General features: G+C 37.4%; 1 pseudogene; it reads right to left on the bottom strand.

Annotated features, from left to right (window-relative positions):
- Window positions 1-36,519: 36,519 nt before the first annotated feature.
- On the bottom strand, window positions 36,520-38,597 carry CRTC1P1 (CRTC1 pseudogene 1; annotated as a pseudogene).

Raw genomic sequence — 72,089 nt, 5'->3', positions numbered from 1 at the left:
ATGTTAATACAGCTTTATGGTAACTCAGTTCAGGTCAGGTTTTTTCACAATGAGTTGTGGCAAAATCTTTATTTTCAAAGGTCGATTGATCACTTTTTGGGATTTGAGATAAGAAATTGTGTACCTGGCCGGGCGCGGTGGCTCACACTTGTAATCCCAGCACTTTGGGAGGCAGAGGCGGGCGGATCACGAGGTCAGGAAATCGAGACCATCCTGGCTAACACGGTGAAACCCTGTCTCTACTAAAAATAGAAAAAAAAAATTAGCCAGGTGTAGTGGCGGGCGCCTGTAGTCCCAGCTACTCGGGAGGCTGAGGCAGGAGAATGGCGTGAACCCGGGAGGCGGAGCTTGCAGTGATCCGAGATCGCGCCACTGCACTCCAGCCTGGGTGACAGAGCGAGACTCCGTCTCAAAAAAAAAAAAAAAAAAAAAAGAAATTGTATGCCTGTATCGATTTTATAATCAGAAAATAATGTACTGCAAAAAATTTATTTAGAAAAAGAAGTGGGGCCGGGTGTGGTGGCTCACACCTGTAATCCCAGTGCTTTGGGAGGCCTAGGCCGGCAGATCACCTGAGGTCAGGAGTACGACACCAGCCTGGCCAACGTGGTGAAACCCCATTTGTACTAAAAATACAAAAATTAGCTGGGCGTGGTGGCGGGCGCCTGTAATCCCAGCTACTTAGGAGGCTGAGGCAGGAGAATCGCTTGAACCTCAGAGGCGGAGGTTGCAGTGAGCCGAGGTCACGCCATTGCACTCCAGCCTGGGCAACAGGAGTGAAATTCTGTCTTCAAAAAAAATAAGAAAGAAAAGGAAAAGAAGTGGAATGCGTCATTCTAAGTCTCAACCATGAAAGTGCCTCCTATGCTAATGTTGGCATGTCAGTTGATAGGCAGGTGGTTATGTGAAAATGAATTCCTCTCAGGAGACTCCTTTTTTCTTTTTGTGTATCTGCATGATGCAAAAGTGATATGAAAGCTTTTAGTTTCTAGTGAAATGCTGTTTAGAGCAAGTTAAATCAGTTCATGACAACTGTCTTATATTGTATAAAATGGAAGGACAAAGAGTGTTAATTAAGTATGGACTATTAAAAAGAAGACCGTATGAGTGATTTTAGAAAACTGTCTTCTGCAGCTGACATGTCAACAACTTGTTTCTTGGGAAGACAGTAGTTTTGCAGACTATTCTGTAGTCTAATGGCATACTTAGCTAGGTGGGGGGTTAATAAGCAACATCTGACAGTGGCAAAGAATTCTGCCGCATATCCTACCGCTCATTTCAAGATTGCTAAGCATCTGTTTCTAAATGGGATCATTTTGATTATCTACTTTTCAAAACAGGCCCAGGTCTATAAACAGAAATCACTTTTTCACACTTAGGGATATAGGTTAGACAGAGTTTTGGAATGATTTTTATCTCTCTACCCTCATGTTCCATGATAAACCTGAAGTGGTTACTTTAGCTAAAATGCCCAAATCCCGTGGAACAAAGATTGAATAAAACGTTTCTCTTTGTTTTGTTGTGTCACTACTTTATGTTAAAACATTTCTTTACACAAACTTGGATGTTTTTGGATTTCTTTTGAATATGTGGAAAATATAGAAAAATATGAAGGAGTATCAAGATCACCCACAATCTTTCTGCTCTGAATTTTTATGTTTATCTGTGTGTCTTTTGGTGTTTGTGTCTGTGCACACGTGCCCAACAGTTATATAAGGTGTACATAAACTACTGTAGCACATTGCATATATAAACATAATTAATTTTAACATCCCCATGAAGTCAAAATTATATCTATTTTTTAAATGATGAACATGTGAACTATTGAATCTGCTGTACATAGTTATGTATAGTATTGCACAATGTTTCTTTACATTTAAAACTATGACCTCTTCAATTTTCTATTTTATTAGTTTTTGGAAAATTATTTTTATAACTGCATGATATGTCATGGTATTGACGTGCCTTAATTTAACAAGTCCACAGTCATTATATGATAAAATTATGCTCAAATTTTCACTTCTAAAAATGATCTTATATATAATAATTGTATACCAATATTTCTGTAAGTATTTATTTTCTTCTTAAAAATTCCTGGAAGTGGAATTATTGGTCAACTTATGATTAACATATTTAAGGAGGTGGAACCTAGTGTTGCAGAATATGGGTTCTAGAGATAGGCAGGCAGTACACATTTAAATCTCAGCAACTCCACCAACTAATCCATTGTATTATACCAAGTTACTTCCATTTTTCAAGTAAAATGGGGGAATATCACAGGATTCTGAATAGAATTAAAGGAGATAATACATGAAAAACATTTAGCAACAGAACATACACTGGGGAAAAGACAACCTCTTCAACACATGGTGCTGAGAAAACTGGATATGCAGAAGATATGAAGAAGAAAACCATATGCAGAAGAATAAAAACTACAGCCCTGTCTCTCCCATATACAAAAATAAAATAAAAATGGATTAAAATCTAAGACCTCAATCTATAGAATTACCAAAAGAAAATATTGGGGAAACTCTCCAGGACATTGTTCAGGGCAAATATTTCTTAAGTAATATCCTACAGGCATAGGCAGTCTAAGCAAAAATGGACAAATGGAATCACATCAAATTGAAAAGTTTCTGCATAGCAAAGGATACAACCAACAAAGTTAAGAGACAACACACAGAATGGGAGAAAATTCACGCAAACTATCCATCTGACAAGGGATTAGTAACCAGAATATAGAAGGAGCTCAAACAACTTTATAGGAAAAAAAAACAACAAATAATTTGATTAAAAATGAGTGAAAGAACTGAATAGACATTTCTCAAAAGAATACATACAAATAGCAAGCAGGTACAAGAAAAGGTGCTCAACATCACTGATCATCAGAGAAATGCAAATCAAAACTATAATGAGATACCATCTCACCCCAATTAAAATGGCTTATATGCTGGAGAGGATGTGGAGAAAAGTGAACCCTCATACAATGTTGGTGGGAATGCAAATTAGTACAGCCACTGTGGAGAACAGTTTGGAGATTCCTCAAAAAACTAAAAATAGAACAGCAATATGATACAGCAATCCCACTGCCAGATACATACTAAAAAGAAAGGAAATCAGTGTATCAAAGAGGTATCTGCAAGCTGATGTTAATTAAAACACTATTCAGAATGGCCCAGATTTAGAAGTAACCTAAGTATTCATCAACAGACAAATGGATGAAGAAAATGTAGTATACACAATGGAGTACTATTCAGCCATAAAAAATGATGAGATCCTGTAATTTGCAACAACATGAATGGAGCTGGAGGTTATTATGTTAAGTGAAAAAAGCCAGGTACAGAAAGACAGACTTTGCATGTTCTTACACTTCTGTGGGAGTTAAAAATTAAAACAATTGCTCATAGAGATAGAAAGTAGAATGATGGTTAGCAGAGGCTGGGAAGGGTAATGGTGAGAGGGAATGAGAATGGTTAATAGATACAAAACTATAGTTAAAGAGAATGAATAAGATCTAGTGTTTGACAGCACAACAGGGTGACTATAGTCAACTATAATTTATTGTACATTTTAAAACAACTAAAAGAGTATAATTGTGTTGTTTGTAATACAAAGAAAGGATAAAGGCTTGAGATGATGGATACCCCATGTATTCTGATGTGATTATTATGCATTGTATGCCTGCATCATAATATCTCATGTATCCCATAAACATATATACTTACTATGTATCCACAAAAATTAAAAATTAGAAATAAATTTATAAAACATTTACCAATAGATGAATGGATAACAAAATATGGTATCTATTCGTAGAAGAGAATATTATTCAACCATAAACAGGAATAATGTACTGATAGATACAACAACATGGTGAACCTTGAAAACATTTTGCTAACTGAAAGAAGCCAGTCACAAAAGACCACAAACTACATGATTCCATTCATATGAAAGTCCAGAATAGGGACAATCTATAGAGATAGATCATAGATCAGTGGTTGATTAAGGCTGGAGGGTGGGGATGGGGAATTCTGAGGGTTGTAGTTAAAGAGTATGGGATTTCTTCTAGAAGTGATTAAAATGTTCTAAAATTGGCTGTGGTGGTGGCTGCACATATCTCTGAATATTTTAAAAACAATTTAACCATTTAAAATGTTATACACTTAACATAAGTGAATTGTATGAAATATGAATCATATCTCTATAGAACTTTAAAAATTAGCATTGCACCTGGTCCGTGGGTAATTTTTCTCTTCTCACATTTTTAATTCTATGCATTTTTATGTAAAATCTCTTTGCTAATTGCAACATAAACTTTAAGACTTTAACATGATCAATTAGCTTAAATATTTTATAAGTGTATTAGCCATTTGTATATTCTTTGATTTTCTTCTTTATCTGTTTTTCCATCACTTTAATTGACTTTTAAAACCTCAATAAATGTTCTATTCAATTTTTCAGTTGAATTAAATTTTTAACTCATTTTACGTGACATAGATTTAAAATAATTTTCTGCACATTTGTATTTGACTACTATTTTATAGAGTTTTAAAAAATTTATAAGTTAAGTTAGTATAGTAACTTTTTTCTGTTGTTTAAAATAATTTTTCCCTTTGTTTTATTGCTTAGAGAGGTTTTTACCCACATTTAGATCAAGTAATACATACCTATTTTTTAATCTAGCTACTTCTTATTTAGAAAATATAACTCTACAATCTGATCTGGGTTGTCATTTTAATGTTGTGAGAAGGGGTTTTCATATTTACCAAGTATCATTTGACATCTTCCTCAGTAAAAATGTACTTGAAGATTGTATGGTAGGGGAAATAATTTATACCTTGGAATTTTATCCTTTTTTTTTTACATGTTGACCATCGACAATATTTTCTAAAGCTTTCTCTCTATAATGAGAATGTTGATACTTATTAATAGAAGTGAATACAAATATGAGGCCTCATTCATTGTTTTGAGTAGATCTATTTAATACCAATCTTGACTTAGAAATTAATTTTCATTAAGGTTCATTCTCTCTGACCACAGGTCCCCCTTTAATAAGTCAGCTACCATTTGAAGTGACACTCAAAAGATTAAGTAGGGTTTATATCTTTTTGAACTGCCAATGGATTCCATCTACTCTTTGATCAATATTTATATAAATGTTGCAAGCCTTACATTTTCATATTAGTATCATATGATTAAGAGCATCTTTATTAATCTAGAATTATCATACATATGCTGTTGGTATGAAGAGAAAAGAAACTATTGTTTTCAAATACTACTAGTATAATTGGAGTGGAGGCTTGACTCATTTCAGTGACCTTTAGAACGGGCTTAATGTTGATTGTTTAGATTCATTTGGCATTGTTTTTCAAATGTGTGTAAGGTAATACTATTAATCCTATTTTTTTCAGGTGAGGATTGGGATAAAGATTAAATACTTTGTCCAAAATCACATAGGTAAAAATTGGTATTCAAATTCTGTGGTTTTTACTTTTAGATCTCTTAGTGTATTTTTAAATATAAAACTTACTATCTCTCAAAAAGTCCATTGATTTATTTTATTCAATACAACAGAAAAATTACATATATATGTATTTTTTTATTTTTATTTTTGTTTTGAGACAGAGTCTTACTCTGTCACCCATTCTGGAGTGCAGTGGTGCGATCTCGGCTCACTGCAGCCTCTGTCTCCCAGGTTCAAGAGATTCTCCTGCCTCAGCCTCCTCAGTAGCTGGGATTACAAGAGCCCACCACGACACCTGGGTAATTTTTTTTGAATTTTTAGTAGAGACGGGATTTCACCATGTTGGCCAGGCTGGTCTCGAACTCCTGACCTCAAATGATCCGCCTGCCTCGGCCTCCCAAAGTGCTGGGATTACAGGCGTGAGCCACCACGCCTGGCCAATTACGTGTATTTTTACCTGTAGCTAACTTTCAAAATCAGGCTGAACAAAGACACTTGTGCATTTAAAGTATTCAGACACAACCTGCAAAACATTTGTTGTTTTCGTGTATTTTCAACCCATAATCGAATATTTTCTGAAAGGACTTTGGTAATAATTCTTTTTGAAGAAATCCTAATGAATTCTAATATTCCAATTTTCTAAAGTAAATTGGCAATGGGGTGTAGATATGTCAATTCTGGATGGAAACTTGGCTTTTTGATCATAAAAATCACTCGGACTTTACATAGCAAGTGTGTATCCTTGGAGATGGCCTAAAGGTTATGATGAAAGAAATCAACCAGGCATCTAAAAAGTAACTCTGTACTCCTTCCTATTGGTTTTCCTTTAAAGAACTTCGGGAGAAAAAAAATCTCCAAATCGTTGTATAGCACATAAAAAATGTCAGATTCTGATGTTATGCTGGAACCAAAAATCCAGATTAAAATCTTCCCAAAACAGCCATGTTAATTCCCTAAGTAACAGAGATCCAATTTCTGGAATATATGGGGCTATCCAAGCAGTCTTTTAGTTTTCTTCTCCATTCTGTCTTCATGATGATAACATCTTACTTTCTAGATCAATTTGAGTTGTTGGTAAAATTATTTTGACTTTTAATTCCAGGTGGTTTGGTATTAACTGGAGACCATTTCAAGAAAATGTAACTTTTCAATTTATAGTTTGATTTCAGTGATGTAGTTAATCACTTCTGAGTTTGTTGTTTTCCCAGTAAGTTAAAATATGTGAAAGAAATGGGCATTTACTTTGCTAACATCAACTACTTTTTTTAATATAGCTTTATTGAGATATAAGTTATATACCATAGAATTCACCCATTCTAAATGTACAATTCAGTGTTTTGTTTTGTTTTTGCACAGTTACAATAAATGAAATTGTTTATTCTTCTGCTAATTTTATGCCTTCCACTTAAAGGAACTGATTGCAACAGTGGTCATACCATTTTACATTTCCAGTATATAACGGGCCAAATTTATCCATGGCCTTGTCAACACTTCTTATTACTCTCATTTTGATTATAGTCGTTATAGAGGATGTGATTACCAGTAATTTATTTTTTTACAATAAAAAAATTTCCAAATTTTCAAAACTAAGCCATTGTTTAAAATGAAATAAATACTGTTAGAAAAGTGGTATCTCATTGTTGTTTTGAACCAATTGCTTTTGAATAATTTTTTAATTCAAATGGTTTAGATGGCTTTGGTGATGTTGAAACCAAGTCAATAGTCCTATAGATAGTTTTATTGGATAAACATAGAAATGGACAATTATGGTCTTAAAACTTGAAACATATTTGTTTTATCTGAGTTTCTTTCTTAGGAAATGACCTTCAGACTTCTCAAAAAGAGTATCAAAGAACTGAAACTCAACAGATCACTATATCCGAACAATGATGTTGAACACTTCACTCACGATGATTGCTTCCTTTCCCCTCCCTAGTTCCTGTTTTCTTACACATTGTTTGATTTCTTCTCTGCTATATAAGCCCCAAGTTTTAGTCTCTCACAGAGATGGATTTGAGACTGGCTGCAGCACTTGATTAACACTTTCTTCCTTGGCACTACTCATTGTTTCACTCATTGTCTCAGTCATTGGATTTCTGTGCAGCGAGCAGCAGGGCCTAGACTGAACCCCTTGGTGTTTTGATAACAGTGTGAAGAAGTATGAAGAATTAACTGGGGTTTAGAATGTATGGTTTTTATTATAGAATCTTATCAGGGACTAGTTTCTTCATCTAAGAGGCATCTTCCCTCTCTGATCTGGTGGTGAATTTGAGATAAAGTTAGCAATATGTTTAGTTTCCTAGGAAAAAGTCATACTATCAGTACAAAGGATGAGTTGGCTACTAAATCTTTACAGGACACTTCTTTTTTCTTTATTCCCTAACCTAGATGCTACATAAAATTATGTGCCTTCATCCTGAGATAGAGAAACTCTGTGGCTGACCTAAAGAGACTGATTGGTTCCATGGATAAATATTTTTATTTACCTTTCAAATCTGTAGCATACATATTCTTAATAGAGTTTTAAATGTATTTTAATTTTTACATATTTAATTATCAATGTCTTTAGTTTTAAATTGATTAATACCCATGAATATGCAGGAATTTGGAGCCCTAGACTTATACTATTGCTTTCTTTATAATTATGTGTAGTTTCAAGAGTATTTTTCAGGCAGTAGTTCATGTAAACGACGAGTAATTCATGGAAGAGATGTTGAAGTAATAGTTAGATATTGGAACAAGAGAGCAGGCTTTAATTATTGTTTAATATATTTTTATTGGTTTTAAAAAATATTCTAAATATCCCTAAGAAGGGCAAATTCCACCTATTAAAACAGTTGCTTTAAGATATAATAAATTAATGATATAATTTAAAAATTTGTTATATGATTTATATCATTTAGGTCTGAATCATTTTTAAGGACAAGAAGAAGTGGGTATGAAATGTTTCATGTTGTTTTATTAGTCTTACTGGAAATGTCATGACAACATATTTCAGGTAAAATTATGAAATCTGCCAATTTTGATGTAAGAAGAATTTGCTACTACAGAATCCTTTTTCTTTCTGTTCTGTAACTCCCACATACCCTGAAGAAGAAACTACCTCAATGACCTTGGCAACAGAAAGCTGTCCATGGCTATAGGTCAAGCTCGGCTTCAGCATCACCTTTCCGTGCAAACTGAGTGTAGTGAAAGAGCAGAACTTTTATAAAAGGGTCAGAACGAAGACTGAAAGCATCATCAACATGCATCAGCTACAGACCCCCCTGTGGTAATGGCTTTTAAACCAAGTTCCCACAGCTCCAGAGTTACTCTAAGACGTTTTTGAAGCTCAGTGTGAGAGGAGACAATGGGTGAAGGTCAAAGCTTCCTATTTCTGCTCAGATTGAAGCATTTCTTAAACCTGTGGAATATTTTGGGTTTCTGTGTAAGAAAAAGCTACATGGCTTATTATTATTTAAATATTCTTATGCAATATATTTCTGTTAAAAATAACTTTAAGCCCATTACAATAGCCAGAATCTTCCTTTTACATTTAATATTCCCATAGCAAAGACAATCAAAACCATGCAAATAAGAAGAGAGATATTCACTTGAACATTAAGCTATAATATATAAATGCTGGAGCTATATATAAAAAATATTGATTGTTTATAAGAGATGTGATTATTGCCAACTATATTTTAAAAATATATTTTTAAATCTCTAGTTTTAAAAAATAAGTATAATACCTTTTGCAATGTGGGAGGAATATTAGACTAAGAAGACAGAGCTTCATATTAGCAATAAAGAATAAGAAGGTTTGGATATTAATTCTGGATCTGCTGCTAATAATCCCCCACCATGATCAAATCATTAAATATCTATGATCTTCAGACTTTTCATATGAAAAAATGAAAGAAAACTAAGCTAACTAGTTCGAACAGTTTGCAAGGTGCCTTCTAAGCCTAAAATTCTAAAAATTATTATATTAGGAAAGCATTTGGATCTGTTTAGATTCAATTGCATCAAATATTTTGTTATTTATATTAGCAGCCCTTGGAATGAGAGAAATATTAACCTTCTGTAAGGCAGATATGGTGTGATCCTTTAGTTCTAGATTTTTAAACAAAACATTAATGTACATGTATGTTAATACATGAATGTATTAGATAAGTACCTGTGTTTTAATAGACTTATGGGCTCCTGTGTATTTGGCAGCACAAAAGAAATGCACCATAATATGAATTTCCCTACAAATAATTTATAATAAATTTGCATCGAAGAAACATAAATAAAACAGTAAAATTAAAAATAGTATTCTGTATTATGATATAGGTGAGAGAACACGATAGTGTATGAGGTTAATGCAATCAATAAGTTGAAAAAGGAGATATAAACATTTCCTGGTCTACTCAAGAGTGGATGCCTATTGAGCCTTAGGAGTGGATCTTGGAAAAAAAAAATGGGTGCTTTTTATGTTTGTTATCTTTATAATATATCTCAGTGAAACTCATTCAGGAATACATATGGGATATGTGTTGTTGGCCAATTCTAATGTTAACAAGTAGTGGTTCTTAAAAAAATTTTTTTCTGTAGAAATGACACTTCATTGAGAATCTCACCAAACATATGATATTTTTTTTTCCACTTCATCCAGAAGAAACAAAAGAGAAACCTCCCATCACATTCTTTGGCACTTAGAGAACTGAAGATGGTAGAGGCAGAGTTTGTGAGTCTCTGCCGGAGATAATCTGCCTTCTAACAAGAAGTTGAGAGAAGAGACTTCTCTTAGAGAAAGGAAAGCCTCGTGGAATTGGGAAAAAAACAAACCCTCAATGTTACCCTTTTCCTTAAATATTTATCTTTCTCCATTGTCTTCTTCTTTGGTTTCATTAATTTCCCCTTACTTTCTTATAAACATGGCTAGTCTTTCATAGCTTTCCAGAATGACTTAAGTCATTTCCTTAAGTAAAAATTATAATCCTTTTACATGCAGAATACCAATTTCTCCTTATTCATTGAGTTTTTTTTTTTTTTTTTTGACAAAGTTTTGCTTTGTCCCCCAGGCTGGAGTGCAATGGCACGATTTCAGCTCACTGCAACCTCCGCCTCCCAGGTTCAAGCAATTCTCCTACCTCAGCCTCCTGAGTAGCTGGGATTACAGGCGCCTGCCACCACGCCTGGCTAATTTTTGTATTTTAAGTAGAGATGGGGTTTCACCATGTTGGCCAGGCTGGTGTTGAACTCCTGACCTCAGGTGATCTCCCCGCCTAGGCCTCCCAAAGTACTGGGATTACAGGCCTGAGCCACCGCACCCAGCCTCATTGAGGTTTTTTAGCCTTATCTTTGTATAAAACTTCATTTAAAAATGCACAAGCTGAAATTAGGGAATGTCAAGAAAATTTCATGTATCATATGCATGCTGATGACCCACAGTTTTCATAATGGTGAAGGGTAAAATTCATAAAGGATCTCCAGTGGCAATGTAGGAGTTTCCTTTTGAGTAGGGTGATAAACTGACTTATGCTTCATTACACGACTGGCTTCATTATAGCAAAACTGTGCATACTGTTTCTGTCAGTTACATCCTCATTTACTTTCTCAGGCACTAATTAAGAAGTCCTTTCATTCAGGTAGGGATAAATAATAGGAATAATTACTGTCATTTATAGACATATTTAATAACCTTGGGCAATCCACCTGTCTACTTTTGGTGACAACCTTCTATTTCCAGCTTCGGAGTCAGAGGCTCAAGTTTCCCTGTGAGTAAAAACCAGCAGCATCAAGTTAGGAGAGCTGCTGCTTCCTGCTGAGCTCTGCCTTAGGAAAGCAATATTGTTGGCCCCATTCTCTGTGTTTTGGAGAGGGCTACTTATAAACTATTAGGCATACCATAGAGGAAATAACGTCTCTTACATGCATTGGTATATGAGTTGGCAAAAAATCACACCAGAAATGGAGTAAATAATGTATAATTTGTCAAGGTTTCCTCAGAAATATCACAGGCAACTAGATGGGACTCTGGGTTGCTGGTATCTCCATTTTTTGAGTTGATTTGACCATACTGTTTACACCTGGTCCTTCTTCTTCAGATTCAAGAAGAGTCTTCTTCAGATTCAAGTGGACCTATATTTTCTTCATCAGGCTAGCCTAGATTTTTTTCCCTGACTGCTGGATGATGAATTTGCTGCTGGCTATCATCCAGACTTTCATAATACTCTTTCTTGCTGCTACAGTTCAATAGGTTGATAGTGCATAAATTGGGAACATTCAGTGTGAATCAGGGCTGGGAACAGGGAGTATATAGTAAGAGTTCATGCCCCTGTGTAAGACTCTTTTCTATACTCCTGTGGCATTTTCCTTCATTATGACCATTTTTGTCCTTAAAGGCTACCACTAAACTGGAAATAATGTTCCATCAAGAAGTAAAGCTGAGTAGAAAAATGTTCTGATCGCCAAGGAATCTGACCCCACTGGGACTTGGAATCTATAGGAAAAATTAAATAAATGGTTCACTAAGACTTGTTTTAAATGACTTAGCAGATTTTTGTTAAAAATAGCAATTTCATACACAAAAATTTCCAACCATAAAGTGTATCTTTATGATTTTTCTCATGTTGACAAAAGGTGGGTGATAACGGTCTTTAAGAATGGAAACTTCTTACAAATATCTGAATGATAGCTTCGATGTAAGTACAGTGATAGCCTTGAAGTGAGAAACTCTTAAAACATGGTTGTGAATATTTGATTACACACAGATGGTAAGAAAGGACAACATTCATTAAAAGATATGCAAGGAATACTGTTGCAGTGTGAAAGAGTGGCTATTCCTTCCTTTTATGGACAAATCAGATAGATGAAGGAATCTTAGCTTACCCTCCACCTTTTATTCTAATTTGATAGAGTTCTGTCTTGATAAACATCCCTCCTGGGAAAAAAATATAGCTGCTGAGATCTGGCTTTAAATCCCAACTCTGCAATTTGCTAACTGTGGGAACTTCCTGAAAAATATATTCAATTTTTCTGAGTTTCATTTTGCTCATCTATACAATTGAGAAAAATGTGGTACTTTATTGGTTGTGGTAAGGAATGCTAGATAACCTTTATGCATGTAGTATGTGCTGGATATTTTCTAAGCATATGATATGTAATCCATTGAACTTTTACAAGAGTTCTGTGAGGTAGGAGCTAGTATAATTCTGATTTTTTCAAGTGAGGGTCAGAGAGGTTAAGTAATTGATCTCAAATTACAGAATGTATGACATATATGAGATTTGAACCCAGGTCTTCTGTTTTTAGAGTCCCCCTGTAGCACCCTTGTGTTACGATACTGAGTTTTCAGTATAGTATCCAGGATATAGTAAATGGCCCATAAATGTGAGACTTAGATGCTATCACTGGTACATCTAAAGATTATTTAGGGGGTTCATAAATAATACCCCTGTTCTCCCGCTGAGTTCAGAATCAATACAAAGTAAGTGTAAGGGTCAGGTACAGATCTAATTATTATTAATACACTGACTGGAAATGTGGTTTCAGAGCTGCAGCTAAGTGGTAACATTTTATTCCCGAATTAACTTAATTCTCCACCTGGAACTATGCACAACAAATATCTCCTCCAGGGACAGTCTCCTGTGTGTTCTGTCAATAGGCAGGCTCTGAAAAAGGAAACCCAGATGGCTCCTAGTCAACCAGCTCAGATCCTTTTTTCAAACTCTCCAATCAGATAAGACTATTATCTTTTTCTGAGGAGGACTAAGGGAGAGTGTGGGAGAAAGGCCACAAGTATCAGATGATGTTCCTCCATTGGAAAAGGAACGCCAGATTCCTCTTCCCTTGTCTTAGTTTACTTGGGCTGCTATAACAAATAACCATAGACTAAGTGATTTAAACCACAGACATTTATTTCTCACAGTTCTAGAGGCTGGCAAGTCCAAGATCAAGGTGCCAGCCTATTTTGTCCCTGATGAGAGCTCTCTTTCTGGCTTGCATAGAGCTGCCTTCTTTCTGTGTCCTCACATGGCCTTTCCTCAGTGCATAAATGAGATCTTCCTCTTCTTGTAAAGCCACTCAGTAACCCCATCGTAAGGACCTTGCCTTCATGACCTAATTTAACCCTAATTAACCCTCAAAGACCCCATCATCAAATACCACTAATGGAGGATTAAGTCTTCAACATATGGATTTGAAGATGACACAAACAATCAGTCTGTGACACACCCAAACCCATAATAGCTGTTGTTTTCACTACTCCCATTGTTGTTGTTATTGTTATTATTATTTTTCTAATAAATAGCAGACAGAGGAAGATTTAAGGGTGCCTCCTTGCTTCAAAGCCTGTGCAAAAAGCTGCAGGAAAGGAGATAACATTGGCCCTATCCTAAGCATATACCACCCTAGATTGGCCAAGATTCTGTCCCAGTTAAAGAAAAAACTGGGTTCCATAGCATGTCTGCCCTTGGTTGCTAGGAGTGAAGTGTAAGTACTCCCTTTACAAGACTACAGAAGTCAGGGGAAGTGTTACCCTACATGAAGGGAACACAGAAAGAGCAGGAGTGATCATTCTTTCTAGATGCCATCTGTAGAATTCTATCTGTTTCTTTCAGCTCAGAATATCTAACTGAATACATCGTTAGGGGGCATATAACAGAGGAATTGCTCTGTTGGTCATGTTAGCACAGGTGTCCTCTGAAGTGTCATAAGCATGAGATATCTTTTCCACAGAGTTGATTTTTATCTATTTCATTGAAAGCATTTGCATGAGAGTCTAGAGATGAATATATTCATAACTGCCACATTTTCTAAAAGAAATGGCATTTTCCATAGAAACTCCTACAGTGATCAGAGAGAGATAAGCCTGGGAAATTAGCCATGGTAGTGCTAGATGATGCCATTATAATGAGGGTATAAACCAAGAGGCCATCTGATCCCTGTATCTACAGTAGTGGAAATAATAAGCCACGTAGCATGAGAGCATTTCAGTGGTAGACTTGAACACTATATGCACTTTCAAAGCCCAATTCTGGTAGTTTTACAAACCTCTAATTTAATGCTGCACTAGCTATTGAAAGCCTTGCCCTATAGTTGTCAAAACAATTGGTTATCCTTTAAAACAATTATGGGCAGATACATTTAGTTAAAGGCATCTAATATGAAACTAATGGTACATTAAAACCCATGAAGAAAATCATCACAATACTATTAATATGTGGCTTCAAACTCATGAAAGCCAAGAAATTTAGGTTAGTGAGTCCTCAAGGAGAGAACTACTTGTGGATTGTGGATTTTGTTAAAAGCCAGGGGCTAAAATCTTAGTCAATCCACTCCACCTCCCTACTCCTATTCCTAAGACAAGTCTCAAAGCAGTAAACTTGCTAGGCAAGACATAAAATGGCCCCTGAAAGAATGCATTTACTTATCTGAAACAGTGAACTTTATTTATCAGGGTGTTAGGGGCTTGAATATTCCATTTAGCCTGAGAGCACTAAATGGTTTCCTGGTAAGTCACAGCGACTTAAGTGAAAGGAAGAAAACAAAAGCACAGGAAACTCCAGTTTTCTCTCTACTTTACTTTTTATGGATCACAGAACAATTTTCATCTTCCCTTGTTTACTCTGGCAGCACTTCAGGAGGTCCCTGTGTCCTTCTGTGCTAGAGGAAGAATGTGAAGCAGGGGCTCAACACAATTCTTTATTTCTGCTGCGATCACCCAGAGCACATGACCACTTCCAAGCCATATGATTCTTCATTGTTAAATATAGAGGTATTCATGTACATTGGGCCTACATCTTGAGGAAAAATAGGAATTATTTACCAAGTCATTTTTTTCATCCTTCTTTTCCCACCCTCAACCAGAAGGTGGTTTCTCCTTTTGGAATGCTCTTTCTTCTTATATATTAATATTCTGTCCATACTTCAAAGCCAAATCAGATCTGGAATTTTGCAAAGTTATTCAAATACTCATCTTAAATTAATGTATTTTTCTTTTGCCCCAAATGTACCTCTGTTATGAAACTAATATTATTCTGTCTTGATTTAGACTTTCCTTTCCCTCTAGTTTTTAATCTCCTTGTTTCAATATTTTAACTTATATACTGCTCATTGTTGCCAGATTTTTTTTAAATCCATTTTGGTAAATAGTTGAGATTTACAGTTCTCAAAACTTAATGTAAAACACAATTTTCCTAAACATTTTTAAAAAGCGTTCCTCTACACTTCATTACTTCACGAGATTTCTTACAAGCACTCTGAACAAATATCAAGTGTAGTGCAGTAGGTATTTCCACTTCAAAAGAAAGTTTTGATGTTCCTTTGTGCTTATAAGTACAAAAATATTAGGATGTTTTATATGTTAGTTTTTACCAGTGGATTAATTTTGTGGGCAACATTATGCATTCAGAGCTGAATTTATTTCCAAAAAATGGTATAACATTAAGATGTTAATTTACTTTAATGGAAATATTAAATTCATTTTTTAAATGTTATATACTATATTTTTCCGAGTGTCATGTAACTCTGCATATTACTATGGAAATAGACTCCAAGAATACAGGTAGTTTGTCCAAGGCTACATACTATTCTGTGATAGAGCTGGGAATAAATTCTGTAGGGCTGAGGCCCACTATGCCAGGAAACTACTTTGACCTGGCCACATTGAATTTCATGACATCTGTAATGCCAATAAAATCATGATTGTGAAGCAGCGTAAATGTTCTAAATATTTGTAAAATAAAGACCTTATCAACTTGACAAAGGCAGAATCTAGTTTTATAGAGATTAGTGGAATTCTCTGACAATGGCTGGTAGAGGAGGAATGAGAAAGAACAGTGTTTTTTTCCTACGTCAAATCCGTACCAAACTGGTGGAGTTCCTAAGCCAAAAGAACATTGGCCTTTTGAATAAAAATGTCTCAGAAATCCTTGAAAATTTGAATTTCTGACACATGAAAATATTTCTTCTCCAGAATAAAATTCATGCTACACAGATATAACCTAAAGATTGTTTTCAGTTGCTTCCTGTACCATTTTTACTAATTTCTTATGGATTTGCATATAATCAAATGTACAAATAATTTGGAAGTTTATAAATACTGTTCCTTTTTAAAAAGTATTCTTCTTATTAAAATATTTACCAAAAATTGAGTATTTTTACATATCTGATTCCAAGTGTTAAATTGCAAATGAAGCGTTGTGTCATTCTCTGAGCTCTCTGATGTAGCAGAGATGGCCATAAAGCACATAGCTTCCTCAACAGTCTGGTCTCCACACACTTTCTGAAATTGCTCAGTTGAGCAATTGAGATCTTCTCCCTCTTCCTGTCTCTCTCTTTCTTCTTTCTCCCTCTCCCTCCTCCTCTCTGTCATATTATGTCTCTCATTTGATCAGTATTCACCATGCCTGGACAACCAAGATATATTTCACAGGACTGTTTGAGATGGGACAACAGCCTTGGCTGCACAGTAGAGAGGATCAAAATACCCAATTAAAAGACTGAAAATGGTAAAATTCCAGTTCCTCTTCCTGAATATATTGTGCAAAAACAGAGCTGGGCTCTGTGGGGAGAAGACAATGGAGAATTGTTAAAATGTGAATTGAAAACAGGCTGAGGAATCTCAGATAAAGTATGTAATACATAGTTAACTGAGACCAGGAAAATCTTCTGGAAGCTAAGAAAGAGGGAGCTCTACCTGAAGGAAGCACTAAATATGGAAAGGAAAAACTGGTACCAGCCACAGCAAAAACACACCAAAATATAAAGACAAATGACACTATGAAGAAACTGCATCAACTAATGTGCAAAATAACCAGCTAACATCATGATGACAGGATGAAATTCACACAAAACAATGTCAACCTTAAATGTAAACAGGCTAAAGCTCCAATTAAAAGACACAGACTGGCCAGTTGGATTAAGAGTCAAGACCCATCAGTGTGCTGTATTCAGGAGACCCATCTCACATGCAAAGACACACATAGGTTCAAAATAAAGGGATGGAGGAATATTTACCAAGTAAATGGAAACAAACAAACCAAAAAAAAGGAGTTGCAATCCTAGTCTCTGATAAAACAGACTTCAAACCAACAAAGATAAAAAGAGACAAAGAAGGGCATTACATAATGGTAAAGGGATCGATGCAACAGGAACAGCAAACTATCCTAAATATATATTCACCCAATACAAGAGCACCAAGATTCATAAAGCAAGTTCTTAGAGACTGACAAAGAGACTTAGACTCCCACACAATAACTGTGGGAGACTTTAACACTCCACTGTCAGTATTACACAGATCAACGAGACAGAAAATAAACAAGGATATTCAGGACTTGAACTCAGCTCTGAATCAAGTGGACCTAATAGACATCTACAGAACTCTCTACCCCAAATCAACAGAATATACATTCTTCTCAGCACCACATAGCATGTGTTCTAAAATTCACCACATAATTGGAAGTAAAACACTCCTCAGCAGATGCAAAAGAACAGAAATCTTAAAAAAAGTCTTTCAGACCACAGTGCAATCAAATTAGAACACAGGATTAAGAAACTCACTCAAGGCCGGGTGCAGTGGCTCAGGCCTGTAATCCCAGCACTTTGGGAGGCTGAGGTGGGAGGATCATGAGGTCAGGAGATCAAGACCATCCTGGCTAACACGGTGAAACCCCATCTCTATTAAAAATAAAAAAATTTAGCTAGGTGTGGTGGTGGGCGCCTGTAGTCCCAGCTACTTGGGAGGCTGAGGCAGTAGAATGGCGTGAACCTGGGAGGCAGAGCTTGCAGTGAGCTGAGATCACGCCACTGCACTCCAGTCTGGGTGACAGAGCAAGACTCCATCTCCAAAAAAAAAAAAAAAAAAAAAAAAGAAAAGAAAAGAAAAAAGAAAAAAAAGAAACTCACTCAAAACCACACAACTACATGGAAATTGAACAACATGTTCCTGAATGACTCCTGGGTAAATAACAAAATTAAGGCCAAAATAAAGAAGTTGTTTGAAACCAATGAGAACAAAGAGACAACATACCAGCATCTCTAGGACACAGCTAAAGCAGTGTTAAGAGGGAAATTTATAGCACTAAATGCCCACATCAGAAAGCTGGAAAAAATCTCAAATTGATACCCTAACATCACAATTAAAAGAACTAGAGAAGCAAGAGCAAACAAATTCAAAAGCTGGCAGAAGACAAGAAATAAGTAAGATCAGAGCAGAACTGAAGGAGATAGAGACACGAAAAATGTTAAAAAAATCAATGAATCCAAGAGGTGGTTTCTTGAAAAGATTAGCAAAATAGATGGACCACTAGCAAGACTAATAAAGAAGATAAGAGGGAACAATCGAATAGACACAATAAAAAATGATAAAGGGAATATCACCCCTGATCCCACAGAAATACAAACTTCCATCAGAGAATACTATAAACTCATCTATGCAAATAAACTAGAAAATCTAGAAGAAATGGATAAATTCCTGGACACATACACCCTCCCAAGACTAAACCAGGAAGAAGTCAAATCCCTGAATAGACCAAAAACAAGTTCTGAAATTGAGGCAGTAATTAATAGCCTACCAACTAAAAAAAAGCCCAGGACCAGACGGATTCATAGCCTCATTATACCAGAGGTACAAAGAGGAGCTGGTACCATTCCTTCTGAAACTATTCCAAACAATAGCACAAGAGGGACTCCTCCCTAACTAATTTTATGAGGCCAGCATCGTCCTGATACCAAAACCTGGTAGAGACATAACAGAAAAAGAAAATTTCAGGCCAATATCCCTGATGAATGTTGATGCAAAAATCCTCAATAAAATACTGGGAAACTGAATCTAGCAGTACATCAAAAAGCTTATCCACCATGATCAATTCAGCTTCATCCCTGGGATGCAACACTGGTTCCACATACACAAATCAATAAATATAATCCATCACATAAATAGAACCAATGACAAAAACCACATGATTATCTCAATAGATGCAGAAAAGGCCTTTGAAAAATTCAACCTCCCTTCATGCTAAAAAACTCTCAATAAACTAGGTATTGACGGAACATATATCAAAATAATAAGAGCTGTTTATGACAAATCTATAGACAATATCATACTGAATGGCCAAAAGCTGGAAGCATTCCCTTTGAAAACCAGCACAAGACAAGGATGCCCTTTCTCATCACTCCTATTCAACATAGTATTGGAAGTTCTGGCCAGGGCAATAAGGCAAGACAAAGAAATAAAGCGTATTCAAATAGGAGGAGAGGAAATCAAATTGTCTCTGTTTGCAGAAAATATGACTATATTTAGAAAACCCCATCGTTTCTGGTCAAAAACTCCTTAAGCTGATAAGCAACTTCAGCAGTCTCAGAATAAAAAAATCAATGTACAAAAATTATAAGCATTTCTATTCACCAGAGAGCAGACAGCCAAATCATGAGTGAACTCCCACTCACAAATGCTACAAAGAGAATAAAATAATTAGGAGTACAACTTACAAGGGAGGACCTCTTCAAGGAGAACTACAAATCACTGCTCAAGGAACTAAAATAGGACAAACACAAATGGAAAAACATTCCATGCTCATGGATAAGAAGAATCAATATTGTGAAAATGGCCATACTACCCAAAGTAATTTATAGATTCAATGCTATTCCCATCAAGCTACCAGTGACTTTCTTTGCAGAATTAGAAAAAAACTACTTTGAATTCCATATGGAACAAAAAAAGAGCCCGCACAGCCAAAACAATCCTAAGCAAAAAGAACAAACCTGGAGGCATCACGCTACCTGACTTCAAACTATACTACAAGGCTACAGTAACCAAAACAGCGTGGTACTAGTACCAAAACAGATATATACACCAATGGAAGAGAACAGAGACCTCAGAAATAACACCACACATCTACAACTATCTGATCTTCAAAAAACTTGACAAAAACAAGCCATGGGGAAAGGATTCCATATTTAATAAATGGTGCTGGGATAACTGGCTAGCCATATGCAGAAAACAAAAACTGCTGGACCCCTTCCTTACACCTTATACAAAAATTAACTCAAGATGGATTAAAGACTTAAATGTAAAACCCAAAACTATAAAAACCCTAGAAGAAAACTTGGCAATACCATTTAGGACATAGGCATGGGCAAAGACTTCATGACTAAAACACTGAAAGCAATTGCAACAAAAGTCAAAACTGACAAATGGGATCTAATTAAACTAAAGAGCTTCTGCACAGCAAAATAAACTATCACCAGAGTGAACATGCAACCTACAGAATGGGAGAAAATTTCTGCAAGCTACCCATCTGACAAAGGTCTAATACCCAGAATCTACAAGGAATTTAAACAAATTTACAAGAAAAAAAAAAACCCATCAAAAAGTGGGCAAAGGATATGAACAGATGCTTCTCAAAAGAAGACATTTATGCAGCCAACCAACATATGAAAACAAGCCCATCATCACTAGTCATTAGAGAAATGTGAATCAAAACCACAATGAGATACCATCTCATACCAGTTAGAATAGTGGTTATTAAGAAGTCAGGAAACATCAGATGGTGGCAAGGCTGTGGAGAAATAGGAAAGCTTTTACACTGTGGTGGGAGTGTAAATTAGTTCAACCATTGTGGAAGACAGTGTGGCGATTCCTCAAGTGTCTAGAACCAGAAACACCATTTGACCCAGCAATCCCATTACTAGGTATATATGCAAAGGATTATAAATCATTCTACTATAAAGACATATGCAGACGTATGTTTATTGCAACACTATTTACAATAGCAAAGACTTGGAACCCACCAAAATGCCCATCAATAATAGACTGGATAAAGAAAATGTGGCACATATACACTATGGAATACTATGCAGCCATAAAAGAATGAGTTCATATCCTTTGCAGGGACATGGATGAAGCTGGAAGCCATCATCCTCAGGAAACTAACACAGGAAAAGAAAACCAAACACCTCATGTTCTCACTTCTAAGTGGGAATTGAACAATGAGAACACATGGACACAGGGAGGGGAACAGCACACACTGGGGCCTGTCCAGAGTGGGGGGCAAGGGGAGAGAGAGCATTAGGACAAATACCTAATGCATGCAGGACTTAGAACCTAGATGACGTAAGTTAGGTGTAGATAGGTGTACCAAACCACCATGGCACATGTATTCCTATGTAATAAACCTGCACGTTCTGTACACGTATCCCAGAACTTAAAGTAAAAAAAAAAAAAAAAAAATAGACGGAGCTCTAGAAGGGGTTGAACTGACCAGAGGATAAGATAGAGAAAGAGAGGAACACGTTATCCAAGAATCTGTCAGTTTATCGTTTGAAAGTAGACTCAACTCATAGAACTGGAAAAGGCAATGGTCCAGAAGTCCTCCCTATATATCACAAGGGGACCATTTTTAGAAACAGTCTTCATTATGACACTCAGCATTAGAATGAACCACTCTCTCCTGATTTAAGAAAACTAGTGTAAAATGAAGATGACATGGAGATTTTGGAGAATGTCTGCTTTGGACACATTACTGTCCTGGACTACACTTAAATAATTCATTGATTTTTAATACTAAAAATTAGTGCATTTTTTCCTAATGATTTATGTAGCAGAATGGGGCCCATTTTCCAATATATTCCATTTTCATAACATTCCTGATTTTCTTATGGGCTCTTTAACATGTCACCTCTCTCCACACAGTATTTCCAGCCAACTTATCTTCCTATTTTGCCTACGGGCTTTTCAACATGTCATCTCTCTCTACATGGTATTTGCAGCCAACTTCTCCTAGAACATTTCTGCTGACAACACACAAGTCAAAATGTACCTCTTCAATAGAGGCAAGTATCCTCTCCCTGTCTACCCTTAGCTTCTCTGAGTACTCCATGTTTCTACTTCCTTCTGGTTTTATAAGCTGTTACACACCAGTTTGTTTTTAATCATTTAGCACATTCCAAAAATTTTGTAACATCAACTTTGAATCAAAGGCAGAGGTGTTTATCTCACAGTTCTCCTTTACATTTTATGTTGTTATTATTTAGAGATGAGGTCTTATTCTGTTGCCCAGTGTGGGGTGCAGTGGTAAGATCACAGCACACTGCAGCCCTGAACTCGCTCAAGCAATCCTCCCACCTCAGCCTCCCAAGTATCTGGGACCACAGGTGCACAACACCATACTCAGGTAAATTTTTTATTTTTGTAGAGATCGGGTCTCACTGTGTTGCCCAAGCTGGTCTTGAATTCCTGATATCAAGCGATCCTCCTGCCTCAGCCTCCCAAGTTGCTGGGATTGCAGGTGTGAGCCACTGCACACAGCTCATATTATTTATCTTGGTACTAGGCACATAAGCATTATTTTAGAAATACTGTTGCTTGATAAAGAATATTTCCTGAAAAATGTAAAAGAGTTTACCAATGAGAAGCTAAATTATTTTTTAAAGAAAACAGTACAGATTAAAGATGAATATAGTCTAACCACCAAGAGCTTGCCTTCTAATTATTATAAATTATGGCCTTGAACATTTAGACCATTCTAGATTTCATTTCCCACCCAACTTGAAATCCAATCAAGCATTTGCTTGCTGCTTTCTACATCCACATCCAAGCACCCATTGTAACATATATGCTAATTTTGATTATTTTAAATGATTTCTTTAAGTTGTTTTTAATACATAATTGTTTTAGTACAAGTTATATTTAATACAAAACTCTAGATTAGTCTGGCATAGTCCATCATTTATAACAACAGTTATTTTGCCACCAGCTTCCAAAAATAATTCAACACATTATTCTTGATAGGTAAATCAGAGAGCATTACCCTATTGCAGCAATCTATGGAGAATGATTCTCCAGTTTCACCTTGTCCTGAATCCACCTGCCCTCTTCCCTAACAGGAAACACAAAACTCTTTGTGCTCTTTTTAATTTCCTGCTTCCAACTGAAATGTGAACTTTCTTCACCCCTTTCCTCATGGCTCTATTATTTTGGCATTCAGCAGTAAAAGGAAACCCCTGCCAGGTATCTTTGTGAAACTCAACTCCAGGGTTAATTTTTTTTTTAATTTTGCGTGATATCTCATTTAATTTTGATGTTGTCTCAACCATCTATGTTAAATTTTCCCCCCAAACTAATAAATTTGTCAAGCTTTACCTCAAAATACATATTTTGGAGGGTTTTATCTTTTGAGTCCAGAATGAACTTTAAATTCCTTTGATACATTGTCTCTCTAGCTATTAATTTCTTATCTGAAAGCCTTTCTAGAGGGGTGAAATCATCTGCCAGTAACTCAGATGCTTTGCCTATGACCTCCATTTTTTCTCAGTTAACCTTAAATGGTGAAAAATGTTACTTGCTCCTGGCCATCTCTTATTTCCCAGGTTGATCCACATTTTTATTACAACTCAGGATTTGAGAATTCTTTTTTCAACTATAATTATCTCAACATGATTGTTTCTCTATTCCCAGTGCAGGTCACTTTTTTTTTTTTTTTTTTTTTTTTTTACTTTGTACTGAAGTTATCAGAATAAAATATATTTTGCTATTTAGGCCTTTGGATGGAAACTATTTTTCTCATCAATTTCTAAAAGTAACATCAGTGCTAAGAAAAAAAATTCAGGGTTATTCAATTTGGAAGTTAGATTTCTTTCAATTTTAAACTTCTAGACAGACAGAGCTGTGAACCAAGATGTTAGGCAAAAAGCCACATAAGATTTTTAAAAATCTAGTGGTTTTGTTCTTAGAACATGTAATACCAATGATGTCAAGTCACCAAGAAAGTTCTATTTCATCCAGCATCTTTGGTTTAAGAATGCAATAAAATATTTAATATACCTTTAAAATGTTTTCATTGTTAATGATAACAAACTCTTAACATTTGTACTGCTATATTCATAATAAAATCTACCATTCTTTAGGTCCTAGTACTAGACACGTATTTAACATATATGTCTCATTAAATACACCCACCAAAATAGATGATAGTTTTCTGATTTCCCAAATGAGGAAATAATGGCCCTGAGAAGCATAAGTATTTGCCCCTGCTTATCTGAAAAGACAGTTGAAATCTTTGTATAGGTATCCCAAACCCCTTGGAAAAAGACTGCTTAAAGTCTGAATATGCTCTGATAGTTTTTCCCTTTAAACTTCTAGTATTACTAAATTTCTCTTCATAATTCTTTAGCAGTTAGACCATTTTACATAATTGTCTTCAGATGAAGAACTTTGTCCTCTGAATAGAAGTAAAAGGCCTCGGCCGGGCATGGTGGCTCACGCCTGTAATTCCACCAATTTGGGAGGCCGAGGTGGGTGGATCACCTGAGGGCAGGAGTTCAAGACCAGCCTGACCAACATGGTGAAACCCCGTCTCTACTAAAAATACAATAATTAGCTGCGCGTGGTGGCATGTGCCTGTAGTCCCAGCTACTCGGGAGGCTGAGGAGAATCACTTGAACCCAGGAGGCAGAGGTTGCAGTGAGCCAAGATTGCGCCACTTCACTCCAGCTTGGGTGACAGAGTGAGACTGTCTCAAAACAAACAAAAAAAAGGAACTAAAGGCCTCTGGCCAGCTGGTGCTACTAGCTCTTCATATCTTCTGAGAGCTCACTGGGCTGGTGAATGTGCAGTATAGGGTGTACCCACCAGCTTTCTCTTAATATGGTTCCTCTTTTGCAAACCTTCTAACCTCATGCTAGACTATTAAGCTCTACTTTATTTCTTGATGATATTGGGTAAATTATAATTTGGTCAAGTGCTCAAATTTTCTATAATCAAACCCCACTTCTTTAAATGTAGAAGCATTGTGTGTGTGTGTGTGTGTGTGTGTGTGTGTGTGTGTGTGTGAAATAAAGTGACTTACTTCCACCTTTTATTACATACATTGCCTTTTAAAATCACTATCTTGACATTCAGAATATTTCTCCCATAAAGGATGATTTTCCAGAAATAATTCTGACATATGAGTTAACAAATTGGGAGAAATATATAATTGTGATTGTCCTTAGGCATCCAGGTTCTTGAAATAGTGGCTTATCTCTCTAGAGAATAATTTTCTCTATAACTTTAAACATAATGTGTGCATTGTAATTTCTTACCAACAGAAACTATAGAATTTATTTTTCAGTATACTCTAAACTCAAATCAAAGTCAAGAAAAGATGGTGGGATGAGGGATAAGCCAAAGACAAGGTGTTTGAATATCAATATTTTGGAATAAAAAGAGAACAAACCAGAAGAGCTAGGAAATCGACTATTTGAATAACCTGTTTATATGGGGCTTAATTTTGAAAAATCTATGCTTGACCTGCCTTCTACAGAGTATTTCAGTAGGACTTTAGCTTCTAAGTAACTTGGAGAAAAGTGTTAAATGAGGTAGATCCCTCAAGATGTTTACATATCTGTTGTCTACTGTTTAAAAGGATTTTCTTTAAAAAGAAGCAGAATGTTTGGTTCTGTGCCCCTACCCAAATCTCATTTCAAAATGTAATCCCCATGTGTGAAGGTAGGGACCTGGTGGTAGGTGATTGGATCATGGGGTGGTTTCCCCCATGCTGTTCTCCTGATAGTGAACGAGTTCGCACGAGATCTGATTGTTTAATAGTGGCAGTCTCCCCTGCATGCTGTCTCTCTCCTGCCACCAGGTAAGACATGCCTTGCTTCCTCTTTACCCTCCGCCATGATTTTAAGTTTCCTGAGGCTTCCCCAGCCATGCAGAACTGTGAGTCAATTAAATCTCTTTTATTTATAAATTACCCTGTCTCAGGTAGTATCTTTATAGTGGTGTGAGAACAGAATAATACAGATGGGAATTCTCTTAGTTGTCAGTGACAAAGAAAGAAGTAGAAATGAGAGAAAAAGAAAATAAAATGTTGGTGGATTGCTAAAAATGTTCTTCATCTTCTGCAATGTCATATTGGTTTGTCATGAGGAATAAGAATTATGAAGGATTATGTTATTGATAGAAGTCATATATAGAGAAGTGGTATACAAGGCCTTACGGTTGATTGATTTTTTTTTTTTTTAAGTCAATGATATGGCTTGGTTCTGAGTTACCACCCAAATCTCATCTTCTAGCTCCCATAATTCCCATATGTTGTGGGAGGGACCGGGTGGAAAATGATTGAATTATGGGGTTGGGTCTTTTCCATGCTGTTCTTGTAATAATGAATGGGTCTCATGTGATCTGATAGTTTTAAAAAACGGGAGTTTCTCTGCACAAGCCCTCTCTTTGCCTGATGCCACCTTGTAAGCAGTGATCTTTGTTTACTGTGAGATGCTCTCTATTGCCTCAGGCAATGAGCTGTCCTATAGAATGCACAGTGGTCTGTGCTCCCTGCTTGGTTCCAAAGAGAGAAAACAAGCTGGGTGGGGTTGAACTGGGTGAAAACAAGCTGGGTGGGGCTGGACTGGGCAAGTCCATCTATACCTCCCTTAATAGCAGGTGTAAGTAAGGCATTTGAAGATCCGCCAAAAACACAACAAAAAAAGAGCTGCCGGATTGACATTATGTCTGTGACAATGCAGTAGAAAATGAACACTAGAGGTGAGTTCAAAGATGAGCTTAGAATCTATATCTCTATAAATAGCAATCAGTTTTAGATTCAATCAAGGTGATTAAATTAAAGAAGATGATTAAAAAAACGGTGATCATTCACCAGTTTCCATTAAGTAATCAATGCTTAAATAAGGAACACCTGAACTAATATTCTTTTGAGATAATTATACTTTGTATGATCTAGGAAAACAGTGTGAAGATATCCAGAAAGGCAGTGCATGTTACGACAGCAAGGAACCTTTTGTTTTTTTGAGACTGGGTCTCGCTTTGTCACCCAGGCTGGAGTGCAGTGGCACGAACCCGGCTCACTGCAACCTCCGCCCCCTGGGTTCAAACGATTGCCCTGCCTCAGCCTCCGAAGTAGCTGGGACTACAGGCACGCACCACCACACCCAGCTAATTTTTTTTTTTTTTTTTTTTTTTTTTTTTTTTTTTTTTTGAGAGGGAGTCTTGCTCTTGTTGCCCAGGCTGGAGTGCAGTGGCGCAACCCTGGCTCACCACAACCTCCGCCTCCTGGGTTCAAGTGATTCTCCTGCCTCAGCGTCCCGAGTAGCTGGGATTACAGACGCACACCACCACGCCCAGCTAATTTTTGTATTTTTAGTAGAGACAGGGTTTCACCATGTTGGCCAGGCTGGTCTCAAACTCCTGACCTCAAGTGATCTGCCCGCCTCAGCCTCCCAAAGTGCTGGGATTACAGGCGCGAGTCACTTCGCCCGATCTCGGCTCATTGCGAGTTCCACCTCCCGGGTTCACGCCATTCTCCTGCCTCAGCCTCTCGAGTAGCTGGGACTACAGGCGCCCACCACCACGCCTGGCTAATTTTTCTGTATTTTCAGTAGAGACGGGGTTTCACCGTGTTAGTCAGGATGGTGTCGATCTCCTGACCTCAAGATCTACCCGCCTCGGCCTCCCAAAGTGCTGGAATTACAGACCTGAGCTACCGCATCTGGCCGACCAATCCTTTTTTATTAAAGCTCTTCTTGTTTTTTTTTCTTTCCCAAGATGGTGGATTAGAGGCTTTTAGCATGCTTCATTCACTTGGAAATAACAAAATGGTGTATAAACAGCAACACTGTGAGCTTTTACTCAAGAAGGAATACAGAATTCACCCAAAAAGTGAGGGACACTCCGGATACTGGGGAAGAGAAGGTTTACAAGCAGCCTGTGTGACAGCATTTGACTGATAAAAGTGAGTGAAGCCTCAGTGCATAAAAGAGGCACTTTTCATTTATGATTCACTTTTTAACTAGAGATTCGTCCAACCAAGGCCACGGGAGAGCACCTTGTTTCTCCGAAGCCCTGGAGCTAACTTGGGGAGAGGCTGGGAGAGGGTATGAGGGAAAGATGCCAGAAAAGCTGCGGAAATTTTCCCAGACTTGGACTGAGAGGACACTGTTTTCAATCTAGTTTCATATAAAGAAGTCAGTAATTTTTGGTGACCCAGCAGGGGCAGCTGCCACAGGGACTTTGGACTCTGGCTGGAGAATGGAGCACTTACTCTGGAGCAGGGGAAGGGTACCCACAATCAGAACTGAGTGATGAGTGTAGACTGCACCCCAGCAGTAGGCACTGTGACTGGAGCAGAGGAATTGCTGAAGCCACTGCTTCTCCGGGTGGCATGATTTGTGTGGCCAGAAGAGCTTTGCAGTCTGGGACTAGTGTCATTGCTGGGTAGTCAGTTCCTTTGGTCAGTCAGGACAGTGTGCCCCACAAGTTTTGAGAAGTGTAGGGAGGCAGACCCCACCCCTGAGACTACCTTCCCTTCCCCTGCAAAGACCTTGTTGCAGCAGCAGCTACTCTGCTTCACAGAAATTACTCTGCTTCTTTCTGGGGAACATATTTCCAGCATTTGGCCTACCAAGTGGCCTAGAATGGAGACCTGAGCCATGCCTCTCTTTCTGTGCACAGACCGTGGTGCAGCATTGCCCTTTTCACCTCACACTCAGGCATAATTACAAGCACTCAATACATCAACTCATGTGGATAGGAGCCTGAGTTGTCCTTCCTTTCCTGCAGAGAGATTTTGATGCTGTGGTGTCTTCGCTGTCTTCACTGCTTCATAACTGGGCATAATTTTGAGCTTTCAGCCCACTCCCTTGCCTGGATTAGGAACCTGAGTCACACCTCCTTTCCTGTGCAGAAATTTTGACACAGTTGCACTGTCTCTACCCCATACCCAGGCATATTATCAGACCTTTGTCACACTTACTCACCTGATATAGGAGCCTGACCCACCCCTTATTTCTCATGCAGAGATCCTGATGCAGCACCAACCTCTACACTTCACACCAGGGCATATTTCCAGGCATTCAGTGCACCTGCTCAGCCTGAGCCACCCCTCCTTTCAGGTGCCAAGATTCTGGTGTGGCAGCGCCCCCTCTGCTCCATGGCTGAATGTATCTCCAGGCATTTGAAGCACCCATATCTTAGATTATGAGTATGGGCTGCCCATCCATTTCCAGGCAGAGAACTTGAGGCAGTGGATATTTCTCTACTCCATGCCCAGGGACATCTCTTGCCACTTGGCTACTGCCTTCCAGACACCCCCACAAAGCTAGTGCTTATACCTGCCATTAGGGGATGTATAGATGGACTTGCCCAGTCTAGTTCCACCCAGCTTGTTTTCTCTCTCCAGGAACGAGCAGGGAGCACAGATGACTGTGAATTGTATGGGATAGCTAATTGCTTGACGCAACAGACAGCATCTCACAGTAAACTAAGATCAAGTATATACCTATCTGCATTGGCCACAGCTGGCTCTTATCCATATGAAGCACCCATTGGCCTAGAGAATGAACTGCACAACCCAATACAAAATCTGCTGGCACAAGTGCACAGCACTGAGAAATAAGCTTCCAGACACCTCTGCCATACTGGCCTACACGAGGCAGTGAGCCCACTCACACATCTAGTATATTGCTACTACAACCAGCATCTGAGAAATACACTCACTATACAAATGCCACATATAACAAAGGAACCTATAGAGAGTCTTTGCCACTGAAAGCACCCAGAACCAAAGCTAAAGGACCCTACACAACATGCATTTTAGTCACATCCTTGGGGTCACGGAGGGGAGAAATACTATCCAAAAGAAAATAAATTCAAAAATAAGGAGAGATGGCTTATTTAAATGAGAAGAAACCAGAGAAACAATTCTGACAGTATGAAAAACAGATTGTCACAACACCGTCTTAAGATCACACTAACTTTCCTGCAATGAATCCTAACCAAAATTAAATTTTGGAAATACCAGATAAAGAATTCAAAATATTAACTTTAAAGAAGCTCAATGATATTAAAGAGAAAGTTGAAAAACAACACATATAAATTAGAAAAAAAAACACAATTTGGGATATAAAAGAAGAGACAGTTATTATTTTAAATAATAAAATAGAAGTTCTGCAAGTGAAAAATTCATTGAGGGAATTACAAAATACAGTTAAAAACTTCAAAAATAGCCCTGACCAAGAAGAATAATGAACTTTAGAGCTGGAACACAGCTCTTCATATTAACCTCATAAGACAAAAATAAAAATAAAAAAAGATTTTTAAAAAACGAATAAAATCTCGGAGAAGTACGGGATTATGTAAAGCACCAAGAACTACAAGTTAAGCTATTCTAGAGGGAGAAGAAGAAAAAGTATAAAGTATGAAACACTGTTTGAGAGACGAATTCAGGAAAAGTTCCCAGGTCTTACTAGAGATCTAGTTATCCAGGTGTAAGAAGTTCAGTGAACTCCTGAAAAATGCATTGCATTAAGAACCTCATGGAGGCATATAGTCAACAGATTATCCAAAGGTGATGTGAAGAAAAAAAATATAAAAGTGGCAAGAGAGAAGCATCTAATCACCTATAAAGCGAATCCCAACAGACTAATAGAAGAATTCTCAGCTAAAACTTTACAAGCCAGAAAAGACTGGGTCTTATTTTCAGTCTTCTTAAAGAAAAAAAAAAATGCTGCCCAATAATTTAGTATCTTGTCAAACTAAGCTTCAAAAATTTTTTTTAAAAAAAGAGTCTTTTCCAGACAAGCAAACACTTAGAGAATTTTTCACCACTAAACTGAAACTACAAGAAATGCTCAAAGAAATTCTAAACATGGACAAAATAGTAATACTTGACATCAAAAAACATACAAAAGTATAAAACTCCCAGGTCTTATAAATCAATTACACAATCAAGATTGAAAAGTAATTAGATAAAAATTAACATTATGAAAAATGAAAAGTATGAACATTAACATTGTATGACAAAAGGTCACATATCAATAGTAACCTTAAACATAAATTGACTAAATGCTTCACTTAAAAGATATATGCTGGATATGTATAATGGATAAAGGCCAATACCCAATCCTTTGTTGCATTAAAAAAACCCACCTATTTACAGACTCAAAGTAAAAGGGTGCAAAAATATATTTCATGCAAAGAGAAACCATAAGTGACAGGAGTAACTATACTTAGATAAAATAGACTTTAAATCAACAACAGTAAAAAAAAAAAAAAAGGTGAAGAAGGTAATCATATAATGATAAAGGGATCAATTCAATAAGAATATATAACAATTCTAAATATATATGCATTCATATTCATAAACCAAATACTACTAGGCTTAAGAAAAGTGATAGACACTAACACAATAATAGTGGAGGATTTGAATACTCCACTGACAACATTAGACAGATTATCCATGTAGAAAAGTAACAAAGAAACTCTGGATTTAAATTGGACTCTAGAACAAATGAACCTAAAAGATATTTACAGAATATTCTACCCAAAAACCTGAGAATATACATGCTTCTTGTCTGTGCATAGGACATTCTCAAAAATTGACCATATACTATGCCACAAGGCAAGTCGTGATAAATTTGAAAAAATTGAAATTATATCAAGTACATTATCTTACCACAATGGAATAAAACTAGAAGTCAACACCAAGAGGAATGCTGAAAACCACACAAATACATGAAAATTAAATAATCTGCTCCTGAATAATTGTTGAGTCAATGATGACATTAAAGTGGACACCAAAATGTTTTTGGAAACAAATGAAAATACAGACACAATATACAAAAACTTCTGGGATACAGCTAAAGCAGTGCTAAGCGGGAACTTTATACCCTTAAATGTCTACATCAAAAATATAGAAATAACTCAAATTAACAACCTAATGTTGCATGTTAATGAAGTAAACAAGAACAAACCATATTCAAAGCTAGCAGAAGAAATGAAATAACAAAGATCAGAGCTGAACTAAATGAAATGGAGACCAAAAAAAAAAAAATCATTGAAATGTAAAATATGTTCTTTGAAAAGATAAAACTGATAGACCAGTAGCTAGATTTACCAAGAAATAAAGAGAGAAGATTCAAATAAGCACAATCAGAAATGATAAAGATGTCATTACAACTGATACAACAAAAATATAAAAGATCATCAGAGACTACTATGAGCATCTCTATGTACACAAACTAGAAAGTCTAGAGAAAATGGATAAATTCCTGGAAAGATACAGCCTCCCAAGATTGAATCAGGAAGACGTAGACATCCTGAACAGACCAATAATGAGTAGTGAAAGTAAATTGGTAATAAAAAAATCTTAATAATAAAAAAAAAGCCTAGGACCAGGTAGTTTCAGAGACAAATTCTACCAGATACACAATGAAGTAGTGATACTAAACTTGCTAAAACTGTTCCCAAAAATTGAGGAGAGAAAATCTTCCCTAACTCATTTTATAAAGCCAGCATTGCCTTGATACTAATGCCAGGCAAAGACACTACAAAAAAAGGAAAACTACAGACCAATATCTTTGGTGAACATAGATGTGAAAATCCTCAACAAAATACTAGTAAACAGAAACCAACAACACATCAAAAAGATAATATACTGTTACTAAGTGGATTTTGTTATAGGGATGAAAGTTTGGTTTTACATATGCATATTAATAAATATGATTCACCACATAAACAGAATTCAAAACAAAAGCATATGATTATATAAATAGATACAGAAAAAGCATTTGATAAAATTCAGCATCACTTCCTAATGAAAAACCTTTGCTATGCTAGGCACAGAAAGAACATAACTCAAAATAATAAAAGCCATATATGACAAACCCATAGAAAACATGACACTGGAATGGGAAAAATTAAAAGCATTCCTCTTAAGAACTGGGAAAAGGACAATGATGTCCACTCTCTTCACTCTTATTCAACATAGTACTTGAAGTCCTAGTCAGAGTAATCAGACAAAAGAAAGAAATAAAAGACATCTAAATTGGCAAAGAGGAAGTCAAATTATCTCTGTTCACTGATGATACAATTTTATACCTAGAAACCCTAAGGACTCCTCCAAATGCCTCCTAGATTTTATAAGTGACTTCAGTAAAGAATCAGGCTACAAAATCAACTTACAAAAATCAGTTGTGTTTCTATATGCCAATAATCATCAAGCTGGGAACCAAATCAAGAACTCAATCCCATTTACAATAGCTACACAAAACAAATAAAAAATGCATAGGAATGCATTTAACTAGGGAGGTGAAAGATCTCTACAAGGAGAACTATAAAACACTGATACGGGAAACAATAGATGACACAAATGGAAAAACAGTGATGCTCATGGATTGGAAGAATCAGTATCATTAAAGTGACCATACTGCCCAAAGCAATCCATAGATTCAATGCAATTTCTGTCAAACTACTATCATTCTTTGATAAATAGAAAAAAAATTAAATTTACATGGAAATGAAAAAGGGTCCAAATAGCCATCGCTATCCTAAGCAAAAAGAATAAAGCTACAGGTATCACATTACCTGACATCAAATTATACTACAAAGCTATAGTAACAAAAACACCATGATACTAGTATAAAAATAGACACACAGATAAATGGAACAGAGTAGAGAACCCAGAAATAAAGCCACATATCTAAAACGAAATGATCTTTTACAAAGCCAGCAAAAATATACACTGGGGAAAGGAAACCTAATTCAATAAGTGGTGCTGGGATAACTGCTGAGCCATATGCAGGTAAATAAAACTAGACCTGTATCTCTCACCATATTCAAAAATTAACTCATATGGATTAAATGTTAGACTTGAAGTTATAAAAACCCAAGAAGATCTTTTGCCCATTGTTCTAGGCAAATAATTTAGGACTGAATTTTCAAAAGAAAATGCAACAAAAACAAAAATAGGCAAATGAGACTAAAACTAAAAATCTTCTGCACAGCAGAAAATTATAAAAGAAGTAATCAACTGAGTAAACAGACTATCTACAGAATGGGAGAAAATATTTCCAAACTATGCATCTGAGAAAGTACTAATTCCCAGAATCTACAAGGAACGCAACAACAACAAAAAAAACCATCAAAAAATATTTGCAAACTATGCATCTGAGAAGGTACTAATTCCCAGAATCTACAAGGAACTCAACAAAAAAACACCCATCAAAAAGTAGGCAAAGGACATGAACAGAAATTGTTCAAAAGATGACATAAAAGCAGCCAATACACATATGAAAAATGCTCAGCATTGCTAATCATAAGAGAAATGGATATTAGAACCACAGTGAGATACCATCTTAACCAGAAGGACTATTACTAAAAAGTGAAGAAACAACAGATGCTGACAAGGATGTGGAGAAAAGGGAAAGCTTATACACTGTTGATGGGAATGTAAATGAGTACCACCTGTTTGGAAAACAGTATGGAGATTTCTCAAAGAAGTAGAAATAGAATTAATCTTTGATCTAGCAACCCCACTATTGGAATCTACCCAAAGAGAAATAAATCATCATGTAAAAAAGACACTTGCACTCATTAGTTCATAGCAGCACTATGTACAATAGAAAAATTATAGAATCAACTTGTGTCCATTCATGAATAATTGAAAAAAATTTCGTAAAGTCTTTGCAAATATATGCCTCTGTGAAAGAATTCAGCTACAAATATAGGCCCTGCACAAAGCCTCAGCCCTGTGAAAACACCCAGAAAAGGAAGCAACTGATTGTACTCAAATTGCAATACAGTTAAAAGAACATTAGTTTACACAGATGAGAAAGAACCAGTGCAAGAACTCTGGAAACTCAAAAAGCCAGAGTGTCTTTTATCCTCCAAATGACCACGCTAGTTCTCCAGTAAGGATCTTAAGCAGGTTGAAATGACAGACATAGAATTCAGAATATTGGTAAGGACAAAGATCATTGAGATTCAGGAGAAAGTCAAAATTTAATCCAAGGAATCTAGGATTACAGTAAAATAATACAGGACCTGAAAGACAAAATTGCCATTGTAAGCAAGAGGCAAACTGATCTGATAGGGCGGAAAAATACCCTATAATAATTTTATAATATAATCACAAGTATTAACAGTAGAATAGGCCAGGCGCAGTGGCTCACGCCTGTAATCCCAGCACTTTGGGAGGCCGAGGCGGGTGGATCACGAGGTCAAGGGATCGAGACCATCCTGGCGAACATAGTGAAACCCAGTCTCTACTAAAAATACAAAAATTAGCTGGGCATGGTGGCGTATGCCTGTAATCCCAGCTACTCGGGAGGCTGAGGCAGGAGAATCGCTTGAACCCAGGAGGCGCAGGTTGCAGTGAGCTGAGATTGCGCCACTGCACTCCAGCTTGGCAACAGAGTGAGACTCCATCTCAAAAACAAAGCAAAACAAAAACACAGTAGAATAGATCAAGTTGAGGAAAGAATCTCAGAGCTCAAAGACTAGTTCTCTAGGCTAACTCAGCAGATGAAAATAAAGGAAGAAAAAGAATGAACAAAAATTCTGAGAAATATAGGCTTGTGTAAAGAGACCAAATCTACAACTCTACAACATTAGCATCCTTGAAAAAGAGGGAGAAAAAAGAAGCAACTTGGAAAACATATTTGAGGATATTATCTATGAAAATTTTCCCCAACCTCACTAGCGAGGCCAACTTTAAATTAAAAAATGCAGAGAACTCCTGCAAAATACTATACAAGATGACCATTCCCAAGGCACACGATGATTAGATTTCCAAGACAGGCATGAAAGAAAAAAAAATTGAAGCCAGTTAGAGAGAAGGGGCAGGTCACCTACAAAGGGAAACTCATCAAGCTGATAGTGGATCTTTCAGCACAAGCCCTACAAGCCAGAAGAGATAGGGGGTGTATATTCAGCATATATATATAATTTTGCCTTCAAAATTGTGTTTATTTCACTTTGCGTCTGCTCCGCGCTCTGCCGCCTCCTCCCTGGGGCGGCTTGGGACTCAGTCTCTACCTGACCACGGGCTGGGGGTGGCAGATAGGTTGGGGGACCAGGAACCGAGGAAGGCAGTAAGAGCTGGACAAACAGTCGGAAAATGCATGGTGGCGGACCATGCGCGCCCCTCCCCTGAGCCTGCTCGCCAGGCTTGGAGCTGATACTTCCCGCATCTTACAGCGGACGGCTTAGGCCCCGGCGGGGCTTCGAGCTAGGGAGTCGGTACAGGGAGGGTCTGCGGGGGCGGGGGCCTCACACCCTCCGATCCCAGCTCAGCCCGGGCCGGCGAGTGGGTGGACGCCCGGCTCGCGGCCTAGCGACTGGGCTTCGCGGGAGGTGGACAACCGGGGGCGGGCTGGGGGCGCTTGGCGGCATTGGAAGCTCAGAATCACAAGCTCGGCTATTGGAGAGGGACAGAGCGTGGCTGTCCCCGGGCTGGGGAGGCGCCGTCGGGATGGCTGAGCGGCAGGGTGCCGGCATGCCCGCTCACAGGCGGTCCATTCGGAAGGTGTTCTTGGTGGCTGGGTCCGCCAGAACCACGTCGGGGTCATTGAGCATGTGCAGTCCGTTCAGGGTCTGTCCGTCCAGGGTCAGGGGGTCGATCTTGAGTTCATCCAGGGGAAACTGGCTGTCGGAGTCGAAGCTGAGGTCGCCGACCCTGACCAGAGAGCTGGTCAGTTCTTTAAAGAGGCTGGGGGGCCGGGGGAGACTGTCCTGTCACTATGAGGATGATGTTGGGGATGCCACTGTGGCTGGTGTAGCCCAGCTGCTGCGAGTTCAGCAGGCTCCCGTGGCTGTGGGTGAGGGCTATCATGACCGCCTGCGAGTAGTTGAGCGTGGAGCCCCTGTTGTATAGGGAGCTGATGGCGTTCTCCATCGTGTTGAACTGCTCCAGCTGGTGGGACAGAGCATTGGCCTGCCTGAACGCCATCTGCTGCTCATAGTACGCGTCCCCAAACACGCTGCCCAGAGTGGAAGTGTGTTGCGGGGAGCTCCCTGGGGAGAAGCCTTGATTGGAGACTGGCGAGGTGGGAGACTGGTTGGCCGAGGAGCCGGGGCTAGTGCCGCTACTGCTGCAGAGGCGGCGCCGAGGCGATGTCGATCCCCATCGACGGCAGGCCGGGATTCTTCGTGGGGACTGGAAGAGAGAGGACGGTACCGTGACCGCGAGCGGGGGCGGCTGTGGCCCACGATTCAGGTTGGTGCTGGGCAACAGGGGCTGCCGGGGGGCAGGCGGACGGGCGCCTGTAGGGGCGGTGGGGTTGGCGGCTGCTGAGACCCAGGCTAAGGGGGCGGCGGAGGCTGGGGCTGCGGCAGCGGCTGCTGGGAGTCCGTCTGGGTGAAGAAGGCGTAGGGTACCTGCTGCTCCAGAGACAGGGCATTCAAGGCCACGGCCTGAGTGATGTATGACAGCGGGGACAGAGTGGGCGATGACTGCTGATGCCTCGTCTCTGTGCTCGGGACAGGGGGCTGACGCCGGCTGGACGGTGCTGCGGAGGGGAGCCGAGTGTACTCATCCCCTTGGCCGGCGCCGCTGATGCCCAGGTGCATCAGGTTGGCCGAGACGTTGTCGGTGCTGCTGGAGCTACTGAGTGCGGGGAAGGTGGGCTCCTCGGAGTCGAGCGGGGAAGGGAAGTGGATGTTGGTCAGGCGGTGCAGGGAGCCCACAGTATTGTGAATGGCGGAGATCAGGGCTGTAGTGTTTTCCTGGTCGGCGGACGGGAAGATGTTGATTCGTTGATTCCGCGCAGGACTTGGTCCTGGATCCCGTCTTCTTGGTTTCCCCACGCTTGCTTGGAAAGGTTTTTGTCTGCCTCTGATATGGTCTCTTCCATTCCTGGGACTGTTAACAGTAAGACTTTTTTCTGGTGCACGTCCTGGGACCCACTAGTAAAGGATTCTGGCTGCATGGGCGTCATTGTGCTCTGGCGCAGGGCGAGTCAGAATTGGTCCTTCTCCAGCTGGTGTCCGTGGGTGGCAAGAGGTACACGGTGCCGTATGGGCAGCTGTTGGCCTGCTGTCCGTGTTTGTCCTTTGACAGGTGCAGGCAGTGCGGGGAGCCTAGTCGGCCGCATTCCCGGTACACCCTGTTCACCAGCCCATGGTGCCTGGTAGTCAGGCTGGTGTCCAGGCCCAAGGATTGGAAGGGGGTCTGGAAGGGCAGGTCCACGGTGCCACTCCCGATCTGGTTCACGTTGAGCAGGGACCCGGCATAGTACTGGCCCCGCTTGGGCCCAGTTGCGGATACTGATATTTCTGGAGCTGGAGCCGTGGGGCCGCATCAGGCTTAGACCTTTCATGGCCTCCTCGAGGGCCGCTGTCTCCCCCGCGTGTTTCTCATTGTGCAGTGTGACCTTCTCGCTGAATATAGGTGATGAAAAGAAAAGAAAAATGCCAGCATTGCTATTCTATTTTCAGAAAAAAATACACTTTAGCCCAAAGATTTTAAAAAGACAAAAAGGGCATTACATAATGGTAAAGGAATCCATTTAACAAGAAGACCTAACTATCTTAAATATGTATGCACCCAACACAGCAGCATCCAGATTTGTAGAGGAAGTTTTTAGAGATCTCCGAAGAGACTTAGATAACCATACAATAATAGTGGGAGATTTCAACACTCCACTGACAGTACTATACATATTATTGAGGCAGAAAACTAACAGATAAATAGGACTTGAACTTGACGCTTGACTAAACGGGCCTGACAGGTATCTACTGAACTCTCTACCACAAAACAGCAGAGTATACATTTGTCTCATCTGCACATAATACATACTCTAAAATTGACCAGACAATCAGACCTAAAACCATCCTCAGCAAATTGGAAAAAAACACGATTATACCAAACACACTGTCAGATCACAGCACAATAAAAATAGAAATCTATTCTAAGAAAACACTCAAAACTATACGATCACATGGAAATTAAGCAACATGCTCCTGAATTTTTTTTGGAATAAAAATCCCTGTTTATTGAGTAAACAGTGAAATTAAGGCAGAAATTAAATTTTTTTTTAAATGAATGAAGACGAAGATACAACATAGAAGAATCTGGGACACAGTTAAAGCAGTGTTAAGAAAGTTTCTAGCATTAAATACCACATTAAAAATGAAAAAATATCTCAAATTAACCATCTAAAATCACACTTAGAAGAACTAGAAAACAAAGAGAAAACCAACCCCAAAGATAGAGGAAGAAATAACCAAAATCAGAGCTGAACTGAAGAAAATTGAAATGTGAAAAACCATACAAAAGACCAAAGTATAGAGGAGTTGGTTATTTGGAAGAATAAGTAAGATTGGTAGACTGCTAGCTAGATTAATAAAGCAAAAAAGAGAGAAGATCCAAATGAACACAATCAAAAATGACTAAGGGACATACAAAAACTCAGAGGCTACCACAAACACCACTATGCACTCAAACTAGAAAAGCTACAAGAAGTAAATAAATTCCTGGAAACATAACAACCTTCAAGATTGAACCAGGAAGAAATTGAATCCCTGAACGGACAAATAATGAGTTCCAAGGTTGAATCAGTAATAAAATGCCTACCAAGCAGAAAAATCCAAGGAGCAGATGGATTCATGACCAAATCCTACCAGAGTTATAAAGAAGATCTGCTGCCATTCCTACTGAAAGTATTTCACAACATTGAGGAGGAGGGACTCCTCCCTAACTCATTCTATGAGGCCAGCATTATTGTGATACCAAAAGCTGGAAGAGACACAATAAAAAAGGAAAACTTAAAGCCAATATCCTTCATGACCATTGACAGGAAAATCCTCAACAAAATACTAGCAAACCAAATCCAGCAGCATTTCAAAAAGCTAAAACACCACAATCAAGTTGACTTTAATCCTGAGATGCAAGATTGGTTCAACATATGCTAATCAATAAGTGTGATTCACCACATAAACTGAACTAGAACCAAAAACCACATGTTCATCTTAGTAGATGCAGAAAAACCTTCTGACCAAATTCAGCATTCTGTTATGTTAAAAACCCTCAACAAACTAGGCGTTGAGGTAACATAACTCAAAATAATGAGAGACATCTATGACAGACCCACAGCCAACATCATACTGAAAGGGTGAAAGCTGGAAGCACTCCTCTTGAGAATAAGAACAAGACAAGGATGCCCTTTTTCAACACTTCATTCAACATAGTTTTGGAAGTCCTCGCCAGAGAAATCCGACAAGAGAAAGAGAGAAAAGGCATTCAAATAGAAAGAGAGGAAGTCAAGCTATTTCTCCTCAAGACAATATGATTCTTACCTGGAAAACACTAGTCTCTCCCCAGAGGTTCCTAGGTATGATAAACATGTCGAAACATGTCAGGCAAAGTTTCAGATTACAAAATCAATGTACAAAACCAGTAGCATTTCTATACACCAACAATGTCCAAGTTGAATGCTAACTCAAGAATATAATCCCAGTCACAATAGCCATAGAATAAATGAAATAACTAGGAATACAGATAACCAAGGAGGTGAACTATCTCTACTATGAGAATTACAAAACACTGCTCAAAGAAATCAGAGAGGATACAGAAAAATGAAAAAACACTCCATGTTCATGGATAGGAATAATCAATATTATTAGAATGATCATACTATCCAAAGCCATTTGCAGATTTAATGCTATTCCTATCAAGCTACTAATGACATTCTTTACCACATTAGAAAAAACTATTTTAAAATTCATAAGGAACCAAAAAAATAGCCAAGGCAATCTCAAGCAAAAAGAACAAAGCTGGAGGCATCACATTACCGTACTTCAAACTATACTACAAGTCTACAGTAACCTAAACAGCATGGTATTGGTACAAAAACAGTCACATAGACCAATGGAACAAAGTAGAGATCCCAGAAATAAAGCTGCACACCTACAGCCATCTAATTTTTGACAAAGTTGATGAAAACAAGCAGTAGAAAAAGGACTCCTTAGTCAATAAATAGTGCTGAGATGACTGGCTGGCCAAATGTAGAATATTGAAGCTGGACCCCTTCCTTACACCACACAAACCAACTCAAGATGAATTAAAGACTTAAACAAAAACTAAAAACTATAAAACCCGGGAAGACAACCTAGGTGATACCATTCTTGACATAGGAACAGGTGAAGATTTTATGATGAAGATGCCAAAAGCAATTGCAATGGAAGCAAAAATTGATGAATGGGATCTAATTAGACTAAAGAGCTTCTGCACAGCAGACTAGCAACAAAGTAAACAGGCATCCTACAAAATCAGAAAATGTTTGCACTATACAACTGTGAAAGGTCTAATATCTAGCATCTGTAAGGAACTTAAACAGATTTACAAGAAAAAAAACCTAATTAAAAAGTGAGCAAAGGACATGAACAGACACTTTTCAAAAGAAGACAAATATGTGGCCAACAAGCATATGAAAAAAAGCTCAGTATCACTGATTATTAGAGAAATGTAAATTAAAACCACAATGAGATACCATCTCGCACCAGTCAGAGTGGCTATTATTAAAAACTAAAAAAATAACAGATGTTGGTAAGGTTGTGGAGAAAAGGGAACATTTATATACTGTTGTTGGGATTATAAATCAGTTCAACCATTGTAGAAAGCAGTGCAGCAATTTCTCAAAGAACTAAAAGCAGAACTACCATTCAACCCAGGAATCTCATTATTGGGGATATACCCAAAGGAATATAGATCATTCTATCATAAAGACACATACACATGTATGTTCATTGCAGCACTATTCACAGTAGCAAGGACATGAAATCAACCTAAATGCCCATCAATGATAAGCTGAATAAAGAAAACGTGGTACCTGTAAACCATGAAATACCATGCAGCCATAAAAAATAATAAGATCATGTCCTTTGCAGCAATATGGATGAAGCTGGAGGCCACTATCCTAAGTAACACAGGAACAGAAAACCAAATACTGTATGTTCTCACTTATAAGTGGAAGCTAAACATTGAGAACACATGGACACAAAGAAGGGAGCAACAGACACTGAGGCCTATTTGTGGATAGAGTGTGAAGGTTTGGAGGAGGGAAGGGATCATACACCTACCTATCAGGTACTGTGCTTATTACCCAGGTGATGAAATAATCTGTATGCCAAAGCCCCATGACACACAATATATCTATATAACAAACCTGCACATGTATGTACCCCTGAACCAAAAAGTTAAATAAAATTTGGTATATATACATCATGGCATACTACTCAGACATGAAAAAGCCTGAATTCATGTCTTTTGCAGCAACATGGATGGAACTAGAGGCTATTATTCTTAGTGAAATGACTCAGGAACAGAAAGTTTAAAACTACATGTTCTCATTTTATAAATGGGAGCTAAACGATGGGTACACACAGACACAGAGTGAAATAAAAGACACTGGAGATTCCAACTCATAAGAAGAAGGGAGTGAGGAGAGGGATGAAATACTATCTTTTAGGTACAATGTATACAATTTATGTGATAGGTACACTAAAAGCCCAGATTACACCACTGTGCAATGTGTCTCAGTAACATCACTGCACCGGTACCCCTAAATTCATAAAAATAAACAATTTTTTTTAAAAAAACAGCTCTTCCTAATTTTAATGAAACTTTTTACATGCTCAGGACATAGTGGAATCGATCTTGGTTGTACGAATCACTTACTGGTACCTCATTTATTACTAGATTCACTTGATTCACTAGATAAAACTTGGAAGAACACATTTATAATTTGATTTTTCTCTCCATATGTTAAAATCGATCTATTTTTGGCAAGCTATATCCAGGCATAATTGGTATGGATCAACTAAGCTTGATCCTTAATACAGTAGAAAGGAGGAAGTGTCACATTATTTTGTATGTCTGTCAAGGTACATTATTTACAGCAAATGTTGTAAATATTTGCTTTCATTGAAACAAACACACGGTTACTCTAAGGACAATAACTGTCTCTTCATATTTATATATACTTTATTAATAAATATATATTTTCCCAATTGTATGGTCATGCAGACAAAGCTTCTGGCTAGACATTTTTTTATACTATGAAAATTTAGTTCTGCATGCTGAAAACGAGTATAATTTATCACTCAATGTAATAAAGTAGCTTCTCCTCTGTCCCCTCTCCCTGGCTTCTGAAAAACTTCAAAGTCTGCAGGCTAAGAGGCCATTTCAAGAATTAGGTAAAAATGTATAAGATACTCACTATTTCTCTGAATAATGTTTTGTCACTATTATGTCCATAAACTAAAGCATCTGATTTTATAATAGTGTTTGAAAATCTTATAAAATATCAAGAATAACAGGGATGGCTTTTTTAACTGCTGACACGTTGAGAACTGAGCATTTTGCTAATCGTTATACATAATGACCTTTGCAGTAGGTGCTACTGCAATAGGAGCTGGGTTAGAACTTTCATTTCTCAGTAAGAAGTGAAATCAAAGTAGCAGTATGACTCCAGAGCTCAAACTCTGAATCTTTATGATACAATAATTTTGGCTAAGATTTATAGCGCTATTATTATTTGCTGGTTCTATTCTAAGTGACTTACATGTATTTACTCCTTCAATCATTACAATGACTTTATGAAGGCTCTAGGTAGTATTATCATAACTATTTTATAGATGAGGAAACTAAGGTAAATGAAGTTTGAGCAAGTTGCTCAAAGTCATGATTTAGTAAATTGTGGTTTCAGAATTTAAATCCAGGCAATCTGTCTCTAGAGCCCCCTCAATTAACTAAGCTATATTGCCTAGACTCTTCTAAATTATCTGCAGCTTAATTTAACTAGTTTTATGTTCCAGCAAGAATGTATGTTGTTAATTGACTATCTTCCTGAATATTCTTAAAGACCAGCAGGGCTGGGTTTCATCAAACCCACCTACTGGAATGCAAAAGTATGAGAGAACAAAACTGAGGTAATTCAAGGAATCTTATGTCTTCAAAACTTCAGAGCAATGAGCAGTTCATGGGGGCCATTGACATTGGTCCCATGAAACTCCACCAGTGAAATGATTTCGTTGAACCTCAGTTAGCACTTGAATGCCTCTTTCTCAGTTCTGGGCCAAGTTGATTATCAGGAGCAATTATTCCTAACATTAGGTGAAAACTTTTTGACATGTTGGCTTAGCCGTGGGAGTAACCCTAGTATTGTCTTATGTTGACGTTTTTGTGATCATAAGCATAGCCTGCATAGATTCTCTTAACCAACAAATCTTCCAAATACATATTAAATCTCTCTTTCTGTGCTCTGACATACAACATTAAAAAAATACATATATCTCTCCCTTGGGGTACTCAACTCTTTCTTCAAGTGTCCCCTCTAGGGAGCTGTGTAACTCTCAGGGCTTGCCCTTTACTACTTCCTAATTGTTCAGCAGTTTTATTTGTGTGATTTCACTATGTTCTTTTTCTAAGGACTCATATGCACTTTCATATTCCTGAAGGCTAGTACAAATCCTAAAAGATAAAACACACATAAAACACAAGATAGTTGGGCTGGGCGCAGTGGCTCATGCCTGTAATCCCAGCACTTTGGGTGGCTGAGGCGGGTGGATCATGAGGTCAGGAGATCGAGACCATCCTGGCTAACCTGGTGAAACCCCGTCTTTACTAAAAATACAAAAAATTAGCCGAGCGTGGTGGCGGGTGCCTGTAGTCCCAGCTACTTGGGAGGCTGAGGCACGAGAATGGTGTGAACCTGGGAGGTGGAGCTTGCAGTGATCCAAGATTGCACCACTGCACTCCAGCGTGGGTGACAGAGCGAGACTCTGTCTCAAAAAAAAAGATAGTTGATCAAGAAACTTGCCTTTCCTGAATGTTTTTTAATCAGATCTTCTGTTTTCATTTTATGTTTCAAACAAATGATTTTATTTCCTACATATCTTGGAGGGTAGCAATTCCCTTTACTATTAAAGGCATTTCTGAAGCATTTCTGCATAATTCATACTAAATGTAGTGCACAGAAGCTGGCATTATTGGGGTATGCATATTAATTATTTATATGCAAATTAAGGATCATGGGACCCAGCACTGTTGGAATATATAACTCTTGCTGCTGTTTCTAAAGTAGTGCTTTATTGTATCCTGTGTTACTCTTTTGTTAGATCACATTTTCCCATTCACCCAAACAAATGTCGGATAATATTAAGATCTTCACTTTTGCATTAGCTAAAAGCAATTATGAATGTGAGAAGATGGAAGTTGTTAATATAAAACGATTACACTTTATGGCTCATCTTTTTCAGTCCCCAGTAGCAGAAATACATGCCTTTTGGCTGCTTTTTCTTCCTGAGCCATATATTTTAAAGATTTCACCTTGAAGTCTATTTTTCTCATACTTGAGCATTTTCTGTTTATACCCATTGATTTTCCCCTGGAGCAGTATTTAAAGAAATGTAATTTCAAACTAAAGATGAAATAAGTTTCACTTGATTCTGACCTCCAGCCCAACAACCCTCATTGCCACAGTGTGACTCTTTCACTGATGAAGATAAAGGGAATTAAGATAAAGGCAGAGGGGTAATCATTAATTAAAAGCAGTGATCTCAAGATATATTATATTCTAACTATCAAAAGAATTATCTAAAATAGATTTAGAGGTGAAGCTCTACTTGAACTTTGGAATTGACACAATGTCTCATTCTTAACGGGTCACCCATGATCGCTAATCCCCGAGACAGTGGGGATGTTATCAGGAGGTACTTTAGCCCAGTAGCTCCTGGAATGCTTACATGACTATTATCAAATTGAAGTCAAGAGTGATAAGAAAAAAAATGATAAAAATAATAGTTGTGAATTTTCTGTTTCAAGATATGTCCTTATAAAAATGCTACCAATCATCCTAGGCTAATAGCTGGGTTTGTATTTTACCTCTGACTGAACCTATATGGAATTGCAAATTGAAGAAAGTTGGTCTTTGGCAGAAATATTGCTGTCATTCTAGTTAATGTAGTGTTTTTCCCTCCTTTAGATGCATTTTCCAACTCCCAAGCCCCCAGCCACTTCTGTTTTCTTTCATCATCATTCTCCTATCAAAACTTGCACTCCAAAAAGACCTACCCTTAGACATTTCCAGTAAAAGTCAGATTGAAATGTACTTCATCTCCCAGACCATCTTCACTGAAACAAAAGGTAGTGCCTTAAAACTGGGAAAATATCTGAGTTTCTAGAATTTCAAGAAGCAGCAGGCATATGAGAGACATATGCTATAGTCAGCACCTACCTGGCTTCTTCCCATGGGCTAGATAATCACCCATTTATAAGGCAATGTATGTTAAGGAAAAAAAATTACTCCTGTTAATAAGATACGAAGATTGATTAAGACATGTATCTCTGGATTCTTAATAGCCTAAATTTGAAAAAAATTTCACATTAAATATATACCATTTAATTTGGAAATTAAAAATATTACATTAAAAAGGGCAAAAAGAAAGTAAATTTTTTAAAAAATAGAATTTAAGCACAAGAGATTATCCCATCTTGTCTCTTAACTAGTACTTCATCTAACACTGGAAGTGTGTTCTCACCTGAGATGCCATCTCCTTTTTTCATTTAGAATTAGTACCTAGTACTTTATCACTTGAGAGTTATGTTCCTTTAACCTTCCTTAAACTTACCTTGTTGAGCACATCCTGTAGAAAGAACCTCATCACAACTTCAGCAAGCAACTTGAGCATATGGCCCCTTAACAACGACAGCAGCAACAACAACAAAACGAGTTGAAAAAAGCAATTGAAAACCAGAGATAAACTGAACACTATCTAGAAGACTTTCCCTCTCATTCCTGTTCTTGATTGTCCCATCAGTATTGTCTTTTTGGGATTAAGAATGTATAATCTGGAATTTCTGGGCTGATTCTGGTTTCCAGTTACCATCCCCCCATCATAGCCATTATTTAGGAGCCTTGATGTAAATTTTCTAATTTCAATGTCATACTTGCCTGATTAGAAGCTCCTTGTCTCCTTTTTTATGATGCCTCTGTTTTCAAGCTATTCATATTTATATTCTTAGCAGATTCATATTTCTCCACAACTCTCCAGAATTGGCCTACTGTTACTTAAGTCAGACAAATCTCCCTATAAAGTCCCAGAGTTTTTCTAGGTTTTCAAATATTTTGTTTTCACTTACATTTTCCCTTTTTTCTTCTATTTCCTTTAGATTCTTACCCATTCTGCAAAAAGGATTATACCCATATAATTTTCACTGTTTATCTGGGCTGTCACAGAACCCACAATCTAACTATTTTATTTTATTTATTTATTTTTTGAGACAGAGTCTCGCTCTGTCGCCCAGGCTGGAGTGCAGTGGGGCGATCTCTGCTCACTGCAAGCTCCGCCTCCCGGATTCACGCCATTCTCCTGCCTCAGCCTCCCGAGTAGCTGGGACTACAGGCTCCAGCCACCACGCCCGGCTAATTTTTTGTATTTTTAGTAGAGACAGGGTTTCACCGTGTTAGCCAGGATGGTCTTGATCTCCTGACCTCGTGATCCACCCACCTCGGCCTCCCAAAGTGCTGGGATTACAGGCCTGAGCCACCACGCCTGGCCCTCACTCTTTATTTTATACTGCCTTGAATTATAAATTGTTTCATGTGTTTAAGTCTTATTTCCCCTATTACGCTGTCAGTTAAAGCCAGTTTTAAAACCACTAATTACGTGGTTTTCTCAACTCCAAAGAGTGCAATGCACAAGTTAGGTTACTTTTATTTATTAGTAAAAGCTTAATTACCTAGGAATATATTTAACCAAGGAGGTGAAAGATCTCTACAAGGAGAACTACACAACACTGCTGAAAGAAATCATAGATGAAACAAATAAATGGAAATACATTCCATGCTCATGTATTGGAAGAACCAATATTGTGAAAATGACCATACTGCCAAAAACAATCTATATATTCAGTGCAATTCCCATCAAAATACCAACATTGTTTTTTAACAGAATTAGCAAAAAAAAATCTTAAAATTCATATGGAACCAAAAAAGAGCATGAATAGCCCAAGGAATTCTAAGCAAAAAGAACAAATCTGGAGGTATCACATTAGCTGACTTCAAATTATACTACAAGGCTATAGTTACCAAAAGAGCATGGCACTGGTATAAAAGTAGTCACATAGACCAGTGCAACAGAATAAAGAACCCAGAAATAAAGCCACATATGTATAACCAACTGATCTTCAACAAAGCATACAAAACGCATATTGGAAATGGACACCGTATTTAATGGTGCTGGGAAAACTGGCAAGCCACATGTAGAAGGATGAAACAGAATCCCTCTCTCTCACAGTATACTAAGACCCCCAAAGCAAATGCAACAAAAACAGAAATAAATAAATGGGACCTAATTAAGCTAAAATGCTCTGCACAGCAAAAGAAATAATCAGCAGAGTAAACAGACCATCCACAGAGTGGGAGAAAATATTTGCAAACTATGCATCTGACAAAGGACTAGTGTCCAGAATATACAAGGGATTCAAACAAATCAACAAGAAAAAAATCCCTTTAAAAAGTGGAGAAAGGACATGAATAGACAGTTCTTAAAAGTTGATAAACAAATGGCAAACATGAAAAAATGCTCAATATCAGTAATCAACAGGGAAGTGCAAATTAAAACCACAATGAAATAATATCTTATTCCTACAAGAATGGTCATTATTAAGTCAAAAGATGATAGATGTTGGCATGGATGTGGAGAAAAGGTAATGGTTATACACTGCTTGTGGGAATGTAAATTAATGTAAATTAGTACAGCCTCCATGGTAAACAGTATGGCTATTCCTTAAAAAGCTAAAAGAAGATCTATCATTTGATCCATCAGTCCCACTACTGGGTATCTACCCAAAGAAAAATATGTCATTATGTGAAAAAGACATTCACACACATATGTTTATAGTAGTACAAGTCACAGTGAAAAGATGTCGAACCAGCTTAAGTGCCCATTGACTAATGAGTGAATAATAAAAATGTGATATATATATATATATATATATATACATACACACAGACACACACACACACACACACACACTCTGTGGAATACTACTCAGCCATTAAAAGGAATAAAATAATGTCTTTTGCAGCAATTTGGATGGAGCTGGAGGCCATTGTTCTAAGTGAAGTAACACAGGAATGGAAAACCCAAAACCATATATTCTCACTTACGAGTGGGAGCTAAGCTGTGAGTATGCAAAGGCATACAGGTGATATGATGGACCTTAGAGACTCAGAAAGGGGAGGGTAGGAGAAGGGCCATGAATAAAAAAACTACACATTAGGTACGATGTATACTACCTGGGTAATTGGTGCACTAAAATCTAATAATTCACCACTATATAATTCATCCATACAACAAAAACCACTTGTACCCCAAAAACCATTGAAAAAATATTTAAATGCACACAGAGACAGAGAAAGAGAGAGTGAAATGGATATGTGATTCTCAGTTCTAATACTGGATAACAGTGTTTAAACTTTTAGCTCCTAGAAAGAAGTGAAAAGAAATAAAAATGAAGGAGCAGAAGAAATATAGCATCTTCTCATAAAGTGTTAGAGTTCAATTTGTTTTAATTCAACAAATATGCATTTAAATAACTGTACTATAGATGTTATGCTATTCGGACTATGTGGAGGTGACTGAGATTAGTAAGTCTTAACTTTTAAGTAGAATAAAACCTGGGGGAAAAGGGAGCTTAAGTTGAGGCAGAATAATATTGATTTTATAACAAGCAAAATTGGAGATGATACAAATACAGGAGAAAGAGAAAATAATTCAAGATGGGCAGATGAGTGACTTTCACCAAGTGTTAGATATGATTTTACTTTGAAGTGCGAACAGAATAATAATGCATGTGAAGAAATACTCTTCCAAAGGGAAAAAGACCTTCAGGTGAAGGTGAAAGAAATAAAATAAGTAAAAATTAAGAGATGGAAAGTGGTTTGGGTTTAGTCAGTTTGGCAAAGTGACTGAAGAATGACACCAATGGGTGGGAGACAAAAGCTAAGGAATAGAAGGGAATGTGGTAATTTCCACTTAACTTGGAAGGTTGAATATGTGTCTTTACCTATATTGTTTCTCAAAACCCACTACACTGAAACTAGATAAATTAAAAAATTCTAAACTCACAAAAACAAAATAAATGGAGGAAGAGAGAGCAATTGAGAACTTTTGAAAAATGCAGAGTAGATGGATAAATAAAATCAGAATTGGCAGAGTGCAAGTCTTAGGGAAAAAGAAACAAGCTAACTAATGCTATGGAGAGAATTGGAGGCACTAAGTACCTTGAAGAGAGCAACTTAACACTAGAGTCCTGGATTAAATTTTATAAGAAGCGGTAAGACACCCCAGATACCCTCACAAAACCCTCTCTTTCCTGAGGTGGAGGGGACCCTGGGGATTTTACCTCCTGGAGCTATCCAAGAAAGGATGCTCCACATTCACGAATGCCAGACAATAGAGGGAACAAGCGCACAGTTAATAAGGGGATTGTCTAAAGATCCCAGTTAAACTGTGACTAACCTAATTTGAACATTTGTCCTCTCTAAATCTCCTGTTTGAAAGTAGAGCTGCAAAACTGAAGGTGGAGCCTGATGAAAGGTATTTGGGTCATGGGGCTAGATCCCTCATGCACGGCTTGATGCCATTTTGGTGGTAATGAGCCTTTTCACTCTATTAGTTTCTGTAAGATCTGATTGTTAAAAAGAGTTTGGCACTACCCTCTGTCCTCTCTTGTTTCTCTTTCACCATATTATCTGCACACACTGGCTCCCTTTCCCCTTCTGCCATGCATAGAAGCTTCTTGAAGCCCTCAAAAGAGGCAGATGCTGCCTCTATGCTTCTTGAACAGCTTGCAGAACCCTAAGCCAAATACACTCCTTTTATTTATAAATTACCAAGTCTCAGGTACTTCTTTATAGCAATGCAAATGGCCTAACACAGTGACCTTCCCCAGTTTAGCTCCCAGATTACTGGCATTCTGCCACTCAGCATCTGGAAGAGAAGTAAAAGATTCCTCTTTGAATTAACTTACCATAAAAGAACAATGATATGTAGAGATTCTCCAATGAAATAGTAATTTATTTGCCCAGTGATTCTCAGTGAAATTATCTGCAAAGAAAGCTTCCAGTAATTTCCTCAGTACCTTAATTTCTTAAGAATAAATTAAAAGGCAAAGAGAACTTGAGATTTTGAGGGAAGTCTCCAGCATAAAAGTCTGATACCAGTAAACAAATTGGTAAAACAAAGAAATAATTGCTTCAGAAGCAATATAGAAAGCAGAATAAAACATCAAAGTAAGTTATTCCTATACATACACATTTGTATATAGATTGTTATATTTAAAAGAATTAAGAAATAGGGTAATTTTCTGGTCTCCTCTAGCCATAATTGTCTGAACTACAACAACAGCAATGCTCAAATAATATCTTTGTTAGCTTATCAAGTAAATGAGAGGTAAATTACTTCTCTTTCATTTTGGTTAAATTAGGCCTGCTATGTACTTTCTTGTATAACTAGACATCAAGCAGTTGTTAAGGGTCTCATTTAATTCTGCTAAGAGCTTCCTTCTAAAGCAAAACTCTAGTATAATTGTAAACAATATCCTGAGTCCTTTGAAGCAGCTTCTCTTGTTTTCTTTTTCTTGTTAAGAAAAAGAAGTCCTCTGTGTTTTTGACAGTGCCGTCTTTACTCAGATCGCTTTATTTTATTTTATTTTTTATTATTATTTATTTTTGAGACGGAGTCTAGCTGTTTTGCTCAGGCTGGAGTGCAGTGGCACCATCTCGGCTTACTGCAAGGTCCACCTCCCGGGTTCACACCATTCTCCTGCTTCAGCCTCCCGAGTAGCTGGGACTACAGGCGCCCGCCACCACGCCTGGCTAATTTTTTGTATTTTTAGTAGAGACGGGTTTCACAGCGTTAGCCAGGACGGTCTTGATCTCCTGACCTCGTGATCTGCGAGCCTCAGCCTCCCAAAGTGCTGGAATTACAGGCTTGAGCCACCGTGCCCGGCCTACCTCAGACCTCTTTAACTTCACTTTCTCAATTTTCTGTTTAATAATTCTTCACAACCTGATTTTTGATGGAATATTTTAGAACAAATAACAGTTTAAATACTGTTAAGTTGTATATGTGTTCACAATGTCACAAAGCTTGCCTGTTAGAAACTTCATGAGTGACATACATAGTACAGATCTCATTGTCTGATCCTTTCCCCAGGTTTCTGGATAATTTAGAAACAAGCCTGAATTAACCAATGATTCTCAGTGATTCTGCCGATTTTAAATATGTAAGCCTCAGCTATTATAATTTTATAACTAAATTTTGTCACATCTAGCTCATTGACAGTGAATTCATCTTAATAGGCACTTGGTTGAATTATCTTTAATCAAACTGTATTTGTTTTTGTGATTTCATTTAATCAAAGAGTAAAAGAATAATTTAATGTTTAGATTAAATTCTTCCATGATAAATGGTTATGCTGTTCAAATATGAAGTTGCTGGCCAACTGTCATGGCTGCTGGGTGTTCATAGAAGTATATATCATCTGTCTGAAGAGTCTGGGCTTTGTGTTCTGCTATGTTTTATAGCACTCAATCACCATGGGGCTTAGTAATCAGAATTTGGTGTTTATGGCCAAAACTTGAACAGCTACCTCATCAGAAAGAATGATAGTACTTCACCTTGAATCTAACATACAGTCATTAATTACAAAGCAGATGTATTTTTAAAAACAATGGAAGAAGTAAGGAAAATAATTTTTATCATATTTAAAGCCTGAAGTTAATGTCTAATTCTCATCACAGTATCAGTTTTTACACGATTTCTCTTCTGAAGTTTTGGATTTTATGGTCAATTAAAATTAACAGTTTAAAATTACATCCAAAATATCCAAAGCATGAGTTGCTCTACAATAATTTGTGTTGTCTGTAGTTTCCATTTTGCTATCTTGCCTTTCCCTTGACATTTTGTAGATTTTGCATTATTTTTAACTTTTTTCCAGGAAGCAACACTAAAGAAAAACACTGCTGGTGTCAAAATTCCAGCTGAGTTTTATTCACTTTGATTTACCCCATAACTAGACTCAGTGTCTACAAGCAATGTGAACTAGCGAGTTGAACAGTTAGCTACTGAATATTGTCCCTGAAGCTACTTTTCTCCCAGTTGTTTCTTAGTGTTATGATTATCAGAACAATTACTTCTTCTTTTATAGCGTATATGTAGCAATATCTCAATCCCTGTGGCACAAATATTTAATACAGTGATCTTGGGGTGGTAGAATTTTATTGCTGAAAAAGTATAGCTTCTGATCATGTTCCTAAAATAAAGGCATAAGTTATCTATATAACATCTTGCGTGAAAGCTACAACAGAGGAAGCTTACATTTTATAACAGGACTTCTCAGGTTTTCTTTTGGAATATATTTTTAGTAGATGAGAAAAAAAATTTTGAATTTGTGTTGTGATTACCATGTGGAAACAGGATAGACTCTCCGCATGCAAAGTTTGGGTCAGATTTCAATACTGGTCATGCCATACATGCACCAAGAAGATATGAAAAGGTTTAGTACTCAGAAAATGAACGTTTTTCAGAGAATAGAGTGGCTCTTAATGGACACAGAATGGCTTGAAAGAGCAGATAACGGAGACTGGCTTGGGGTTTTTATGATGGTAAAGGTAGGTGGACTGGGGCAAGGTTTGTCTTAGCAGGATTTATGTGGTTTAAATTTCTTACCAGTGCCAACAGAAGGAGCACTGGGCTTTCTTACCAATTCGCCCAAGTTTAAGGCAATAAGGGAAGAGGGATGGTTATAGCTTAAAAGCTTCAGCCGTCAAATTGGAGGCAGACTATTTTAATTCGCTTATATCATTCTGTTCTTTATGAATATTTGGTCTTAACTTACTGATTATACTTGGCAAAGTTTCTAGAACTCTTATTAGTTGTTGACTAGAAGTGACTTGTTTGTAAGGTAGGGTGTTAACATGGCTTAGGGACTAGAAATAAATGCTGTGCAAGTTGTTATCTATAATGATGCTTATTTGCCTGTTTTAATTTATTTTCTTTTTATACTTTAGGGTGTTTCTTTATTACCTATGTTGATATAGAGCAGTGTTTTCCAGACTTTAGGCATGACTAAAAATCACCTGGAAACCTTGTTAAAACAGAGAATACTACATCCCATTCCCAGAATTTTTGATTTAGTAGGTCTGAGGTAGGTCCCCAGAATTTGCATTTTAAACAAGCTCCCTTGATGATGCTGATATTGCTGGTCCAGGGACTATATATTGGGAATGTCTAATTTACAGTTTTTGAATTTTAATAATTTTTCTCAGTATATTGTCTCTTTGAGGGTGCTCAGCTACTTGGATATTATTGAATAATGAGTTTTGGTGTTTATATTAAAAGACAAAAATATTTTAATGAGAGTTCCAGCTACAGAGTTATTTTATTATTTTCTAGTATAGATGTAGCCTACACGAGTATAGACTACTAATTATTGCTATTTTATTTTAATTTATTGCCACTAAAATAATTACAGCTTGATAAATTTGTGACATTGGGTAAATATTCATAAAAATGTATGTGACCTGTGACATTTTCTCTGGAGGGCATGCAGAAGACTGAGTAGGTAAGTTGAACTAGTAGCTCTTAACGTATAGTGGCACTGGGTAAGTTCCATTTTAATTGTAATTATTGTCTTCCTTCTTACCACTTTTGAATTTGGTCTTTAATTTTACTACTAAAATATTGGACACAGTGAGGCAATGTGATAGAATAGAAAGAGCATATCACTAAGTAAAGATAGATTTTAGACAAATTTTGCCACTAATTAAAGTGTGATTGTGGGCAAATTATACATGCTATCTGAAACAGCTGGCAAACATTCCTGAAGAGGCCAGAGAGTAAACAAATATTTTAGGCTTTGTGGATTATATGGTCTTTATTGAAACTACTTAACATTACCACTGTAGAACAAAAGTCCTAGAAAATGTGCAAATAAGTAGACAAGGCTGTGTTTAAAAAAGTGTTATTTGTAAAAACATAGGCGGCTAGATTCAGCCCATGAGCTATAGTTTTACAAACTCTGATTTAAGTATAGGTTTTTTCACTTGTGAAAGGAATAAATTGAACTAAATAGTGCTTAGTTCCTCTCTAGAAGCAAAAATCTTGTGATTCTGTGACTTGATGAAACTTGCTCATTGCTTATTTCATTTTATTTTAAAATTTTTAAAAATTTTATTAAATTTTGCGAGTATATATTAGGTGTATATATTATGGGCTAAATGAGATGTTTTGATACAGTCATGCAATGTGTAACAGTCACGTCATGGAAAATCAGATATCAATTCCCTCAAACAGTTATTGTTTTACAAATAATGGAATTGTACTCTTTTAGTTATTTTAAGACATACAATTAAATTATGATTGACTGTAGTCACCCTGTTGTGCTATAAATTAGTAGGTCTTTTTATTCTATTTTTTTGGAATACATGAACAATCCCCACCTCTTCCCCACTCCCTCACTACCCTTCCTAGCCTCTGGGAACTATCCTACTCCCTATGTTTATGAGTGCAATTGTTTTGATTTCTAGATCCCACAAATAAGGGAGAACGTGTAATTTTTGTCTTTCTGTGTCTGGCTTATTTCACTTAACATAATGATCTCTAGTTCCATCCATGTTGTTGCAAATGACAGGATTTCATTCTTTTTCATGGCTGAATAGTATTCCATTGCATGTATGTACTACATTTTCTTTATTCATTCATCTGTTGATGGACACTTAGGTTGCTTCCAAATCTTAAATATTGTGAACAGTGCAGCAATAACATGAGAGTGCAGATATTGCTTCAATATAGTGATTTCCTTTCTTTTAGCTATATATCCAGCAGTAGGATTGCTGGGTTATATGGTAGCTCAATTTTTAGTATTTTGAGGAACCTGCAGACTGTTCTCCATAGTGGTTGTACTAATTTACATTACCACCAACAGTGTACAAACATTTCCTTTTCTCCACATTTTCACCAGCATTTGTTATTGCCTGTCTTTTGGATATAAGCCATTTTAACTGGGGCTAGATGATATCTCATTGCAGTTTTGATTTACATTTCTCTGATTATCATTCATGTTGAGTACTTTTTCATATGCCTGTTGCCATTTGTATATCTTCTTTTGAGGAATGTCTCTTCAAATCTTTTACCCATTTCTTGATTGTATTATTAGATTATCTTCCCATAGATTTGTTTGAGCTCTTTACATATTATGGTTATCAATCTCTTGTTAGAAGGATAGTTTGCAAATATGCCTTCCATTATGTGGGCTGTCTCTTCACTTTGCTAATTGTTTACTTCAGTTTGCAGAAGCATTTTAACAGTCATGATGTAATTTGTTCATTTTTGCTTTTGCTGCCTGTGCTTATGGGGTATTGCTCAATAAATTTTTGCACAGATGAATGCCTAGATATTTTCCCCAATTTTTTGTAGTAGTTTTGTAGTTTGAGGTCTTAGGTTTAAGTCTTTCATCCATTCAAATTTGATTTTTTTTTTGTATGGTGAGAGATAGGCGTCCAGGTTCATTCTTCTGCATATGGATATCCAGTTTTTCCAAAACCATTTATTGAGTCTTTTTATTACAGCTTCAGTCTTGACTTGTTGTCTTTTCAGATTTTGGATTTTTTTATGGTTTGGTTTTGGTAGGTTATATGGGTGTATAGAAATTTGTCCATTTTTTTTCTAAAACTTCCAATTTATTGGCTTATAGTTGCTCCCAGTAGCCATAATAATTCTTTGAATTCCTGCTGTATCAATTGTAATGTCTCCTTTTGAATTTCTGATTTTTTTTTTTTTTTTTTTGGTCTTCTCTCTTTTTTCCCTTAGTTTGTCTGGCTGAAGCTTTGTCAATTTTTGTTTAACATTTCAAAAGAACATCATTTTTATTGATCTTTTGTATTGTTTTGTTCATTTCAATTAATATTTCTTTCTTCTCTGATATTTATTATTTCTTTTCTTCTAGTTTTGGGTTTGGTTTGCTCTTGCTTTTCTACTTCTTTAAGATGCACTGTTAGATTATTTGAAGTTGTTTCTCCTTTTTTATGTAGGCACTTACAGCTATAAACTTCCCTCTTAATACTGCTTTTGCTGTATCTCATAGGGTTTAATATATTTTGTTTCCATTATCATTTGTTTCACAAGATGTTTTAATTTCCTTGTTAATTTCTTTGTTGACTCAGTGGTCATTCAGGATTATGTAGTTTAATTCCAAGTATTTGTATAGTTTCCAAAATTCCTCTTATTATTAATTTCTAGTTCTATTTCATGTGGTCAGAGAAGATGCTTCATAATATTTCAATACTTTTGAATGTTTAAGACTTGTTTTATAACCTAACATATGATTTAATCTTGAGAATAATCCATGTGCTGAAGAAAAGAATGTGTATTCTGCAACCATTAGAGGGTATGTTCTGTAAATATCTATTAGGTCCATTTGGACTATAGTTATTAAATCTGATGTTTCTTTGTTGATTTTCCATCTGGAAGATCTGTCCATTTATGAAAGTGGGTTGTTGAAGTTTCCAACTATTATTGTATTGGAATCTATGTCTCTTTTTGGCTGTTCAGTGTTTGGTGCATATATACTTAAAATTGTTATATCTCCTTCCTGAATTGACTCTTTTATCACTATATAATGTTGTCCTTTGTCCTTTATTATAGTTTTTGTCTTGAAATCTATTTTTTCTGCTATAAGTATAGTGACTCCTGCTCTTTTTTGGTTTCCATTGGCATGGAATATCTTTTTCTATCCCTTTATTTTCGGTCTATGTGTGTCTTTATAGGTTAAGTGTTTTTCTTATAGGCAACAGATAAATGGGTTTGAATTTTCATTCATTCAGCCAGTCTATGTCTTTTGATTAGAGAATATAGTCCTTTTACACTCAATGTTATTGATAAGTAAGGACTTCTGCCATTTTTTATTTGTTTTCTGGTTATTTTCTGGTCTTCTCTTCATTCTTTTTTTCCTTCCTCTGTTCTTTCTTTGTGTAGGTAATTCTCTCTGGTGAAATGATTTAGTTTCTTGCTTTTTATTTTTATTTTTTGTAGCAGTTGTATTTTTTTTTGGTTTGTTACTGTGAGGCTTGCACATACTATCTCATAAGTCATTATTTTAAGCTGATAACAACTTAACACTGTTTGCGTAAACAATCAAAAATAAAACAAAAACTACACCTTAATTCATTCTCCATCTTGTAAACTTTTTCTTGTTTCTATTTATATCATATGGTACTGTCTACGTCTTGATAAGTTGTGGCAGTTATTATTTTTGATTGGTTCATCATTTAGCATTTCTATGTAGTATAGAGTATACACACCACAGTAACAATGTCATAGTATTCTGTGCTTTTCTGTGTACTTACTATAACCAATGAGTTTTGTACCTTTGGATGTTTACTTATTGTTCATTAATGTCCTTTTCTTCAACTGAAGTACTATCTTTATTATTTTTTCTAAGACAGGCCTGATGTTCATGAAACCCCTCAGCTTTTTCTTGTCCAGAAAAATCTTGATTTCTTTTCATATTTGAAGGATATTTTCACCAGCTATACTATTCTAGGGTAAAAGTTGTTGTTGTTTTTTTCCTTCAGTACTTTAAATATGTCATACCACTTGCTCCTTTTCTGTAAGGTTTCTGCTGAAAAGTCTGCTGCCAGATGCACTGGAGCTCCATTGTTTGTTATTTGTTTCTTTTCTCTTGCTGTTTTTAGGATTCTTTTTTATCCTTGACCTTTGGGAGTATGATTATTAAATACCTTGAGTTAGTCTTCTTTGTGTTAAATCTGCTTGATGTTCTTTAACCTCCTTGTACTTGGATATTGATATATTTCTGTAGGTTTGGGAAGTTCTCTGTTAATATCCCTTTAAATAAACTTTCTACCCCTATTTCTTTCTCTACCTCCTCTTTAAGGCTAATAACTCTTAGATTTTCCCTTTCAAGATTATTTTCTAGATCCTATAGGTGTGGTTCACTTTTTTTAATTCTTTTTTTTCTTTTGCCTCCTCTGACTGTGCATTTTCAAATAGCTTGTCTTCAAACTCACTAGTTCTTTCTTCTTCTTGACGAATTCTGTTAGAGTCTGATGCATTCCTCATTATGCCTAATGTATTTTTTCAGCTCCAGAATTCCTGCTTGATTCTTTTTCATTGTATCAATCTTTTTTGTGAAATTTATCTGATAGAATTCTGAATCCATTTTCTGTGTTATCTTGAATTTCTTTGAGTTTCCTCGAAATAGCTATTTTGAATTATCTGCCTGAAAGGTCACATATCTCTGTTTCTCCAGAATTGGTCCCTGGTGCCTTATTTAGTTCTTTGGTGAAGTAATGATTTCCTGGATTGTCTTGATACTTCTAGATGTTCATCTGTGTCTGCTCATTGAAGAGTTAAGTATTTATGGTAGTCTTTGTAGACTGGGCTTGTTTGCAGCCATACTTCCTGGAAAGGCTTTCCATATATTCAAAAAGACTTGGGTATTGTGATTTAAACTGTATCTGCTTTAGGGAGCACCCCAAGCCCAGTAAGACCGTGGTTCTTGCAGACTCAGAGTGGTACCATCTTGATGGTCTTGGACAAGATCTGGGAGAATTCTCTGGACTACCAGGCAGAGACTCTGATTCTCTTCTTTTACTTCTCCCAAACAAATATCTCTGTTCTGAGCCATTTGAAGCTGGGTGTGGAGTAACACAAGCACTACTGAGGCCACCACCAGTATAACGGCACTGAGTCAGATCTGAAACCAGCATAGCACTGAGTCTCACCCAGGACCTGCTGTAATCACTCCCTTGCTACTGCCTGTGTTTGCTCAAGGGCCTAGGGCTCTACAGTCAAGCAGGTAGCGAGGCCAGCCAGGCCTGTGTCTTTCTCTTTGGAGTGGTGACTTTCTCCAGAACCCAGGCAAGTCTGGAGGTGCCATCCAGGAGCTAGATTAAAAACCTTAGAAGTCTACATGGTATTCTATTGTACTGCAGCTGAGCTGGCACTCTAAGCACTAGATGCAGTTCTTCCTACTCTTTCCTTCCCATTTCAAAGGCAGAAGAGTCTCCCTCTATGGCCACCACCACCACAAGCCCATGGGGAGTACTGCCAGATTACTGCCCAGTGCCAAGTTTCTCTTAAAGCCCAGGTCTCTTCAGTCACTTTGGGGTAAATGCTGCCTGGCCTGGACTCACCCTTCAGAGCAGTGTGTTGTCCTCTGGCCCAGGGCAGGTCCAGAAATGCTTTCAAAGAATCACCTTCACTAGAGGAAGACAAGAATGAAAGAAAGAGGGAATAGATGATTACAAAACAACCAGAAAACAAATAACATAATGTCAAGAGTAAGTCCTTAATTATCAGTAATAATATTGAGTAGACTAAACTCAAATTAAAAGTTATAGACTGGCTGAATGGATGAAAAAACAAGACCCATTGATCTGCTGCCTACAAGAAATACATTTCACCTATAAAGAATCACACAGATTGAAAATAAATGGATGAGAAAAGATATTCCATGCCAATGGCAACCAAAAAACAGAATTCAATATACTTATACAAGACAAAATACATTTCAAGACAAAAACTATAAGAATAGGCAAGGAAAGTCACTATATAATGCTAAAGGGATCAATTCAGCAAGAGAATGTAATCATTTAAAATATATGCACACCCAACACTGGAACACTGAGATAAATAAAGGAAATATTATTAGAGCTAAAGACAGAAAGAGGCCCTGATACAATAATAGCCAGAGACTTCAACACCCAAAATTCAGAATTGGACACATTTTCCAGACAGAAAATCAACAGAGAAACATCAGACTTAATTTGCACTATTGGCCAGGTGTGGTGGCTCACACCTGTAATCCCAGCACTTTGGGAGGTTGAGGTGGGTGGATCACATGAGGCCAGGAGTTCAAGAGCAACTTGGCCAACGTGGTAAAAGCTCGTCTCTACTAAAAAAAAAAAAAAGGTATCCAGGCATGGTGGTGTGCGCCTGTAATCTCAGCTACTCAGGAGGCTGAGGCAGGAGAATCACTTGAACCCAAGGGACAAAGGTTGCAGTGAGCCGAGATCATGTCACTGCACTCCAGCCTGGATGACAGAGCAAGACTCCATCTCAAAACAAACAACAAAAACCCCTGCACTATAGACCAAATGGACCCAATAGATACTTACAGAACATTTCATCTAAGACCTGCAGAATACACATTCTTTTTCTCAGCACATTTATTCTCAAGGATAGAACATATGTTAGGTCACAAAACAAATCTTAAAACATTCAAAACATTGAAATTATATCAGTCATTTTCCCTGACCACAATAGAATAAATCTAGAAATTAATGACAAGTAGAATTTTGGAAACTGTACAAATATATGGAAATTAATCAATATGATCCTGAGTAACCAGTGGGTCAATGAAGAAATTAAAAAGGAAACTTAAACATTTTGTGAAACAAATAAAAGTGGAAACACAGCATACCAAACCCTATGTGATACAGCAAAAGCATCCCTCTTAGGATGCTTTTATTTATAAGAGGGAAATTTATAAGTGTTTACCTCAATAAGGGGAATAAACTTCAAATAAACAATCTAATAATATATCTTAAAGAACTAGAAAAGCAAGAGCAAATCAACCCCAAATTTAGTAGGAGAAAAGGAATAATAAAGATTGGAAAAGAAATAAAATTGAAATGAACATCGCACAAAATATAAATTAAACAAAAACATGGTTTTTGAAATAAAAATTGACAAAGTTTTAGCCAGACAAACTAAGAAAAAAAGAAGATCCAAATAAATAAAATCAGAAATGCGAAAGGAGACATTACTATAATACTGCAGAAATTCAAAGGATCATTAGTGAGCAACTATATGCCAATTAGTTGGAAAATCCAAAAGAAATGAACAAATTTCTAGATACATACAATCTATCAAGATTGAACCAGGAAGGAAGCTAAATCCTGGACAGACCAATAACAAGTAGCGAGATCGAAGCCATAATAAAAAAATCTGCCAGTAAAGAAAAACCTAGGACCTGATGGCTTCACCGCTGAATTCTGCCAGACATTTACAGAAAAGTAATACCAATCCTATTCAAACTATTCAGAAAAATAGAGGAGGAGGAAATACTTCAAAACTCATTCCATGAGGCCATTATTACCCTGATACCAAGACCAAAGACATATGAAATAAAAAACTACAAGCCAATATCTCTGATGAATATTGATACAAAAGTCCTCAACAGAATACTAGCATATTAAATTCAGCAGTACATTAGAAAGATCATTCATTGTGACCTAGTTGGATTTATCTTTGGGATGCAAGGATAGTTCAACATATGAAAATCAATCAATGTGATACATCATATCAACAGAACGAAGGATAAGAACCATGTGATCATTTCAACTGATACTTGAAAAGCATTGGATTAAATTCAACATCTCTTCATAAGACAACCTCTCAAAAAACTGTGTATAGAAGGAACATACATGAACATATAAAAGCTGTGCATGACAGACCCACAGCTAGTATCATAGTGACTAGGGAGCAACTGATAGCCTTTCCTCTAAGATCTGGAATATGACACAGATGCCCACTGTCACCACTGATATTCATCATGGTACTGCAAGTCCTAGCTAGAGCAATTAGACAAGAGAAAGATATAAAGGGCATCCAGACTGAAAAGAAATAAGTTAAATTATTCTTGTTTGCAGATGATATTGAAGCAGGATATTTCCCTGATGTTTTTGCAGGACTTGTAAGAGAGGTGCCTTGTTTACTCAGCCTGCCACACTCATCTCCTTCTCGGAGGGAGCACATGAGTGGGCAAAACTGGAATACGAGTGCATCAGTGCTGGAATCAGCCTGCTGCCTTGGTGCCAGTGGGATCAAACTCCATTCACTTGGACCTACTGCGTTTCACCCCTCACAGGAGGGAGCATGCAGGTGAGCAGGTGCAGGAGCCAGAGCAAGCACTTTTGGTTGCCATCAGGAGCAAACTCTATGCAGGCCTTCCAGCAGCATCCAGGCGGGGTGCTTGTGACTCCCAAAGCCCCAGGGACCATGTTACAATGCTCCTTTAGCTTTGTCATCTGCAGACGGCTTAATTGTTTACAGCTCAGTGGGTCCTCTGCCCTTTTGTTGAGTCAACTGGCCTCTGCCATTGAGAGCAAAGGGCTAGTGTGACAGCCTGTTGTATCTGTGCTCCTGGCTCCTGAGCTCTTGTCCAGCATCCAGGGGAAATGAGGTTGCACAAACAAATTGAAGGATTGTAAATGTGGGGGATTTTATTGCCAATGAAAGTGGATCTCAGTGGGAAGGGGAGCTGAAAAGGTGACGGGGAGGGGGTAGGCAATCTTCCTCTGAAGACTGACCATCTCCGGCCGGATTTTTCCCTGAAGTTATGCCATCAAGCTGTAGCTCTCAAGTCCAGCTGCTTCTCTCTGACATCCAGCCATAGTCACTGATGTCCAGCTGCTTCTTCCTTCTGCTGGCTGAGTCTAGGGTATTTATAGACACAGGATGAGGTGAGGCAGGGCCATGGGTGGTTTAGGAAAAGGCAACATTTGAGCTGGAAAACAGGGATAGAAATTCTCACTTTGGGCCATGGGTTTTAGGCTTTTTGGCTTGAAGGTCAGGCTTCACCAGGGACCCGCCCTTTTCTGCCTAGAATTTCTCTACCCCCTATCAGTGTGATTTTATATTTGGAGAAACCTAAAGACTCCACAAGAAATGTATTAGAACTGATAAATTCAGTACAGTTACAGGATATAAACTGAACATACAAAAGTGAGTAGCATTTCTATAGACCAACAGTGAACAGTGTGAAAAAGAAATAAAAAGTAATCCCATTTACAATAGCCACACATAAAATTACCTAAAAATTAACAAAGAAGTGAGAGATCTCTATAATGAAAACTATAAAACACTGATAAAGAAAATTGAAGAGGACACCAAAAAATAGAAAAATATTCCATGTTTATGGATTGGAAAAATTAGTATTTTTAAAATCTTCATACTCCCTAAAGCAATCTACAGATTCAATGCAATGTCTATGAAAATACCAATGGCATTATTTACATAAATAGAAAAACAATCCTAAAACTTACATAGAATCACACAAGACCCAGAAGAGCCAAAGCTATCCTAAGCAAAAAAGAAGAAAACTGGAGTAATCACATTACCTGACTTCAAATTATACTACAGAGCCGTAGTAACCAAAACAACATGGTACCGACATAAAAAAAAAAGACACACAGACCAATGGGACAGAATAGAGAACCCAGAAACAAATTCACACACCTAGAGTGAACTCATTTTTGACAAAGGTGCCAAGAACATACATTGGGGAAAAGACAGTTTCTTCAATAAATGATGCTAGAAAAAGCTGATATCCATATGCAAAAGAATGAAAGTAGAACCCTATCTTTCACAATATACAAAAATCAAATCAAAATGGATTAAAGGCTTAAATCTAAGACCTCAGCCTATGAAACTACTACAACAAAAAATTGGGGGAAATTACCAGGACATTGGTCAGGGCAAAGACTTCTTAAGCAGTACACTACAAGCACAGGCAAACAAAGTAAACAGGGACAAACAGGATCACATCAAGTTAAAAAGCTTCTGAACACCAAAGGATACAATCAACAAAGTGAAGAGAGAACCCTGACAATGGGAGACAATATTTGCAAACAACCCCTCTGACAAGGGACTAATAACCAGAATATATAAGGAGCTCAAACAACTCTATAGGGAAAAAAAATCCAATAATCTGATTAAAAATGGGCAAAAGATTTGAAGGGACATTTCTCAAAAGATAATGTACAAATGGCAGACATACGAAAAGGTGCTCAATATTATTGATAACCAGAGAAATGCAATTCAAAACTACAATGATATATTGTCTCACTTCAGATAAAATGGCTTTTATTCAAAAGACGGGCAATACCAAATGCTGGTGAGGATGTGGAGAGGATGTGGAGAAAAAGAAATACTGTTGGTGGGAATGTAAATTAGTATAAACACTATGAAGAACAGTTTGCAGGTTCCTCAAAATACTAAAAATTGAGCTACATATGATCTAGCAATCTCACTGCTGAGTATATATCCAGAAGAAATGAAATCAGTATATCAAAGAGAAATCTGCACTCCTATTTTTGATGCTGCACTTTTAACAGGCTGTAAGATTGGGAAGCAACCTAAGTGTCCATGAACAGATGAATGGATACAAAAATGTTGTACATATATTTAATAGAGTACTATTCAGTCATAAAAGAGAATGAGATGCAGTCATTTGCAACAACGAGGATGGAACTAGAAATCGTTATGTTAAGTGAACTAAGCCAGGCACTGAAAGTCAAACATCACATATTCTCACTTATCTGTGGGATGTCAAAATCAAATTAATTGAACTCATGGACATAGAGTGTATAAGAATGCTTACCGAAGGCTAGGAAGTGTAGTGGGAGATTTTGGGGAAGGTGAGAATGATTAACAGGTAGAAAAAATAGAAATAATTAGTAAGACCTACTATTTGATAGCACAATAGGGTAACTATAGTGAATAATAATTTTATTGTATATTTTAAAATAAATACTGTAATTGGATTATTTGTAACTCAAGGGCTAAATGCTTGAGGGGATAGTTACCCTCTTCTCCATGATGTGCTTATTTCACACTGCCTGGCTGTGTCAAAACATCTTATGTACCCTGTAAATATATATACACCTACTATGTACCCACAAAAAATTTTAAATAAAAAACTTTTAAAAAAGAAATGCCTTCCAAGATCCAAGTCCTGGAATCGGGGACCCCAAGAGCTCACTTGGTGCTCTATCCCCCATTGGCCAAACTAGTACCTAAGATGCAAGATAAAGTCCCTTTTATTTCTCCTCCTGCTTTTCTCAGGCAGGAGTCTTGCCCCATAGCCACCACAGCTAGGAATGTACTGAGTCTCACCTGACACCAGCAAGTCTCAGACTCTCACGGAAAGCTCTCAATGTAGTACCTGCATATCCCTGCTGGTTTTTCAGAGTTCAAGGGTTCTTCAGAAAGCAGGTGATGAATGCTGCCAGGACTGGGCCCATCCTTTCAAGGCAGTAGGTTCCATTCTGGCCCAGGGTATGTTTAGAAATGTTGTTCAGGAGGTAGAGTCTGGCACAGGGGCCTCAGGTCTCCGATTGATACCCTGTCCTGCCGCGGCTGAGCTGGTAGCCAATATGCAAGACAAAGTCCTCCCCACTTTTCCCTTTTGCCTCCTCAAGCAAAAGGAAGGGGTCTCTTTCAGAGCGGCAAACTGTGCAGCCTAGAGTTAGGGAAGTGGCGATGCCAGAGCTCTCTTAGCAGCTCCAGCTGGTGCCTCAGTAGGTCGTGTGCCCCCTAGTCTACTCCTTCTGGGTCCAGTTTGGCACTAGGACTCACCTAAGTCTTGCAGTCCTTGTGGCCTAGACTGCCTTTCATGTTTATTTAGAGCCTTACAGCACCTTAGCCCACAGTGGCGAGGCTTGTGGGAACTCAAGTTCAGGCCAGCGGGATCCGCGATTCTCCTCCGACTAGGACTGGTTTAAATGCTTCTTCCATGGATGGGCTTCAGCTGAGATTTTTCTGGATTTCTTTTCTGCTATGCTAGAACAGCGCTGATGTGATGCCTCACAATTACTATGCTGTCTCTCCCGCAGCACATGAAATGCTCTCTGAAGCCCGTTGCTGCTGTTGTGGGTGGGGGAAGGGTGGCCTTGGCTCTTCAAGACTGGTTTTTGACCTTTGCAGTGCCTCTTTCAGTGATACAAAGTTAAAACCAGGTACTGTGACTGCTCACCTGATTTTTGGTTCTTATGAAGATGGTTTTTTTGTGTAGACAGTTGTTAGACTAGTGTTCGTGGGGTGGGAGTGATGGGAGGAGATGATTGTTGGAGCCTTCAATTCTGCCATCTTGCTCTCATTGCATATTGACTCTATTCTCACTCAAAAGAGACAAGCACTGACATAAAACTCCCTCTTTGCATAAATTGCATCACCCAATGGAAGGGTAGATTTAAACATTTTTCTGATAGAGGTAAAGCCTTATATTCTAACTACATCTAGCCTGTTAGACAGTAGTAAAGGCTAAAAGAATAATTACTAGAAATTATTCTAAGCAGACAGTATATATATCATCAGAAAATAATATTTTATTGCTTATACATTTTTAGCAGTAATATAGTTAATATTATTATATTGTTATAACAATACAGTATGAAATGGTGGGTTCAAATAGAAACAAAGATTAGAATTTTGAGTAGAGGGTCCTTTTTATGAATAAGATAAATTTTGGATAAACAGCAATGTTTAAAGCCTGGAAATGAAAAACACAATTGGCATTTGAGCAAGGAGAAGAAATTGGAGGAATTGAAACCCATGCTTCAGGGCTGATCCCAGTGTCTAGATTGTGGATTTATTAAGAGGTGGCACACACATGGAATTTTACCTAGAGAATAGACTGACAGACAAGGGACCAGAATTTAGAAAGAACTGAAACAACTTCTCAAGTAAATTATTATGGGGGAGTGGAGAGTGGAATGAAGACCTGGGATACAACTGTTGGATCTTATATTATTATATATTATATTACAACTCTTATAAGAGTTGTTGCCTTTCTCCCTACATTGGTTTTGAGCATCATTTTTCATATGGCACATAAGGATTAAATAAATGCTTGAAAGAATAAGGAGATTACCAACACAGACATCTTATGAACTTTGAATAGTAGGCAGAGAGTTAGGTGCTCTGAGTGTTACCACAATTCTAATACCCCCATGTTTATTCCCTACCAGACTTCTCTACTCTTGGCAAAGTAGGCTTTGTATTGTCTATCCACCCTTTCCTCAACATCTGTCTCTGCTCTGAATTTTTAATATTTAAACTTAGATTCTTACAACTGTAAATGTAATGAGGGCAGAGATACTCCTTAAAAGTGGTTTTCGGCTTTGTTTTGTTTTTTTGTGATGGAGTCTCACTCTGTTGCCAGGCTGGAGTGCAGTGGCGCGATCTCGGCTCACTGCAACCTCCTATTCCCTGGTTCAAGTGATTCTCCTGCCTCAGCCTCCCGAGTTGCTGGGATTACAGGCATGCACTACCACGCCCAGCTAATTTTTGTATTTTTAGTACAGACAGAGTTTCACCATGTTGGCAAGGATGGTCTCGATCTCCTGACCTCATGATTTGCCCGCTCTGGCATCCCAAAGTGCTGGGATTACAGGTATGAGCCGCCACGCCCGGCCAAAAGGTTTTTTTTTATTTTAATTTTTTATATATATCCCCTGTATTTAGCATAAAAATTAGTACTTAATAAATGATTAATGCTTTGGAAAAAAATTTTAAATTATCTCAAAAATGAGTAAGTAAAAGATGCAATTTGCCCTCTCTGTCTAACATTTCCTGGATTTTCACCTTGGCTTTGACCTGAACCTCAGGTTATTATCTACAATGAAAAACATAAGACCATCAGTCCAACTTGTTATTCTTTAGGGAATCTTCCTCTACACACAAAATGTAAATACCTGTTTTAGTAATTTTAGTTAAAACATACAGTGTAAAGGAAGGCTTTTAATCTGATGTTCCAGTCAGCTTTAAAATAGGAATATGTTGTGGAGTAAAAAGTTCCAGTTTTTTCTCAAAGTGGGACAAACTATGATCAGATTTATGTTAGATGACAAAACTCTTGAGTTTGCTATGTAAATTTATTTCAACTAAAGTGTGAGATAATTACACATATAATTTATTTTTCGAGATATAAGAATCTCAAATTGTAATTCCACAACTTGGCATAATCTACAATAAGAGCATAAGAATTGTTCTGGTCCCATCAAAGCAGGTTTATAGCTATGAATGTTTGGTATTTCTGTAAAGGTAATCTGTGTACATAACAATATCAAATCAATCAAAGTGTCGGTTTACTGTATATTTTTTAAGATCGTGGGTTAAAAGAAGAATTTGTTCCCTTTTTGCTTCTTGCCTTACTTCTCCAGGCTCAACAATGTTTTGCCAGAAAATTCTTTCACACCTAAAAACATAATCCTTTTTTTTCTGACCAACATTTTTCTGTGTTTACACATTGCCAAAAACATATTACATCCAACTAATTTTTATATTATACAATGCTCTTCACAGTATAGATTCTACATCTGTGTTTATTCTGTCTCCTGGTACTTCATAACTGAAGAATGTTAAACTGCTTCTCTTCAACAAATAACACTCTCTTTCCAAATTCCTTTCCAATGCACATACTATTTCTTCCTGTTGAAATGCTTTCCATATCAACAAGCTCAGGCATTTCTTAGACATTCTTTTCATTTTAGCCCATTTCATTTCAATATTAAAATTTTGACCTCTTTGGAATATTCTCTTGACGCCCACAAACAGATTAGGCATTCCTTTTCTTCTTTGCTTCCACAGTCTTAGTGCAAATAAATATCCCAAGTAAACATCCTGTACTGTGATTATTTTAATATAATATACTAAAACTGAAGATCTTTCTTTTAGTAGTTTATGTTGTGAGATAATTCATTATGGTTATATCATATTCCTGCATGGTCCAGGCCTTCTGAGCAAAGGGTGCTGTTAAGAATTTTGCATACCAGAAAGCCTTGGAATCTAGAAATTGTGTCCTCCTAAAGATAAAATCTCTTTCTACAGAGATGCCGTTTCTCTTTCCCCTATGAAATGTATTTAATGAGTAATCTCTGTCTTTGGAGAGGAAGATGGTCATGTGTCAGCAGTCTATAACTAAGAGGCTCTAAATTTTAGGGTCCCTCCCCTGTGATGCAAACTTACTACATCCACAGGTTAACATCTGCCTTCATCCCATTGCCCTACGGGGATAGCAGCACTGGGAAGTGTGACTAAGACATTGTTCTTGCTGATGATTTTTACTGTAAAAAACTGTGTTTCGGCGGGGCGCAGTGGCCCACACCTGTAATCCCAGCACTTTGGAGGCCAAGGCGGGCAGATCACGAGGTCAGGAGATCGAGACCATCCTGGCTAACACGGTCAAACCCTGTCTCTACTGAAAATACAAAAAATTAGCTGGGCATGGTGGCGGGTGTCTGTAGTCCCAGGTACTTGGGAGGCTGAGGCAGGAGAATGGCGTGAACCCAGGAGGCGGAGCTTACAGTGAGCCGAGATCGCGCCACTGCACTCCAGCCTGGGCGACAGAGCGAGACTCCGCCTCAAAAAACAAAAACAAAAACAAACAAATAAACAAAAACTGTGTTTCTGACTGAGGGTTTATTCTGCAGCATATGTATATAAAACTGTGGAAGGCTAACTAGTTACCTTGCCAGCAGGATAAAACTCAGAACCTTCACAGTATTTAACTTTATAAGCTTAGAGCTTGGGATAGTGCATGACATGTAGTAAAAGTTTAATAAATATATTTTATTTATAAAATGAATGAATAATTGGGCTAGTCAGTGAAAGGTAGAGGAAGATTTTCATTGATGTACCCAGTATTAGTATATATTGTGAATGATGTTGAAACTGAGCCTAAAGATTACTGATGTCCTATCTAACATACCCTTCTTGTTTATCTGCACTTTTCATTGCCTTAAAGATATTTTGTAATTCTGTGCTGAAAACCAATTGTAATGCAAATGATTTCTTATCCATATAAAAACAAATAAAATTTGTCCTGTGGATATTGATCAGTTTAACATCTATTTGTAAATTCATGTCAACATTGTCGATTGCCTAGATTGACTACAGTATGTATTGCCTACACATATACATTTTTTTGGATTTTCCTTTGAATTGGTTTTAGCATCTTATCGGTTTTGTCACTAATTAATATGTTAGATAAAATCTTAGACATATATTCATTTACCTAATAGTTGTATTAAGGTCATAATTTTATCTTGTTTTATAAACATGATCCATTAATACCAGTAATGTATTCTTAACATCATGAAGTGTGCAATGTGTGTACGTGTGTGTGTGTATGTCTGTGTGTGTGAAAGAGCTTTTCTATTTTGTTGTTTAGGACTTTTCCTCATTTTCCTTTCTTTGGAATTTTCCAAAGCCATAAATCACTGAATGTCTATAATCATTGCAATATTTTGATTACTCTGTACTATATTTTAGTATATTTAGTAATTTACAGATTTTGCAGCATTTACATGATGCTAGAGAAATAGTATATAGTGAAGGAAACCAGAACATGCCACCCCAAAATATGCTGATTTAGCATACTGATCATTTTGAACTGAAGGCACTGGAAAAATAGCAGTTGCAGAAGGAGCTATCTTACCTGCCCTTTCCTACATGTAGCAAGCCATAAAAATTCTTGTGGGAAGGATGGCTCCCTTGTACTAAGATGAGAAAATAACTCGTATCAGCTCAGAGATGGTACTAGAGGAATCTACAAACATTACTCCATTAACTTCTTCCCATATGTTTATCTTCCCACAGTTTCTCACCTCTGTGAGCCTAAAAACTGCTTTCCTTTGTCTTGCCACTTCTCTAAAATTACTGTTCTTTGTTGAAGATGCTATATAAGCCGAAGTTCTAAAACCACTGGTTTGAGTTATTTTTCATAGCAGTTTCTCCCATGAGATGTGCCCTGCAAACATTAATAAACTTGCTTGTCTTTCTCTTGTTAATCTGTTTCCTGCTGCAGAGGTCTGTTCCAACTTAAGAGGGCTGAACAGAAATTATACATCCTCCCAGCAATCATAAGGCAGACAAAAGAACCTCCAACCCTGGCCAACCTTTTGCATTGTAATATAGAATAATACAGGTTTTGTAAAATAAATAAATGAATATTTGCTTTATAAAGGGGAATCTGAGTATAGCCAGTATGAGGAGTGTCTT

Source organism: Homo sapiens, chromosome 2, assembly GCF_000001405.40.
Source record: "Homo sapiens chromosome 2, GRCh38.p14 Primary Assembly".
Classification (NCBI taxonomy): domain Eukaryota; kingdom Metazoa; phylum Chordata; class Mammalia; order Primates; family Hominidae; genus Homo; species Homo sapiens.
This window is presented reverse-complemented; position numbering and strand designations above follow the sequence as displayed.